Below are 72,089 nucleotides of genomic sequence, written 5' to 3'. Positions count from 1 at the left end.
TACTCCTCCTATATAATATACTGGTGGTCCCCAGTCCCCACAATTTAGCAGTGTGAGCACAGATATATGCAGCACACTGAGCACAGATATGGAGTGTTTTTCAGGCAGACAACGTATACTGGTGGTCACTGTCAGCAAAACTCTGCACTGTACTCCTCCTATATAATACAGCTGCTCCCCAGTCCCCACAATTAGGCAGTGTGAGCACAGATATATGCAGCACACTGAGCACAGATATGGAGTGTTTTTCAGGCAGACAACGTATACTGGTGGTCACTGTCAGCAAAACTCTGCACTGTACTCCGTTTCTGGGAAAAAAGCGGGAGTGGCTGGAGAAACGGGGAAGTGTCTGGGTGAACGCTGGGTGTGTTTGTGACGTCAAACCAGGGACGAAACTGACTGAACTGATCGCAGTGGCAGAGTAAGTGTCGAGCTACTCAGAAACTGCTTAGAAATTTCTATTCGCAATTTTGAGAATCTTTCGTTCGCAATTTTGCTAAGCTAAGATTCACACCCAGTAGGCGGCGGCTCAGCGTGTGCAATGCTGCTAAAAGTAGCTTGCGAGCGAACAACTCAGAATGAGGGCCCTGGTTTGACGTCACAAACACACCCAGCATTCGCCCAGACACTCCCCCATTTCTCCAGCCACTCCCGCGTTTTTCCCAGAAACGGCAGTGTTTTTTTACACACTCCCATAAAACGGCCAGTTTCCGCCCAGAAACACCCACTTCCTGTCAATCACACAACGATCACCAGAACGAAGGAAAAACCTCGTAATGCCGTGAGTAAAATACCAAACTTCTTAGCAAATTTACTTGGCGCAGTCGCAGTGCGAACATTGCGCATGCGTAGTTTGCGGAAAATCGCTGCGATGCGATGAAAAAGAACGAGCGAACAACTCGGAATGATGGCCATTACACAGCAAGGTAGCGTCCGCCAGTCACATTACACAGCATGGTAGCATCTGTCAGTCACATTACACAGCATGGTAGCATCCGCCAGTCACATTACACCGCACGGTAGCATCCGCCAGTCACATTACACCGCACGGTAGCGTCTGCCAGTCACATTACACAGCACGGTAGCATCTGTCAGTCACATTACACAGCATGGTGTCACAACTGAGGGCCTGAGCTGACGGGAGGCAGCCTCAGTTGTAGGGGCTGAGATGTACCGGAACCTGGGAGGTTGTATCAGACCCCTGGACATGTAAGTAACATGAATAATAACTGCCCGAAGGCGTGACCACGACAACTTGGATAAAAGTCAATGATGTTTATTATGACAACTCCGCAACACAGCAGCAGTAAAAGAAAACGTAAAAGTCAGCAAAGAATAAATACAGTTCCTGGGTACTACAGGATGGCAGGAGCCACAGGGCACTGGTAGTGTGAGATAGTTCTTATAATCTTCTAGATGGAAAGTCCTTACCAGGCCCGACTGTAGCAATGGAGATAACCCAGGATTGTGCCAGCTGGTGTTCCAGGAAAAGCTGGGTTGCTGAAGATAAAACGGCTGCTGTGGATACTGGCTGGAACCAGACTGTTGTTAGCACGGAGTGGATACTGGCTGGAACCAGTTAAATAATAAATGAACTTGGGAGCGATGAAATATGAACTGAAATGTAGAACTTGAGAGCGGAGAAATAATAATACCGGTGGAGAGTGGTAAAGTGTAGAAAGGACACTGGCCCTTTAAGGGAAGCTGTACTCTGCTGGAAGCTGAGCTGGAAGCAGGTAATGTTGTAGCTGGAAACAGATGAATCCACAATGGATTGGAGAGTCAGGCTACACCGCAGGTGGAATGCTGGTGCGGGTCTCTATGGTGGAAGTCTTGAGACAGGAGCTGGAACCTGGAAGACAATCACAGGAGAGAGACAAACAGGAACTAGGTTTGACAACCAAAGCACTGACGCCTTCCTTGCTCAGGCACAGTGTATTTATACCTGCAGCAAGGAAGGGATTGGCTAGGCAATTATGCAGATTATCAATACTGAGAACAGATTGGTGGAAATGATCAGCTGACAGAATCCAAGATGGCTGCGCCCATGCAGACACTTGGAGGGAAGTTTGGTTTGTAATCCATGTGGTAATGAAAACAGTAATGGCGGCACCGGCCACCGGAGACAGGAGGCGCCAGGCTGACAGATGCACATCCAACCACGCGGACACAGCGGAGGCCGCGGGAGACGCCATGCCAGGTGTAATATGGCGTTTACTGTGACAGCGTCCCAGAGTGACAGGAGAGGATACAGGAATGTACACATCAGGATAACAGATGGGATCCGGTCCTGGAGCGCTGAGCCAGCCTTAGGAGGCATCTGATGGGTAAGAAATGGCGTCCAGATACCCGGATCGTGACAGCACCCCCCCCTTTAGGAGTGGCCCCAGGACACTTCTTTGGCTTTTGAGGAAACTTGGAATGGAATCTCCGGACCAAGGCAGGAGCATGGACATCAGAAGCATTGGTCCATGAACGTTCCTCAGGACCATAACCCTTCCAGTCAATAAGATATTGTAGTTGACCGTAACGGTGACGTGAGTCCAGGATCTTGGCCACTTCATACTCAACGCCTCGTTGAGTTTGGACTTTCGGAGTTGGAGGAAGTGAGGAATGAAACCGATTCAAGATCAGCGGTTTCAACAGGGAAACATGGAATGTCCTGGGTATTTTTAAGAAGGGAGGCAACTGGAGTCTGTAAGCAACAGGATTGATGACTTGTTCAATCTTGAAAGGACCGATATAGCGAGGTGCAAACTTCATACTGGGAACTCTTAACCTCAAATTCTTCGTGGATAACCATACCCGATCACCCACCTTGAGAGCAGGAACTGCTCGACGCTTCTTATCCGCAAACTTCTTGTACCTGAACGATGCCTTGAGCAGAGCTGATCGTACGCTCTTCCAGATATTGGCAAACTGATGCAAGGTGATATCCACTGCGGGAACAGAAGTTGCTGGAAGCGGTTGGAACTCAGGGACTTTAGGGTGGAATCCAAAGTTAGTGAAGAATGGTGTTGAAGCAGATGAAGAATGATACTGGTTGTTATGACAGAACTCGGCCCAGGGAAGTAATTGAACCCAGTCATCTTGAGAGGAGGACACATAGATGCGGAGGAAGGCCTCCAAGTCCTGATTCACCCTCTCGGTTTGACCATTGGTCTGAGGATGGTAAGCCGTGGAAAACTTTAGCTTGACTTGGAGGACTTGACATAAACTTCGCCAGAATTTGGCTGTGAATTGAACTCCTCGATCTGAGATAATTTCTTCAGGAAGACCGTGGAGTCGGAAGATCTCTTGTATGAATACTTGAGCCAACTTGGAAGCTGACGGAAGACCGGTGAGAGGAATGAAGTGTGCCATCTTGGTGAACCGGTCAACTACCACCCAGATGGTATTGAACTTGTTGCACATGGGTAAATCTGTAATAAAATCCATCGACAAATGGGTCCAAGGTCGACGGGGAACAGATAGTGGAACCAGTTGCCCCGCAGGCGACTGGCGGGATACCTTATGTTGAGCACACTTTGGGCAAGATGCAATAAACTCCAAGACGTCCTTTTTCAGAGTTGGCCACCAATAGAACCTAGAGATAAACTCCAGGGTTTTTTGGATACCTGTATGTCCGGCAAAACGGGAAGCATGGGCCCAATGCATGAGCTTCTTCCTTAGCATCGGTTTCACAAAACTTTTCCCTGATGGGGGCGTAGAGTCCATCCCTACCGTGGAGAATGCCAATGGATTTATAATAGGATGCTTGTCTGAAGACTCTGACTCATTTTCTTGCTCCCATGAGCGGGAAAAGGCATCGGCCTTGCGATTCTGAGAGCCCGGACAGAACTGGAGTTTAAAGTCGAACCTGGAAAAGAAAAGTGCCCATCTGGCCTGACGAGGGTTGAGACATTGTGCGCCTTTCAGATATAAAAGGTTCTTGTGGTCTGTAAGGATGGTGATTGAATGAGAAGCTCCCTCCAACAGATATCTCCACTCCTCTAGAGCGAGCTTGATGGCTAGCAACTCCTGGTCGCCAATGGCATAGTTGCGCTCCGCTGGGGAGAACTTCCGTGAGAAGAAACTGCAAGGATGTAAATGGCCATCTTTAGCCCTCTGAGATAACACCGCTCCTACTCCAACGGAGGAGCATCCACCTCTAGGATGAAAGGAGAGTCGATGTCAGGCTGTTTCAGAACAGGCGCAGAGATGAACCTTTGTTTTAAAAGATGAAATGCTTGCATGGCTTCTTCAGAGCACTTGGACGGGTTAGCACCCTTCTTAGTGAAAGCAGTAATAGGCGCCACAATGGTGGAAAAGTCTCGTATAAACTTTCGGTAATAGTTGGCGAACCCTAAGAACCTCTGGACCCCTTTGAGGGTTAAGGGTACCGGCCAATTTTGGATTGCTTGTAATTTCTCAGGATCCATCTCTAGTCCGGAACCGGACACAATGTACCCTAGAAACGGAATGGACTTGACTTCAAAGACGCATTTTTCTAATTTGCAATAGAGATGATTGACACGGAGACGGGACAGAACCTCTTTAACCCAAAAACGATGTTCCTCTAAATCGTTGGCAAAAATGAGGATATCGTCTAGATAGACCACGACATGACGGTATAGAATGTTTCTGAAGATCTCATTGACAAAATGCTGGAAGACAGCTGGAGCATTGCTCAATCCGAAGGGAATGACGAGGTACTCATAATGTCCGTCACGGGTGTTAAAGGCGGTCTTCCACTCGTCACCCTCACGGATCCGGATGAGATTGTATGCACCTCTCAAGTCCAGCTTTGTAAAGATGGTAGCTCCGCTAACTCTGTCAAAGAGCTCAGTAATCAGGGGTAAAGGATAACGGTTCTTGATGGTAATGTCGTTCAAACCTCTGTAGTCGATGCACGGCCGCAGACCACCATCTTTCTTTTTTACAAAAAAGAAGCCTGCGCCGGCTGGAGAAGAAGAAGGTCGAATGAACCCCTTTGCTAGGTTCTCTTTAATATATTCCTCCATAGAATGCGTCTCAGGCAGAGACAACGGATAAGTTCGGCCTCGAGGTGGAACCTTCCCTGGAACGAGATCAATCGGGCAGTCCCATTCTCTATGAGGAGGAAGGATATCAGCAGAAGCTTTACTGAACACATCCGTGAAATCTTGATATGGAGGAGGTGGAACATCAGACGACCTGGGGGAGGAAGAACAGACAGGCAATACTTTAAACAAACATGTCTCAGCACAGGAGGAACCCCATGCCAGGATTTGCGTAGTCGTCCAATCAATTGTAGGATTGTGAAGACGGAGCCATGGAAGGCCCAGGACCACAGGATGTGTGGCTCTTGGAATCACTAAAAAAGAAATAAGTTCGGAATGAAGAACTCCCACTCTCAGACGAACTGGTAGAGTCCTTAAAGAAATAACTGCATCAAAAATTTTGCTGCCATCCACGGCAGTTAAAGAAATGGACGAAGGAAGTCTCTCGGTGGGTAGGGACCACTGTTTAACATAGGCTTCGGTAATAAAGTTCCCAGCTGCTCCGGAATCAAGGAGGGCAATGACGTTCCGATAACGTTGAGCAACTTGAAGCGAGACTGGGAGATTACAATCTTGAGGAGATGGAGAGGAGATCATTACTCCTAGCCGGCCCTCTCCTTGGCGAGCTAAGATTTGGAGTTTCCCGGACGTTTGGGACAGGCATTAATGGTGTGAGACGGAGCTGCACAATAGAGACAGAGAGACTCGGAGAGACGTCTTCGGCGCTCAGCAGGAGTTAAACGGGAACGGCCAAGTTGCATGGGCTCATCTTTAGATGGTGACAGTTGACGAGGAGGAGGAGCAGAAGATTTTGGAGCAGATGATCTTCCACGCTCAGTTACTCTCTCTCTGAAACGTAAATCAACTTTCGTGCAGAGTGAGATTAGCTCATCTAACTTAGAAGGTAAGTCTCTGGTAGCTAACTCATCTTTAATACGCTTAGATAAGCCATGCCAGAATGCAGCATACAGGGCCTCGTCGTTCCATGCCAGTTCGGATGCCAGGATCTGGAACTGTATCAGATATTGTCCTACAGTACGTGACCCCTGGCGTAAACGGAGAATCTCGGATGAAGCTGAGGTTACCCGGCCTGGCTCGTCGAAGATGCGCCTGAATGTTGACACGAAGGCAGTGTAGGAAGATAGCAGGGTGTCGGACCTTTCCCATAACGGTGATGCCCAATCAAGGGCTGAGCCACTGAGAAGAGAAATAATGTAGGCAATTTTTGTACGGTCACTGGGAAAATTGCCAGGTTGTAGCTCAAACTGAATCTCACACTGGTTGAGAAATCCCCTGCAGAATCTTGGAGATCCGTCAAATTTTGCTGGCGTTGGAAGATGAAGACGTGGAGCAGAAATGGGTAAGGTGGGTGGGGTTATAGCTGGAGTCACTGTGGTTGACGCACCAGACGCGCCTGATCCACGGAGAGTTGTCTGAATCCCATCCAGCCGAGTAGAGAGATCCTGGAGACAGCGGATGATGTGGCCCTGTGCAGCCTCCTGATGTTCTAGTCGGGCTGCCAGTTCTTGCATCGGCCTGGCCGCTTGATCCTGGTCTCCGGCTGGATTCATTAGGTCAGTGCTTACTGTCACAACTGAGGGCCTGAGCTGACGGGAGGCAGCCTCAGTTGTAGGGGCTGAGATGTACCGGAACCTGGGAGGTTGTATCAGACCCCTGGACATGTAAGTAACATGAATAATAACTGCCCGAAGGCGTGACCACGACAACTTGGATAAAAGTCAATGATGTTTATTATGACAACTCCGCAACACAGCAGCAGTAAAAGAAAACGTAAAAGTCAGCAAAGAATAAATACAGTTCCTGGGTACTACAGGATGGCAGGAGCCACAGGGCACTGGTAGTGTGAGATAGTTCTTATAATCTTCTAGATGGAAAGTCCTTACCAGGCCCGACTGTAGCAATGGAGATAACCCAGGATTGTGCCAGCTGGTGTTCCAGGAAAAGCTGGGTTGCTGAAGATAAAACGGCTGCTGTGGATACTGGCTGGAACCAGACTGTTGTTAGCACGGAGTGGATACTGGCTGGAACCAGTTAAATAATAAATGAACTTGGGAGCGATGAAATATGAACTGAAATGTAGAACTTGAGAGCGGAGAAATAATAATACCGGTGGAGAGTGGTAAAGTGTAGAAAGGACACCGGCCCTTTAAGGGAAGCTGTACTCTGCTGGAAGCTGAGCTGGAAGCAGGTAATGTTGTAGCTGGAAACAGATGAATCCACAATGGATTGGAGAGTCAGGCTACACCGCAGGTGGAATGCTGGTGCGGGTCTCTATGGTGGAAGTCTTGAGACAGGAGCTGGAACCTGGAAGACAATCACAGGAGAGAGACAAACAGGAACTAGGTTTGACAACCAAAGCACTGACGCCTTCCTTGCTCAGGCACAGTGTATTTATACCTGCAGCAAGGAAGGGATTGGCTAGGCAATTATGCAGATTATCAATACTGAGAACAGATTGGTGGAAATGATCAGCTGACAGAATCCAAGATGGCTGCGCCCATGCAGACACTTGGAGGGAAGTTTGGTTTGTAATCCATGTGGTAATGAAAACAGTAATGGCGGCACCGGCCACCGGAGACAGGAGGCGCCAGGCTGACAGATGCACATCCAACCACGCGGACACAGCGGAGGCCGCGGCTGACGTAATCGCCACTCAGACACTCTGCATGCAGAAGTTCAGGGACGGCGGCGGAGGCCGCGGGAGATGCCATGCCAGGTGTAATATGGCGTTTAGTGTGACAGCGTCCCAGAGTGACAGGAGAGGATACAGGAATGTACACATCAGGATAACAGATGGGATCCGGTCCTGGAGCGCTGAGCCAGCCTTAGGAGGCATCTGATGGGTAAGAAATGGCGTCCAGATACCCGGATCGTGACACATGGTAGCATCCGCCAGTCACATTACACCGCACGGTAGCGTCCGCCAGTCACATTACACAGCAAGGTAGCATCTGCCAGTCACATGACACCGCACGGTAGCGTCTGCCATTCACATTACACCGCACGGTATCATTAGCCTTTCACATTACAGAACACGATAGCATCAGCCAGTCACATTACACCACACGGTAGCGTCTGCCAGTCACATTACACAGCAAAGTAGCATCCGCCAGTTATATTACACAGCACGGTAGCATCTGCCAGTCACATTACACCGCACGGTAGCGTCAGCCAGTCACATTACACAGCAAAGTAGCATCCGCCAGTTATATTACACAGCACGGTAGCATCTGCCAGTCACATTACACCGCACGGTAGCGTCAGCCAGTCACATTACACCGCACGGTAGCGTCTGCCAGTCACATTACACCGCACGGTAGTGTCCGCCAGTCACATTACAGCACACGGTAGCGTCCGCCAGTCACATTACACAGCAAAGTAGCATCCGCCAGTTACATTACACAGCATGGTAGCATCAGCCAGTCACATTACACTGCACGGTAGCGTCCGCCAGTCACATTACGCAGCAAGGTAGCGTCCGCCAGTCACATTACACCGCACGGTAGCGTCCGCCAGTTACATTACACCGCACGGTAGCGTCCGCCAGTTACATTACACAGCACGGTAGCGTCCGCCTGTCACATTATACAGCATGGTAGCGTCTGCCAGCTACATTACACTGCACATTAGCGCCCATTAGTTACATTACACCGCACAGCTGTGTTCATTAGTCACATTACACCAGACAGTAATACTCCAAATATATATACATAGTTTTATACCATAGCAGAAGAATATTTACACACAATATTATGTATTCAAGTTACAGGGGATATTACATTAATGTATATGCAGTTTTGGGGTTTGTTTGTTTGTTTGTTTGTTTGTTTGTTTGTTTGTTTGTTTTTTTACAAAATCTCTACACTTATACTGTAGTTTATCTTTTTTCTTTATTTTAGATAAACTACACAGTAGTTATCTAAAAAGTCACTGAGAGACAGTCCAGAATTTCCAAATGCAAGAAAAGTCTTTATTAATATTATTTGTTTTACTAAAATAAGTAGTAATAAGAACATACCTACAATACAAGCAGCACTTCACGAGGGGTGGGAGGGACGGAGGGAGAGACTTCAATTGCTGTGTTAAGCAGCAGCAGCAGCCGTCTCTCCAGTGCCCGGAAGCCAGAGTACAGTGCAGGAGAGCAGGAGGAGGGGGGCGCGGAGCAGAGCACAGCACACGGAGGAGAGACTCACAGACACAGATTGCCCAGCACTGCCTACTGTGCCTGTGATCTATATTAGCAGCGCTGCCTCCGGCAGGGAAGAAGCCGACGCAGCGCTACTAATAAACTGTAAACTACAGCGGGCAGCGTAGCAGCTGGTGGAACTAATCAATGTGAATGCGGATGGTTTGCCCACAGACTAACTGCGCTGTGTGCAATGCCCCATCTGCCCACACCTAGTTACCACTGAATTCCAGTGATTTGGACGTATAATTCCAGTGATTTGGATGTATTATTACAGTGATTTTGCAGTATAATTCCAGTGATTTTGCTATTGAATTCCAGTGATTTTGCCATTTAATTCCAGTGATTTGGACGTATAATTCCAGTGATTTGGATGTATAATTCCAGTGGAGTTGTTTGTGTCGCTTGGCTTAGTCATAGAGCTACCTCATTGCACCTCTTCTAAATCTTTGCATGAGGTGCTGTTTGGGGCCTAGTTTTTGAAAGTGCCATCCTGTCTGACACTGCGGTGCCACTCTTAGATGGGAAAGGTGTTTGTGCCACACACTTTTGTCACTTGGCTTAGTCATACAGCAGCCTCGGTGCACCTCTTTTTCTTCTTTGCATCATGTGCTGTTTGGGGACTAGTTTTTGAATAGTGCCATCTTGTCTGCAATTGCAGTGCCACTCCTAGATGGGCCAGGTGTTTGTGCCGCACACTTGTGCTGCACTCTGCTAGCTACGTTGGATGTTGAGTCTGCATTTTGTTTGTTGCCATTGCATCCTGATTCCTTTCGTTATATGGGTTTCAAGATTGGCGGAGGGTTCTATGTAGATAAGTGTTTGCCCATGGGCTGTGTGGTGTATTGTGCCTACTTTAAAAAGTTTAGTTCGTTTTTGCATTGGTGCGTTGCAGTAGGTACTGGTCATGTTGGCATTGTGCACTATCCGGACGACTTTCTTTTTGTAGGGCCAGGTGAGAGTTATGTCTGAGCGGATGTCCTTTTTGCGGCTCGGGCTTTGTTCAGGGTCTTAGGTGTGTCGGTGTCGAGTGATAAGACAGAAGGCCCCACTACGTGCTTGTCATATTTGGGTAATGAGGTTGATACGGTGGCTGACTGTTGTCGCTTGCCGGTTGATAAGGTCCTGAAGCTGTTAGGCCAGATTGAAGGTTGCTTGGGTGTATAGAGGGTATGCCTGTGTGAGGTCCAGTCTATGTTGGGTTCCCTGCATTTTGCCTGTCAAGTCATTCCTATGGGTTGTGTGTTCTGCCAGAAGTTGGAGAGGGTCACGGTCGGGGCGACCCTGCCGCATCATAAGGTCAGGTTGTGTACTGAGATTGTGGCGGATCGATGGGTCTGGTCTCAGATTTTGCAACATTTCATTGTCCGGAATTGCCGGTGGCCAATACTACGTTGCAGCTATTTACTGATGCGGCTGGGGTGTCAGGATTTGGGCACTTTTCAACAGGCAGTGGTGTTCATCGCCTTGGCCGGCAGATTGGTTTGCGGAGGGTCTGACTGTAAATATGTTGCTTTTGGAACTTTTTCCCATTATTGTTGCGGTTGAATTGTGGTATCCCTCTCTGGTCAACCGGCAAATTGTGTTTTGGAGCTATAACCTTGGAGTGGTTCATGCCATTAATAATCAGCGATCTTAGTCTCCTCTGACTTTGCAGCTTTTCTTTTGAGACATTTTATTTTGCATTGTTTGGAGGTTAATATTAGATCTCGGGCGAAACATGTTCTGGGGGTTGCTAATGATATCGCTGACGTGCTCTCACGATTTATTTTTGCTAGGTTTCGGGAGCTTGCTCCTTGGGCTTCTATTGAGGGGTTACCAAGCCCCTATTTTGTATGGCAGATTATCAGGCAGGCATAAAGGCCCTGGCATTGGCTCCTTCTACCCTGAGGACGTACTCTGCGGCATGGGGTAATTGGCAGGCTTATCTGGTACGTAATACGGTGGAGGGTAAGTCTCTTCAGGATTTGTTATTAGTTTTTGTGTGGGAGCGGTATTTGCAGGGTCGTTCTAAGGCTTCTATGTCCTCAGTGCTGGCAGGTATTTATTTTTTCAGTAGGTTGCAAGGGGGTCCGGATCCCATAAAAACTTTTGTACTTTCCCGAGTTATTAAGGGTTGGGCGCGGATTATTCCCATTCGGGTGGATTCACGCAGGCCTAGTGATTTGCAGCTTGTGGGTCGTTTGGTTGGTGCGGTGGCTTCGGATCCATATGAGGTTGCGCTGTTTCGCTGTGCTTTCTCGGCTGCTTTCTTTGGGGCTTTCTGGGTTGGGGGGCTGATTGCTTCTGGTTGCGCGTCAGATTTTTCTGGTTTGCTACTTGGAAATGTTTGCATCAGGGATGCTTCCATTTTCTGTAAGTTGCGTTCTTCCAGACGGACTAAGTTGGAGGGGGGGGCACTGGGTTACCCTTCCTGCGCAGGTGAATAAGTCAGTTTGCCCGGTTGCCTGTACTGTTACGTACCTTGCTTGTCGTGGCAAGCAATGGCTGGTGCATGCCTTGTTGTTGCCCCTTTCCAAGTTCCAGTTTGCCGCAGTGCTTCAGCAGTGTTTGGAGGCCCTGGGGCTTGATGGTAGGTGCTTTTCGTATTGGGGCTGCGATTTCTGCCGCAGCTGCTGGGGGCCCTGCTTCTGCCATCCAGGCTTTTGGGTAGATTGCGATCTTCTGCTTATAAATCTTACGTGCACTGCGATAGCTTGTAGTGGCGCTCCCTGCAACAACACAAAAACTTTGTTTACCACCCATTTGCGGAATGGTTAGCGTTCAGCAAATGGGGGTATGAGGAGTGCTTTTTTTATTTTCCTCCAGAGGATCATGTTTTGCCCCTTTAGTTCACGCGAGGTCGTTTTGTTTTGCCCCTTCACTAGGGTTACCTGTTTTCCCTTTCCCTGGCTAGGTTTGTTATATTGCATGTTGTTCAAAATTTTGTTGTGCATTGTTCAATTGAAAGGTGGTGCGGTGACTCATCTGTTAGGTTTTTTTTTTTTTACAGCCGAAGAGGATTCCCTTGGGTAAGTCTCGCTGGTTGGCCAGTCTTAAATTTTTTGGGCCGAGCATCATGGGCTGGCACGTAGAGGCCCAGCTTTTGCTGGGTGGGCGCAAGGTGTGCTGGATTGGGGTTAGGGGGCTTTGTTGTGAGGCCCTGCTGGCTTTGCTGCTGTCCTCAGTTGAGCAATGGGGTGTTCCAGAGTGGTTAGTTTTGCAAATTGGCAGCAAAGATTTAGGTCAGTTGAAAGGTTTGGAGTTGATTGTCCGGTTGCGTTAGCTGTTGTTGGACGTCAGGGCTCGTTGGCTGGCTTTGCGGATTGTGTGATCGGAGATTGTTCCGAGGTTGGTGTGGAGGGGTGCCCGTAAGCCTAAATTTGTGGAGAGGGCGCGTCGCAAGGTTAATGTAGTGGTTTCTCCGTTTTGTTCTGTCCATAGGGGGGTTAGTGGTTCGGCATGTTTTTTGGGGCGCTCTTCATGCGGGAGCGTGCTTTCTTGGCCCAGGAGACGTGGTGAGTCATCATGACGCTGGTGCGTCTCTACAACTGTGGATGTCTTAGTCATCCCCTGGGGCGTGATACAATAATTAAGGCTGGTAACGAGTTTTCAGCGTCTCCTGGACACCTTTACCTCATTAAGTTAATCACAATTGAAATAAATAGCTGTGACCTTTAAGCCAAGCCGTTTCTGTGTCCGTCTCAGTTATTGTATCAGTGTCATTATTTATAGTGTTAAGTTTTATCTTAAGTATCTGGGATTAATGAGGGTTTAATGCTTATAGTGTCTATATAAGTTATATCTAGTTCGGTTAGATAATGATAGATCAGGCATTTTTAGGAATAAACCAATGGAGCTCTTAAAGTAGACAAATTCTGCATATGAATGAGTATGTATAAGAATCCTAGTTTTTTTGCAATTGGTTGAGTGTGACAGCCTGGTTGCTGGGCAGAATTAGAGTATGGGGTGACTGTCAATCAAAAGTTGTCAGCCTATTAGGTTCTAGAGGGAGGTGTTTCTGTTTAGGGTTATTTAAAGGGGGTGGCCTCTTAGGACAGCCTCTTTTCCTGTATTCGTAGTCCTTCCCGCCCGATGTTATGTTGCCACTGCTTGTTGTTGCTTCTTTCCCATCCAGGGGAGGCGCAGCTTGGCGGAGAACGCTGCAGTCTCGGGGCCCTCTGTGGCGCAAAATGTCGTTGTGGGGCACCTATCCTCTAATCACTTGGCGAGATTTTCCTGCTTTGTGCGAGGAACCTGGGCACTCTTTGTGCGGGAGCGCTCAGTCTTGGCCCAGGAGGCATGGTGAGTCCTCAAGACGCTGGTGCGTCTCTACAAGGGGGACATCTAAGTCGTTCCCTAGGGCATGATAAAATAACTAAGGCTGGTAACGAGATTGCAGCGTCTCCTGGCCACCTTTACCTCATTAGGTTAATCACAATTGGAATAAATAACAGTGATCTTTAAGCCAAGCCGTTTCTGTGTCCGTCTCACTTATTGTGTCAGTGTCGTTATTTATAGTGTTGAGTTTTATCTTAAATATCTGGGATTAAAGGGGGTTTGATGCTTAGAGTGTCTGTATAAGTTATATCTGGTTCGGTTAGATAATGATAGGTCAGTCATTAAGGTGTTAATTGTGTTTTAGGAATAAACCAATGGAGCTCTTATGATCATGGATGCAACTATAATGGGTGCAAGGGTAGCCATTGCTATGGGACAAAGGTCATGTAGTTGTCTATCAAGTTCCCAGTATAGTCTCACCCGTTGCTCAGCATGAATGGGGCACTGTAATGTGGCAGTGTAATATGAATTTGAAGGCAACGTAATGTGGCACAATATGAACTGAAGGCACTGTAGTGTGGCATAATGTAATCATGGGGGATCGTAATGTGTCGTAATATGTGTTGGAAGCCAGTGGCGTAACTAGAAATTTTTCTCCCCCAAGCCAAAAAATTATTTGAGCCCCCCCCCATCCCCCATAATTGGCACTAATAAAGGGACAAACATGCGCGCGCGTCACAAAGGGGGCGTGGCTTCATTGGAACGAGAGTGGCTTCGCATAAAGGGGCGTGGCATTTCAGGAAAAGACTACCTTATACCCCAGTTTTGCAACCTGCACGTCCAGACGTTGGCCACCACAGGAAAGAAAAATAATCCTGATTCATGCCCCTTATTTGTCATTTTTCCTCCTTATAGTAATGCCCAGTATACATTATGTCACATACTGCAATGGCCCTTAGACATTATGCCACACACAATAATGCACATGACACAATATGCACACACTGTAATGCCCCAGACACATTATGCCACACACCGTAATGCCTGTGACACATTATGACAGGAATCGCAATGCCCGTTATACATTATGCTACACACTGCAATGCCCCTGATACATAATAGCACATACAATGTCTGTGACACAGTATGACACACACCACAATGATCCTGAGACATTATACCACATACCACAATGCCCGTGATATAGTATACCACACACCGTAATGCCCATTACACATTAAGTACTACAGTAAGGCTTCTAATTACTTTTAAATTACCTGCTCGTTGCCAGGGGTTTTATGCTCTTGGTTCCATGCACGATGCCAGGGGTTTTCATGCTCGTTGCCAGGGGTTTCATGCACTGGGTGTCATGCTCGTTGCCAGGGGCTTCATGCACTGGGTGTACCCCCCAGTGCCACATATGCCCCCAGTGCCAGATATTCCCCCACAGTGCCAGGTACTTACGTGCCCCCAATGCAAATATACCCCCCCAGTGCCACATATGCCCCCTCAGTGCCATATTATATGCCCCCCTGCCCCTGTGCCGCATATGCTCCCCCAGTGCCCCCCCCCCTCGCGCTCCCCCGCTGTTTTGTGTTGGAGGGACACGGAGGGCACAGAGCGCTCCTCTCCTGTGTCCCTCCTGGGTCTCCGGCGGGTCTGTTAAAGGAAGTGCCGGTTCGTGAGCCAATCAGAGCTCATGAACGGCACTTCCTTTATTAGACCTGCCGGAGACCCAGGAGGGACACAGGAGAGATGCGCGCTATGCCCTCCATGTCCCTCCAATACAGCAGGCAGCAGCGGAGGGAAGGAGACCGCAGATTGACATGTGGACGCTCGTCCGCATGTCAATCTGCACTAAATCAGTGGCGCCCCCGCAGCCCTTCGCCCCCAAGCCACTGCGAGGGCTGCGGGGGGCAGTAGTTACACCACTGTTGGAAGCACCCGGGCACTGAAATGTTGCACAATATGAACTGTGGGCACTACAGTGCAGAATAATAGGAACTGCAGGCGCTACAGTGCGGTAAAATAGGAACTCGGGGCACTACAATGTGTAACATTATGAACTAGGGGCAATACAATGTGATATTATATGTAATGTGGACATTGTATGGCATAATATGAATTGGGAGCACTTTGTGGCATAATGCCTACTGGAAACAATACAGGGGATGTATTGTAAACAAGGGCACAATTATGGAGCATAAAATTAGCTAGGGCACGACTATGTGTTGTGCTGCCATCAGAAATTGTAGGGCCTGGGATAGACAAAATTGGAAGGGCAACTGGGGTGCAGAACTGTGGGTAACATGGGTGGAGCTACAGAAGGGGTAGGACAACAGCTGGTGCACAAACCAGTTTTTAAAAAAAATGTCAAAATTTGGGCTGTGGGGGTGGGTGTTATTATTATAACATGTCAATCTATCATATAAATTATATGATTCTCTAGCCCTGCCTCAGCCATCTCCCTCTTACGCATATTCCCCAGTACTGCCCCATCAACCTCCCTCTCACATATACTGTATATAGACCCTGCCCCAGCCGCTTCACTCTCACAGGTACAGTATATACTCTAGCCCTGCCACAGCTCACCGCTGTCAGCCGGAGTTTCCCAGCATGCTCGCGAGCTGGTCTGGTGGTTCTGCAGACAGAATGTTGCCTTCTCTCTGACTGTTGGTAAACGTGATGCTTCCTTGTGTCCCTATGCATTTTTTACTCCATATTGTCAGTTGTTTTGTCTCTTCCACCGCTTTGGCCATTTTGTTGAGGACATCTCCTATATATTAGCTAGGGATGAGCGGGTTCAGATTCTCGTGGGTTTTGGATTCCATATAAGGAGCCGCGCGTCGTCGCCATCTTCACTCCAGTCCTGGAGAGTGTAGCGAGAGGACGTGTCTCCTCAGTGTCTGTGCAGAAAAGTGGCGTGGCGCGTGGGGTGGCGACCTGCTCTATTGTGTCATTCCAGTGCTGTCTTGTGCTGCATCAGTCCAGTGGTGCTGTCTTGTGCTGAATCAGTCCAGTCACACTGGTGGTGTCCTGTGCTGCCATAAGTCCAGTGCTTCTGCATAAGTCCAGTCCACTGCAGTGGTGCTGTGTTGTGCTGCATCAGTCCAGTGGTGGTGTCCTGTGCTGCCATAAGTCCAGTGGTGCTGCTGTATAAGTCCAGTGCAGTGGTGCTGTGTTGTGCTGCATCAGTCCAGTGGTGCTGTCTTGTGCTGCATTAGTCCAGTGGTGGTGTCTTGTGCTGAATCAGTCCAGTCACACTGGTGGTGTTCTGTGCTGCCATAAGCCCAGTGCTGCTGTATAAATCCAGTCCAGTGGTGCTGTCTTGTGCTGCATCAGTCCAGTGGTGGTGTCTTGTGCTGCATCAGTCCAGTGTAGTGTCTTGTGCTGCATCAGTCCTGTCACAGTGGTGGTGTCCTGTGCTGCCATAAGTCCAGTGCTTCTGCATAAGTCCAGTCCACTGCAGTGGTGCTGTGTTGTGCTGCATCAGTCCAGTGGTGGTGTCCTGTGCTGCCATAAGTCCAGTGGTGGTGTCCTGTGCTGCCATAAGTCCAGTGGTGCTGCTGTATAAGTCCAGTGCAGTGGTGCTGTGTTGTGCTGCATCAGTCCAGTGGTGATGTACTCTGCTGATATAAGTCTAGTCGTGGTGTCCTGTGCTGCCATAAGTCCAGGGGTACAGCCGTATAAGTCCAGGGGTACTGCCGTATAAGTCCAGTCCAATAGTGCAGCCATATAAGTTCAGGGGTACTGCCGTATAAGTTCAGGGGTACTGCCGTATAAGTTCAGGGGTACTGCTGTATAAGTTCAGAGGCACTGCCGTATAAGTCCAGTGGTACTTCCATATAAGTTCAGGGGTACTGCCGTATAAGTTCAGGGGTACTGCCTTATAAGTCCAGTCCAGTGGTACTGCCATATAAATCCAGTCCAGTGGTACTGCCATATAAGTCTAGTTGTACTGCCGTATTAAGTCCAGTGGTACTGCTGTATAAGTCCAGTGGTACTGCCATATAAGTCAAGTCCAGTGGTACTGCCATATAAGTCCACTCCAGTGGTACTGCTGTACAAGTCCAGTGGTACTGCCCTATAAGTCCAGTGGTACTGCCGTATAAATCCAGTCCAGTGGTACTGCCGTATAAGTCCAGTCCAGTGGTACTGCTGTATAAGTCCAGTGGTACTGCCATATAAGTCCAGTCCAGTGGTACTGCTGTATAAGTCCAGTGGTACTGCCGTATAAGTCCAGTGGTACTGCCGTATAAGTCCAGTCCAGTGGTGCAGCCGTATAAGTTCAGGGTTACTGCCGTATAAGTCCATCAATATTGTGCGTGTATTACATCTGGGCAATTTCCAGCACGTACCATGTTTTGCACATACAATTAATTTGGTGGTAAAGAATTTTTTTAAAAATGACAGGGGCGTGCAGGAGATGCTGTCGGTGGCCCGAAAAATTGCGGGACACTTTCGATATTCAGCCACTGCGTGACACTCCTAGATGGGCCAGGTGTTTGTGCCGCACACTTGTGTCGCTTAGCAAAGTCATACAGCTACCCCATTGCACCTCTTTTACTTCTTTGCATCATGTGCTGTTTGGGGCCTATTTTTTAAATCTTCCATTCTGTCTGCCACTACAGTGCCACTCCTAGATGGGCCAGGTGTTTGTGCCGCCCTCTTGTGTCGCTTAGCAAAGTCATCCAGCGACCTCGGTGCAACCTTTTGACCGAAAAACAATATTGTGAGGTGTGAGGGGTTCAGAATAGACTGGAAATGAGTGGAAATTAATGTTATTGAGGTTAGTAATACCGTAGGAGCAAAATTACCCCAAATTCTGTGATTTTAGGTGTTTTTGTGTTTTTTTTTTAAAAATCATCCAGATCCAAAACCAAAACCCAAAAGGGTGGTTTTGGCAAAACCAATCCAGAACCAAAACACGAGCGAGGATCCAGATCCGAAACCAAAACACAAAACAAGAAAAGTGCCCGCCGCACTCTGTGACTCATTTCCTAACGCTGGGCGGAGTCAGAGTCATAGAGTCACAGATCTGGGCTCATATATAGGAGATAAGGACAGAGTGAGTAATATTACAGTATATAGTGGGGAGAGAAGTGTGTGAGTGTTATACAAAGTGAGTGATGTTATACGGTGTGTGGGGAGCTGTATTAGTGTAACAGAGTGTATGGGTGGCAGAGACATCAACGCAGTATAGCAGTTTGGACTTGCCCCCCCCCCCTCCCTGCCCTGGTGTTTGGTACATCCCTGGGCCCCCAGCTCCACTCTTGGTACAGCCCCTGTAGCAGCAGTAGCGGGGACCGCGCATGTGCACTGAGCCGAGCGCTTGCTGCTATAACGGTGTCACTGGCACTGGGCTATTCCTGGGCAGCAATGGCAGCGAGCCAGACGGTGGCAGGTGTGGTGGGGGACAGAGGTGGGCATGGTGGAGGCGGCACTGGGCAAGGGAGGAGGTGGTGAAAGCGGCGGACCAGGGGGCATTATCAGCACGGTGCCTGGTGTATGTCCCGGCTCGGTGTCCGTGTTCCCCAGCTTCCCCAATTGGCCCCCACTGGAGCACAGGAACCCTTTACCAGCACACCGTGCGCAACCTGGACCGTGCCCTGGAGGAGACGGTGTGCTCCGGAATCCTGAACCTGAGTGGCCACAAGCTGAGTGACTTCCCGGGCAGTGGCTATGATCTGACGGACACCACACAAGCAGGTGGGGCCATTGTCAGTATTCTGCTCTGCAGGAGGGTGCTCAGTCCCGGGCATGGCATTGTCATACGTGCCACTGTCCCAGAGCGTTATGTACATACACTACAATCCTGGGGCATGCCTCTGTCATTCACTACCTCCATCATCCCGGACATGCTACTGTCATACACTACCCCAATCATCCCTTGGCATGCCACTGTCATACACTACCGCCATCATCCCGGGGCATGCCACTGTCATACACTACCCCATCATCCCGGGGCATGCCACTGTTCCATAGCACTATGTATTACCCCCATCAACCAGGGGCATGCCACTGTCATACAGTACCACCATCACCCCGGGGCATGCCACTGTCATACACTACCCCATCATCCCGGGGCATGCCACTGTTCCATAGCACTATGTATTACCACCATCATCCCGGGGCATGCCACTGTCATACACTACCCCCATCATCCCGGGGCATGCCACTGTCATACACTACCGCCATCATCCCGGACATGCTACTGTCATACACTACTCCCATCATCCCGGGACATGCCACTGTTCCATAGCACTATGTATTACCCCCATCAACCAGGGGCATGCCACTGTCATACAGTACCACCATCACCCCGGGGCATGCTACTGTCATACACTACCCCAATCATCCCGGGGCATGCCACTGTCATACACTACCCCCATCATCCCGGGGCATGCCACTGTCATACACTACCGCCATCACCCCGGGGCATGCTACTGTCATACACTACCCCAATCATCCCTTGGCATGCCACTGTCATACAGTACCACCATCACCCCGGGGCATGCTACTGTCATACACTACCACAATCATCCCGGGGCATGCCACTGTCATACACTACCACCATCATCCCGGGGCATGCCACTGTCATACACTACCACCATCACCCCGGGGCATGCCACTGTCATACACTACCACCATCACCTCGGGGCATGCCACTGTGATACACTACCCCCATCATCCCGCGGGCATGCCACTGTTCCATTGCGCTATCTCCTATATATTAGCCCAGATCTGTGGCTCTCTGACTCATTTCCTAACACTGGATGGAGTCATAATGCTGGGCGGAGTCAGACTCAGAAAGTTGCAGATCTGCCCAAATATATAGGATATGGGTGGCTGGATGCAGGGCATGATCCCTTAACTTTCTGGTGAGTTGTGAGCAATTTCAATATAGTTGATGAGAAGTGGACGCACCTAAGATGCAGAGGTCGCGCTCCCTCCCTGACAACACGATGCTGCATCTATTTCCATCCTGCCCCACACACTCACCCCTCCCTCACCCGTGGCACCTCCACACTCGCCCCTCTTCCACACACAGCACCCCTGCACTCGCCCCTCCCCCACCTGCGGCACCCGCACCCAGCCTTCCCCTCCCGCAGCATTCCCGCACCTGCCCCTCCCCCACCGACGGCACCCCCACAACTGCCCCTCCCCCACCGACGGCACCCCCACAACTGCTCCTCCCCAACCCGCAGCACGCCCCGCAAATGGCCCCTCCCCTCACCCACCCACAATGCCCCAGCTTCCACCCCACCTCCACCCGCAGTGCCCCCATACCTCGCCCATCCACAACACCCTCACACCCACCCCTCTCACACTCGTGGCACCTCAAGACCCCCTACCCCACCGTGGAACCCCCGCACCCACCCCTCCACCACCCGCAGCGCCTATGGACCCCATCCCCCATCAGCTGCACCCCCACATCTGCCACTCCCCCACCTGTGGCACCCCTGCCCCTGCCTCACTCATGGCGCCTCCCCCCCACAGCCCCACTCGCGGTACCCCTGCCCCTTCACCACCTGCAGCCCCTCCTGAACCCCTCCCCCATCCACAACAGCCATGCTGCACCCACCCCTCCACCACCCACCCCTCCCCTCACCCACAGCACCTCCGGACCCTCTCCTCCATCCGTGGCCCGCCCGCAGCCACCCCTCCCCCACCCGCAGCATCTACATACCCCATCCGCGGCGCCCAGCATCCACCCCTCCCCCACCTGCAGCACCTCTAGTACTCCTCCCCCAACAAGCCCCACCCCTGCACCCACCACTCCCCCAAATGCTTCACCCCTGCACCCGCCCCTCCCCCAGGCACAGCACCTCCTGATCCCCTCCTTCATCTGTGGGTCCCCTCGCACCCACCACTCCCCCACCAGCAGCATCTACATATCCCCTCCCCCATCTGTGCCTCCACCGCACCCACCACTCCCCCACCCGCAGCACCTCTGGATACCCTCCCCATCCGTGCCCCCTCCGCACCTGCCCCTCCCCCAACCGCAGCACCTCTGAACCCCCTCCCCCATCCGCGCACCCCCCACAAACACCCCTTCCCCCACCTGCAGCACCTCTGGACCCCCTCCACCATCCACAGCCCACCTCTGCACTCACCACTCCACCACACGCAACACCTTGGACACCTTGTGGCCATTGTTTATAAGTGGCACTTCTACCTGTGTGCATTGTGTATAAGTGGCGCTGCTACCTGTGGGCACTGTGTGTATAAACAAAGCTACTACCTGTGGCCATTATGTGTATAAGTGACTCTGCTACCGGTGGGCACAGAACTTTTGTGTCTTTTCTACAGTGCATTGCTCCTATTCATCTGGCACTGTATCAGAAATACACTACTACACTATGGGGGGCATGTGCTAAGCAGTGATAAAAGAGGAGAAGTGAGCCAGTGGAGTGGGTGTGGTTCGTTTTATCGACAGTGCCTAGGTCGACAATGTTTAGGTCGACCACTATTGGTCGACAGTCACTAGGTCGACATGGATGGAAGGTCGACGGGGTTTCTAGGTCGACATGGGCTAGGTCGACAGGTCTAAAGGTCGACATGAGTTTTTTTATTATTTTTTGTGTCGTTTTCTTCGTAAAGTGACCGGGATCCCAAATTAGCGCACCGCGTCCCCTCGCATGGCTCGCTTCGCTCGCCATGCTTCGGGCATGGTGCCTTCGCTTCGCTCGGCACACTTTACCGTTCCAATCGGAGTCGACATGGATCGTTAAGTATGAAAAAAAAAAACTCATGTCGACCTTTAGACCTGTCGACCTAGCCCATGTCGACCTAGAAACCCTGTCGACCTTCCATCCATGTCGACCTAGTGACTGTCGACCAATAGTGGTCGACCTAAACATTGTCGACCTAGGCACTGTCGATCTTCAGACCGGATCCCAGTGGAGTAGCTGTCCATGGCAACCAATCAGCTGCTCTGTATACTTTTATAGTATGCAAATTATAACTGTTACGTCAATGCTGATTGGTTGCCATGGGCAGCTTCTCCACTGGCTCACTTCTCAATTTTTATCACTGCTTAGTACTAGTAATGAGCGGGTTCGGTTCCTCGGAATCAGAACCCCCCCGAACTTCACCCATTTTACACGGTTCCGAGGCAACCTCGGATCTTCCCGCCTTGCTCGGTTAACCCGAGCGCGCCCGAACATCATCATCCCGCTGTCGGATTCTCGCGAGATTCGTATTCTACATAAGGAGCCGCGCGTCGCCGCCATTTTCACTCGTGCATTGGAGATGATAGTGGAGAGGACGTGGCTGGCGTTCTCTCAGTTTCTGTGTTCAGTGTGCTGCACATATCTGTGCTCAGTGTGCTGCAAATATCTGTGCTCAGTGTGCTGCAAATATCTGTGATCAGTGTGCTGCAAATATCTACATTCTCTGCCTGAAAAATGCTCCATACCTGTACTCAGTGTGCTGCAAATAACTGTGCTCAGTGTGCTTTATTGTGGGGACTGGGGACTACCAGTATTATATAGGAGGAGGACAGTGCAGAATTTTGCTGACCAGTGACCAGTGACCACCAGTATTATACGTTCTCTGGCTGAAAAACGCTCCATATCTGTGCTGCATTGTAGTATATAGGAGTACAGTGAAAAATTTTGCTGACCACCAGTATATAATAGCAGTACGGTACAGTGGGCCACTGCTTTACCTACCTCTGTGTCGTCAAGTATACTATCCATCCATACCTGTGGTGCATTTAAGTTTTTGTGCGCAGTATATATATAGTAGTAGGACAGTGCATCATTTTGCTGACCACCAGTATATAATAACAGTACGGTACAGTAGGCCACTGCTCTACATACCTCTGTGTCGTCAAGTATACTATCCATCCATACCTGTGGTGCATTTAAGTTTTTGTGCGCAGTATATTTATAGTAGTAGGACAGTGCATAATTTTGCTGACCACCAGTATATAATATACAGCAGTACAGTACAGTAGGCCACTGCTCTACCTACCTCTGTGTCGTCAAGTTTACTATCCATCCATACCTATGGTGCATTTAAGTTTTTGTGCGCAGTATATATATAGTAGTAGGAAAGTACATAATTTTGCTGACGACCAGTATATAATATATAGCAGCACGGTACAGTAGGCCACTGCTCTACCTACCTATGTGTCGTCAAGTATACTATCCATCCATACCTGTGGTGCATTTAGGTTTCTGTGCGCAGTATATATATAGTAGTAGGACAGTGCATAATTTTGCTGACCACCAGTATATAATATATAGCAGTACGGTACAGTAGGCCACTGCTCTACCTACTTCTGTGTCGTCAAGTATACTATCCATCCATACCTGTGGTGCATTTAAGTTTTTGTGCGCAGTATATATAGTAGTAGGCCATTGCTATTGATATATTACTGGCATATAATTCCACACATTAAAAAATGGAGAACAAAAATGTGGAGGGTAAAATAGGGAAAGATCAAGATCCACTTCCACCTCGTGCTGAAGCTGCTGCCACCAGTCATAGCCGAGATGATGAAATGACATCAACGTCATCTGCCAAGGCCGATGCCCAATGTCATAGTAGAGAGCATGTAAAATCCAAAAAACAAAAGTTCAGTAAAATGACCCAAAAATCAAAATTAAAAGCGTCTGAGGAGAAGCGTAAACTTGCCCATATGCCATTTACGACAAGGCAAGGAATGGCGGAGGTCCTGTCCTATGTTCATGGCTAGTGGTTCAGTTTCACATGAGGATGGAAGCAGTCATCCTTTTGCTATAAAAATGAAAAGACTTAAGCTGGCAAAAGCACAGCAAAGAACTGTGCGTTCTTCTAAATCACAAATCTCCAAGGAGAGTCCAATTGTGTCGGTTGCGATGCCTGACCTTCCCAACACTGGACAGGAAGAGGTGGAGCCTTCCACCATTTGCACGCCCCCTGCAAGTGCTGGAAGGAGCACCCGCAGTCCAGTTCCTGATAGTCAAATTGAAGATGTCACTGTTGAAGTACACCAGGATGAGGATATAGGTGTTGCTGGCGCTGGGAAGGAAATTGACAAGGAGGATTCTGATGGTGAGGTGGTTTGTTTAAGTCAAGCACCCGGGGAGACACCGGTTTTCCGTGGGACGAATGTGGCCATTGACATGCCTGGTCAAATTACAAAAAAAATCACCTCTTCGTGTGGAATTATTTCAACAGAAATGCGGACAACTGGTGTCAAGCTGTGTGTTGCCTTTGTCAAGCTGTAATAAGTAGGGGTAAGGACGTTAACCACCTAGGAACATCCTCCCTTATACGTCACCTGGAGCGCATTCATCAGAAGTCATTGACAAGTTCATAAACTTTGGGTGACAGCGGAAGCCGTCCACTGCCAACTAAATCCCTTCCTCTTGTAACCAAGCTCCTGCAAACCACACCACCAACTCCCTCAGTGTCAATTTCCTCCTTACACAGGAAAGCCAATAGTCCTGCAGGCCATGACAATGTCAAGTCTGACGAGTCCTCTCCTCCGTGGGATTCCTCGGATGCATCCTTGAGTGTAACGCCTACTGCTGATGGCACTGCTGTTGTTGCTGCTGGGAGTCGATCGTCATCCCAGAGTTGAAGTCGGAAGACCACTTGTACTACTTCCAGTAAGCAATTGACTGTCCAACAGTCCTTTGCGAGGAAGATGAAATATCACAGCAGTCATCCTGCTGCAAAGCGGATAACTCAGGCCTTGGCAGTCTGGGTGGGGAAACACGTGTTTCCGGTATCCACCGTTAATTCACAGGGAACTAGAGAATTGCTTGAGGTACTGTGTCCCCGGTACCAAATACCATCTAGGTTCCATTTCTCTAGGCATGCGATACCGAGAATGTACACAGACATCCGAAAAACAGTCACCAGTGTCCTAAAAAATGCAGTTGTACCCAAAGTCCACTTAACCACGGACATGTGGACAAGTGGAGCAGGGCAGACTCAGGACTATATGACTGTGACAGCCCACTGGGTAGATGTATTGCCTCCAGCAGCAAGAACAGCAGCGGCGGCACCAGTAGCAGCATCTCGCAAACGCCAACTCGTTCCTAGGCAGGCTATGCTTTGTATCACCGCTTTCCAGAAGAGGCACACAGCTGACAACCTCTTACGGAAACTGAGGAACATCATCGCAGAATGGCTTACCCCAATTGGACTCTCCTGGGGATTTGCGACATCGGACAACGCCAACAATATTGTGTGTGCATTACATGTGGGCAAATTCCAGCACGTCCCATGCTTTGCACATACATTGAATTTGGTGGTGCAGAATTTTTTTAAAAACGGCAGGGGCATGCAAGAGATGCTGTCAGTGGTCCGAAGAATTGCGGGCCACTTTCGGCATTCAGCCACCGCGTGCCGAAGACTGGAGCACCAGCAAACACTCCTGAACCTGCCCTGCCATCATCTGAAGCAAGAGGTGGTAACGAGGTGGAAGTCAACCCTCTATATGCTTCAGAGGATGGAGGAGCAGCAAAATGCCATGCAAGCCTATACAGCTACCTACAATATAGGCAAAGGAGGGGGAATGCACCTGACTCAAGCGCAGTGGAGAATGATTTCAATGTTGTGCAAGGTTCTGCAACCCTTTGAACTTGCCACACGTGAAGTCAGTTCAGACACTGCCAGCCTGAGTCAGGTCATTCCCCTCATCAGGCTTTTGCAGAAGAAGCTGGAGAGATTGAAGGAGGAGCTAAAACGGGGCGGTTCCGCTAGGCATGTGGGACTTGTGGATGGAGCCCTTAATTTGCTTAACCAGGATTCACGGGAGGTCAATCTGTTGAACTCAGAGCACTACATTTTGGCCACCGTGCTCGATCCTAGATTTAAAACCTACGTTGTATCTCTCTTTCCGGCAGACACAAGTCTGCAGAGGTTCAAAGACCTGCTGGTGAGAAAATTGTCAAGTCAAGCGGTACGTGACCCGTCAACAGCTCCTCCTTCACATTATCCCACAACTGGGGCTGCAAGGAAAAGGCTAAGAATTCCGAGCCCACCCGCTGGCAGTGATGCAGGGCAGTCTGGAGCGAGTGCTGACATCTGGTCCGGACTGAAGGACCTGCCAACGATTACTGACATGTCGTCTGCTGTCACTGCATATGATTCTGTCACCATTGAAAGAATGGTGGAGGATTATATGAGTGACCGCATCCAAATAGGAACGTTAGACAGTCCGTATGTATACTGCCAGGAAAAAGAGGCAATTTGAGGGCCTTGCAGAAACTGGCTTTATTTTACCTAAGTTGCCCCCCCTCCAGTGTGTACTCCGAAAGAGTGTTTAGTGCAGCCGCTCACCTTGTCAGCAATCGGCGTATGAGGTTACTTCCAGAAAATGTGGAGAAGATGATGTTCATCAAAATGAATTATAATCAATTCCTCCGTGGAGACATTCACCAGCAATTGCCTACAGAAAGTACACAGGGACCTGAGATGGTGGATTCCAGTGGGGATGAAATAATAATCTGTGAGGAGGGGGGGTGTACACATTGAAAGGGGTGAGGAATCGGAGGATGAGGAGGAGGTGGACATCTTGCCTCTGTAGAGCCAGTTTGTGCAAGGAGAGATTGATTGCTTCTTTTTTTTTTTTTGTCATTTCAGTCACACTCGTGTGGCAGACCCTGTGGCTGAAATGATGGGTTTGTTAAAGTGTGCATGTCCTGTTTATACAACATAAGGGTGGGTGAGAGGGCCCAAAGACAATTCCATCTTGCACCTCTTTTTTCTTTCATTTTTCTTTGCATCATGTGCTGTTTGGGGACTATTTTTTGAAGTGCCATCCTGTCTGACACTGCAGTGCCACTCCTAGATGGGCCAGGTATTTGTGTCGGCCACTTGGGTCGCTTAGCTTAGTCACACAGCTACCTCATTGCGCCTCTTTTTTTCTTTGCATCATGTGCTGTTTGGGGACAATTTTTTTAATCTGCCATCCTGTCTGACACTGCAGTGCCACTCCTAGATGGGCCAGGTGTTTGTGTCGGCCACTTGGGTCGCTTAGCTTAGTCACACAGCTACCTCATTGCGCCTCTTTTTTTCTTTGCATCATGTGCTGTTTGGGGACAATTTTTATAATCTGCCATCCTGTCTGACACTGCAGTGCCACTCCCAGATGGGCCAGGTGTTTTTGTCGGCCACTTGGGTCGCTTAGCTTAGTCATCCAGTGACCTTGGTGCAAATTTTAGGACTAAAAATAATATTGTGAGGTGTGAGGTGTTCAGAATAGACTGGAAATGAGTGGAAATTATGGTTATTGAGGTTAATAATACTATGGGATCAAAATTACCCCCAAATTCTGTGATTTAAGCTGTTTTTGAGGGTTTTTTGTAAAAAAAACACCCGAATCCAAAACACACCCGAATCCGACAAAAAATTTTCAGGAAGGTTTTGCCACTACTTAGTACATGTCCCCCTATGTTATTCATCATGCCCTGCAGCCACTCTTCACGCCGTTGCAAGGGGCTACGGCCCCATAACCATCGCACGCCCTTTGTCCGTGCAATATTTAACCACTCACAAACTTATGATTACTGTATATTAAGAAAAAAGCTGCATGACGCGGTTAAATAGCAAATTCCAATGCACCCCAAATGGGGCTAATTTGCATGATTTGAGGATACGTGTGAGTGGTCACATATGATATGTACCTGAATTTTATTGGCACTACTCTTATGGGCCCTACACACTTGATGAGGTGCCCAACAGCAGATACGGCTGATGGACGCCCCGGCAGTGGAGGGGCCGTCACCTGGCCCCATAGCCCTGCATGATAATATGGATGATATTGTCCAAATTGGCTTGCATGTTTAAACAAGCTGGCAACAACATTGAACGAGGACGGGGATGCGCATTGTTCATCGTTGGTGCCTACACGCTGAGCGATATGAACGATATCTCATTCACTAACGAACGAGATCGTTCATATTGCTCAGTGTAATGTGCAAGTGTGTAGGGCCCATAAGTTTGTGATATTTATAAAGTATTTAAATACACATCAACAAATTAAATGGTTTTTTTTAATAATTCATCTCACAGAAGATTTACAATATTGTAGGTCATGAAAAATATTAGACATTAGCAAAGATCACCATATATTTATATATTTCATGCAGGAACGTGTAAATGTCAACATAATGATACATCCCCACTTTATACGACCATGATCCAGTGACATTTATTACTTTTACAGTAAGGGGAGAGATATCCCAGTGGTGCAAGTGCGGGGGTACGGCATGGTACGGCGTTCCTTTAAGAAATACGTTGCCAGTACACCGTAGGTACCACCCGCCCCGCTGTAGTTACGTGTTTTTTGTAATCAAATGAATGCCCCACCGCGTCTGAAAGTCCCTGCCACGCCTCAGGAATAAAGCCTCCGCCTACCCATGGGGGGGGGGGGGAGTCAAATGTTTTGCGTGCCGCCAGCTGTGAATTGCTCCATTGTGTGCCATCTAGTGGCCGCTGACAGTACTTTTACATTGTTCCTTCATTTTGAGGGGCTGGTAAATAAGTAAATTTATAAGCATAATAATAAAGGTTGTGAATAAAATATAACCAAACTATGCAGCAGCATTCAGAGGTCAGTAATGATACATAATTATTCTCATTTAATGTAATTATTTCTATAATGGTTATTACTAATTGCCTATTGTCCCCTGTGATAGTAAACAGGGAGGTTGTGGTTAGAAGACCATAAGCATGTGATGTGCACAGTAATTAGTAATTCAGGGTTTATTAAGTCACAGAAACTGGAGGATAAAGGAAACACTACTTATGATGTCAGCCTGCTAAAGCAAGGATGGGAAATGTTGGGAAAGGGCGGATGGGAAATGTTGGGAAAGGGCAGCGCTAGAGAAGTACAGGAATGAGCCACGGCTGACTCAGTGTTTCGGACAGTCACATGGTTTTACACATTTTTTACCATTCAGAATATATCCTTCTTTACAGACACATTTTGGAGAACATGGTATTTTACATGGTTTGGGCACTTTTGGAACTTGACAGGTTGGTTGGCAGCCTGATGCGTAGGGTTCATAATACATAAAAGGGGGACATTTTATTTTACAGTCTTCTGGTTTGACACAGACTACGGTTTGGCCAAAGGTTCCAACCTGTGGAAACAGTCCAGCATTACAATGACAACCTTTCATTGCAAAATCAGCACAGATAGCTGTAGGATCAGCGAAACGGCTACACGACGGATCACAGCCACCAATCATTCCCATATGACTGTTCGGTGGACAAGTCACTCCTGTGTAATAAACACATGCATTACATTTTGTTACATCATTTTTTCAACTCATAAATGATTTACCAATTAGATTACACCCTGCAAATGTTTTATCTGCCTTACCTGCAGTGCACATGGGGGGTAATTCAGAGTTGATCGCAGCAGCAAATTTGTTAGCAGTTGGGCAAAACCATGGGAGGTCATTCCGAGTTGATCACTCGCTAGCTACTTTTAGCAGCCGTGCAAACGCATTGTCGCCGCCCACGGGGGAATGTATTTTCGCTTTGCAGCCGAGCGGTACAAAAACATTTTGTGCAAAACAAGACCAGCCCTGTAGTTACTTATTCAGTGCGATTATTGCTGCGACGAAGGTCCCAGAATTGACGTCAGATACCCGCCCTGCAAACGCATGGACGCGCCTGCATTTTTCCAAACACTCCCAGAAAACGGTCAGTTGACACTGATAAACGCCTTCTTCCTGTCAATCTTGCGATCGGCTGTGCAAATGGAATCGTCGCTAGAAGCAATGCAAAACAACGATGCACTTTGTACCCGTATGCCTCGTGCGCGCATTGAGGCCCATACGCATGCGTAGTTTTGCCATTTTTTTTTAATGATTGCTACGCAGCGAACAACGGCAGCTAGCGATCAACTCGGAATGAGGGCCCATGTGCACTGCAGGTGGGTCATTCCGAGTTGATCGCTTGCTTGCTGCTTTTAGCAGTCGTGCAAATGCATAGTCGCCGCCCACAGGGGAGTGTATTTTCGCTTGGCATGTGTGCGAACGCTTGTGCAGCCGTGCTCTGGAAAAACATTTTGTGCAGTTTCTGAGTAGGTCTGAACTTAGCACTTACAAACACTTCAGCCTGTCTGGTCCCGGAATTGACGTCAGACACCCGCCCTGCAAACGCTTGGACACGCCAGTGTTTTTCCAAACACTCCCAGAAAACAGTCAGTTGCCACCCACAAACGCCCTCTTCCTGTCAATCTCCTTGCGATCGGCTGTGAGAATGGATTCTTCGTTAAATCCATCGCACAGCAACAAACCGCTTTGTACCCCTACGACGCGCCTGCGCATTGCGGTGCATATGCATGCGCAGTAGTGACCTGATCGCTGCGCTGCAAAAAACGGCAGCGTGTGATCGGGTCGGAATGACCCCCATGGTTTTGCCCAACTGCTAACAAATTTGCTGCTGCGATCAGATCTGAATTAGGCCCATTGTCTCTTAGGAACTTTATTTCTTTATACATTATACACATTTATATCACATATTTGAATGAATTTCATGCTTGAGCACAGATGGTTAATTCAAAATAACTAAGGTACTAATTAGGTTTCCACAGAAAAACAGAGAAAATGCTGAACATTACTCTAAATAACAAACACTGCTAATTAGAATAATTATAAGAAACTCTGCCATATAATATAGAGTATGTTTGAGGTGCTTAGCATAATTTTGCCCAAAAATATGGGCCCACCATCTGGTTATCAAGATTAAAGATGGGCACCACATATGTGCTGTATAACATCCTATGTACTGTAGGTCTGATGAAATGGATGAAGAGGATGAAGAATAGTATGGATTTTGTGGTTCCAATGGTCTGGCGAGAACTATCCAGTAATTTATTATTTTTGACAAACAAAAAGACAAAGTGGGATTTTCTTTGAAAAGTAAAGTTAACATTAAATCTCCCAATCTCCATCTGCAATAAGACCTGTGGCCGCGGCACATACATACAGCTTGCATCATCGGTCAGTTTGGGAGTAGTGAGTGATGGGCAGGAGGAACAGTTCCATCAAGATATACATACAGTTAAGTAATGGTGTCAAAGGAGATGGTATCCACCGATGATGGGTGATTAGTGCTGTTTTTTCATGTAAAGGAGGGCTAACATTACTTAAAAGCCCCCAAAATAACTGCAAATAGTATATTTTCCAAATGTATTCACCCACCTTTGTGGGGATTTTTTTTATCATTTATATACAGTATACAGGTATTGAGTCTGCTTTTTGTTACTAGTTGTGACTGTTTTTCCGGTTATAATCCATGGATTGAACAATTCAGTCAATTTACGCTGGTAAAATAATTACATCAATGCAACAAAAAACAAACAAAGGTATAACATAAAAATGTAATGTCCCAAACTTTTTGCTGCCAAATTAGTGTTCAGTGCGAACGATTTAGTATAAATCACCCTATTTCAATCGTGTTGTTGGGGGGAAAAAAAAGTTTGACATTAGTGACTCGTGCAATCAGTCATTACTGCTTAATAGACACAAGCTTAGTAACTTTACATATCACTCACCTGCTACATCAGCGCAATCACACTGCTGGAAGACTATGGAAGAAATAGATACATGTTACTAATTACAGTCACTGAATCCTATGCTATAGATATTAAGGGGTTTATATTTACTAAGCTTTGGATGGAGATATAATGGACAGAGATAATGTACCAGCCAATCAGCTCCTAACTGCCATGCCACCGTCTGGGTTTGAAAAATGCAGTTAGAAGCTGATTGGCTGGTACTTTATCTCCGTCAACTTTATCTCCACCCAAGGCTTAGTAAATAGACCCCTTAGATTGCTTTTGACTACTACTACAATGTAAGTTTTAGGGGCAGCTTCAATTAGCCATGGGACTTACAGCGGCGTCGTAGCTCCTAGGTTAAGCGCCCAAAGCTAAGTAATTGCCGCCCACGTCTAGCCTTGGCAGCACTAGTTAATGTGGATTCCTTTTTGCATCTCAGCAGGTTGCAAGCAGAAATCTACATTAAGTGCACCCCGGGGGTTAGTCATGGGTTTACTGTGGGTATCAATTGAAAAGCACCAGGCCATTATCCCAGGAGCTAAAAATATATTTTAAGTCTCATGGCTAACTGAAAAAAATCTGATTTAGACTTAATTGATACTTCATGTTTTTCCCAATATCTCCATATTCAGCTACATTTTTCATGAAATATTGCTGCATATTTATGTATGTATTTTGCAGAAAGATATTACAGTACATAAAAATCCCAGCTCTATATCACACCATACACTTAGTTACCAGGAAACTATCGGATGTGACACAAAGTTTATAAGGGATACTGAAACCAGAGCTAACTGTGTATTAGATAACTGTTACTTTCCAGTATAAAGCTTTACCAAGATATCATATTTGGAAGCAACATTTTGTTGGGTGATGGGTATCTATTGTAGTATTAAAGAAGATAAGTGTGAATCTGATCTCAGTGTTAGTCACAGAGTATCCTGGTTCCCCAATTCTCTACTACACTTGGTATTCCCAAGAAGTCTCCCATCCTAGTACTGACCAAGCCCAACACTATCCATTCTTGTAAGCTTAGCAGTGTTGGGCCTGGTCAGTACTTGAATGTGAGACCTCCTGGGAATACCAAGTGTAGTAGAGAATTGAGGAACCAGGATACTCTTGCCCCCATTTAACAATGAGTTTCCTTGCTGGAAACTCGTTTTTGGTGTTAAATGGGACCAATCGCTATTTAACAAGGTTAATATTGGCCTTTCATATTCCCCATACTGCGTCACTGTAAACTACTATTTAAGAATTAGCGCTATTTCTGAAATAGCGCTCACTTGCCTGAAACAGACTCGTCTGCTCTGGGCAGACGTTAGGACACCGCTGTATCGGAGTCCGTCTTGCGCTCTGGCTCCGCACTCCTGCAGCAATCCCGGCATGCATCACGCCTGCCGGGTTTCTATAGAGACAGCAATCCTGAGGAGTTATGCAAATGGCCGCCGCATCCAGAAATCACTACCTCACATGTGCCGGGAATTAGCATAATCCGGCACATGTGCGGTAGGAAGCCAATCCGGGGAAACAGTTCATTCGTCAGCGCTGACAATGCAAATACTGCATTCGCTTGCCGTGGCATAGGCTCTTCTTAAATAGAAGGGTGCGATGCCACTATACCACGGCAGGGGAAAACAATATTATGAACTTCATATTTTTCTTCATGATAAATGAGGGCCTCTGTTCCTAATACTGACAGCAGATTCGCGACTTATTTTCTGTCATACTACAATAGATACCCACCTTTATGGGGTCTCTTCCATTGGATAATAGGGAAGCACCCCCAAACGACTATAGGAACAAGGGTACCCATATGTCAATCATCACAAAGAACCACCGGGTAGAGTAGGGCACTCCAGAGAGCTCTGTAATACTCACGTGAGCCCGTCATCGACCTTTAGAGGATCCCAATATACTGTACAAAAATTATAATCCTCTGTTGGTACTAGCAATAATCTGAATCTTGCAATACCCTAGATAGGGCAACTACGTGATCCTGTACATATCCAGGAACCACAGACCACTTGTTTTTATTACTCCACATTTATTTATTACATCCACATTTATTTATAAAAAAAATTAATGAAAATGTATGTTTTAATCTTTGATAAATATACCATTATTTCATTTCTAAGAGTGCTCCCAACAAAGACTTCTTTCTCTCCTCTTATTGTAACCTAGATAATAAATATGTGTGACACGAGTGATTAGTGAGACAGATATAACATTACTGTAGGTGAACTATTACAGAGTTTAGGAAACACCACTGTATACTTACTTGTTATCAAAAGAACCACGGTGACTATCAGGAACCCCATATCTGAAGTAGATGTCTGAGATAAGTTTATTATGACTGACTAATAAATAATAGAAGACAGAAATATGTTGGAATTACAGTGAACACAAGATTCAGCCAAACTGTCCAGCCAGCAGCAGAAGATGCAGGAATATGTAATTTTACAGACATTTATTCCAGCATTATTACACTAGATAATGGAAGTCTCTTTATGCAGTATACATCAGAATGGGGTTACTCTGTACACTAGGCACCAGCCTGGAATTCTGCATTATACACTAGACACGGACTGCAGGTCTACTTTATGCACTAGCCACTAGACTGGAGGTTTGTGTTATAGACTATTCATCATACAGGAGGTATGCTTTATACTTTAGCCACCATACTGGAGTTCTGCGTTATACACTAGCCACCATAACTGGCATCAATAACTATCATAGAGGTCTGTTTTATACACTAGTCATCAGACTGGAGGTCTCTATTATACACTAGCCACCAGACTTGAGTTCTGCGTTATACACTGGCCACCATAATTATAATAGAGGTTTGTTTTATACACTAGTCATCAGATTAGAGGCTCCTTGATACTCTAGCCACCAGGCTGGAGTTCTGTGTTGTACACTGGCCACCGTAACTGTAATAGAGGCCTCCTTTATACACTACTCACCAGACTGGAGGTCTGTATTATACACTAGCCACCAGACTTCAGTTCTGCGTTATAAACCGGCCACCATGACTGCAATAGAGGTCTGTTTTATACACTAGTCAGTGTGGAGGCCTGCTTTATAGACTTGCACCCAGACTGGAGGTCAGCTTTGTACACAAGCTCCCAGACAGGATGTAAGCTTCATAAAATAGCCACTAGATTCAGATCACATTTATATAGTCACTGGATTACATTTTTATACTAGTCATCAATAGGGACTATTGGGAATACGTGGAATGAGGAGTGTAATAGACAATGGGGGTAATTCCAAGTTGATCGCAGCAGGAATTTAGTTAGCAATTGGGCAAAACCATGTGCACTGCAGGGGAGGCAGATATAACATGTGCAGAGAGAGTTAGATTTGGGTGGGGTGTGTTCAATCTGCAATCTAATTTGCAGTGTAAAAATAAAGCAGCCAGTATTTACCTTACACAGAAATAAAAAAAAACCCACCCAAATCTAAGTCTCTCTGCACATGTTAAATCTGCCTCCCCTGCAGTGCACATGGTTTTGCCCAATTGCTAACTAAATTCCTGCTGCGATCAACTTGGAATTACCCCCAATAAGATTGTATGCAGTTGCTAGATTTCTGATGAGAGCCCCAGATTTACCCACCCTCATGTGCTCTTGTATATAGTGGATCTGTTGTATAAATGGAGCAGCAATAATAAGCGCCTTGAGTCCTGTTGGAGAAAGAGCGCTATATAAATAAAATTATTATTATTATTATTATTATTATTATTATAAAAATGCAAAAGATAAGATACGTCTTACACATACCTGCCCGGATCAGACTCTGTGGAGGCTTCCTCTGCTCTGTCTGCTGGCTACTGCGGCAGGATGGACATTTATAAGGTAGTCGGTACTCCAGGCCTTTGTTCTTGCATTTGAGCAGTGACAGTGATACATAATGAGTAAGTAATGTCAGATTACCAGACCAGTCAATACAGAAAACACAGACTACACTGGTTATTATTGTGCAGGTGACAAACAGGAGCATGACAGCTGTCTCTGCAAAGGACACAATGTACTCATAAGAAAGGAGAAGGTAAATACGGCTCCCATTGTTTCAGATGGTCAGTTTGCACCATTAGTCTCAGAGGCAAATACAGCAAAGTTTATCTCTATCCACAGCGCCTCTATTCTGCAGTAATGCTGGCTGCTGCAACCTGGATTCACAATGATAATGTGCATTACTGTGCTGTATCTTTTAACTAGTGATGAGCGGGTTCGGTTTCTCGAAAACCGAACCCCCCCGAACTTCACCCTTTTTACACGGGTCCGAGCCATACTCGGATTCTCCCGTATGGCTCGGTTAACCCGAGCGCGCCCGAACGTCATCATCCCGCTGTCGGAATCTCGCGAGATTCGGATTCTATATAAGCAGCCGCGCGTCGCCGCCATTTTCACTCGTGCATTGGAAATGTTAGGGAGAGGACGTGGCTGGCGTCCTCTCCGTTTATTCATTGTTGAGTTGATGCAAATATTTGTGCTTGCTTATATCATTGTGGGGACTGGGGAGCAGCTTTATATTAATATAGGAGGAGTACAGTGCAGAGTTTTGCTGGTCAGTGACCACCAGTTTTATCCGTTCTCTGCCTGAAAAAAACACTCCATATCTGTGCTCAGTGTGCTGCATATATCTGTGCTCACACTGCTTAATTGTGGGGACTGGGGAGCAGCTGTATTATATAGCAGGAGTACAGTGCAGAGTTTTGCTGACAGTGACCACCAGTATACGTTGTCTGCCTGAAAAACACTCCATATCTGTGCTCAGTGTGCTGCTTTATTGTGGGGACTGGGGAGTCAGGACCACCAGTATAATATTATATACTGGAGTACAGTGCAGAGTTTTGCTGACACAGTGACCACCAGTATATATAGCAGTACGGTACGGAAGGCCACTGCTGTACCTACCTCTGTGTCGTCATTAAGTATACTATCCATCTACATTCTATACCTGTGGTGCATTTCAGTTTTGCAGTTTGCTGACACAGTGACCACCAGTATATATAGCAGTACGGTACGGAAGGCCACTGCTGTACCTACCTCTGTGTCATCATTAAGTATACTACCCATCTACATTCTATACCTGTGGTGCATTTTAGTTTTGCAGTTTGCTGACACAGTGACCACCAGTATACTATATATAGCAGTACGATACGGAAGGCCACTGCTGTGCCTACCCGTCATTAAGTATACTATCCATCTACATTCTATACCTGTGGTGCATTTTAGTTGTGCGCAGTATATTTAGTAGTAGGCCATTGCTATTGATACTGGCATATAATTCCACACATTAAAAAATGGAGAACAAAAATGTGGAGGTTAAAATAGGGAAAGATCAAGATCCACTTCCACCCCGTGCTGAAGCTGCTGCCACTAGTCATGGCCGAGACGATGAAATGCCATCAACGTTGTCTGCCAAGGCCGATGCCCAATGTCATAGTAGAGAGCATGTAAAATCCAAAAAACAAAAGTTCAGTAAAATGACCCAAAAATCAAAATTGAAAGCGTCTGAGGAGAAGCGTAAACTTGCCAATATGCCATTTACAACACGGAATGGCAAGGAACGGCTGAGGCCCTGGCCTATGTTCATGGCTAGTGGTTCAAATTCACATGAGGATGGAAGCACTCATCCTCTCGCTAGAAAATTGAAAAGACTTAAGCTGGCAAAAGCACAGCAACAAACTGTGCGTTCTTCTAAATCACAAATCCCCAAGGAGAGTCCAATTGTGTCGGTTGCGATGCCTGACATTCCCAACACTGGACGGGAAGAGCTTGCGCCTTCCACCATTTGCACGCCCCCTGCAAGTGCTGGAAGGAGCACCCGCAGTCCAGTTCCTGATAGTCAAATTGAAGATGTCACTGTTGAAGTACACCAGGATGAGGATATGGGTGTTGCTGGCGCTGGGGAGTAAATTGACAAGGAGGATTCTGATGGTGAGGTGGTTTGTTTAAGTCAGGCACCCGAGCAGACACCTGTTGTCCATGAAATGAATATGGCCATTGATCGAGGTGTGGAGGTAATAACAAAAAAGCTCACGGAGGATGGTGATCTTAGTTTGACACATCAACTATTTATTGTGGATTCTATTAAGTTTATATTACGACACAATTATTTTTTATTTCTTGACACTTTTTATTTACAGGTGATGGGAACGGCCATGGGGACCAGGTTCGCGCCCAGCTACGCCAATCTCTACATGGGCGAGGTCGAGGACCAGCTCGTGTGGGGAAGCGGGTTCGGTGCGGGGCTGGTCCTCTATGGCCGTTACATTGATGACATATTCATCATATGGGATGGGGATGACACGTCAGCTTTATCATTTGTCACCCACTTGAATTCTAATACTTTTAATTTATCCTTCACTCACACGTCCCATCCTCACAAAATGAACTTCTTGGACCTCTCCTTGGAGGTCAGGGATAATAAAATATGTACAACCAACTTTACAAAGGATGTAGGAACAGATGCATATCTACATTTTAAAAGTGGTCACTATACACCGTGGAAAAGAAGCATCCCGAAGAGTCAACTTTTAAGACTCAGAAGGAATTGCTCTGACCTTGCCTCCTTTAACGATCAGGCTAAAAACATGTGTGATGCTTTTCAAAACAGGGGTTACCCTTTACCCCTTATAAATTCAGCCCTGGAAGAAGTTAGAAACAAAGAAAGAGAGCCTTTGTTAATATCCAAAAGAAAAAAGGAGTTAGATTTAGAGAAAAAAGAAGAAATAGTATATATTTCTACTTTTAATAATTGCCATTCCGAAATTAGAGAAATCATCTCCAAAAACTATGGTATTCTTAAACAAGATCCACTACTCTGTCCAGTATTAACATCCAGACCTAGATTCATTTTCCGTAGAAATAAATCTCTTAAAAACATATTGGCACCTAGCCATTTAAAATCTGTGAAAGAGTCCAGAAGTGAGGGAGAGACCAAGAATGATTGGCTAGTAAGACATCAAGAGACAATCAAGGGTTGCTATAGATGTGGCAAAAATAAGTGTATAACATGTAATTATATACAAAACCGGACAAAAAGAATAAACATAGAAAAGACAGATAGACCACTAGAAATAAAAAGTTTTATTAACTGTGATACAACGTATGTCATATATTTGTTAATATGTGACTGCGACAAAAAGTACGTAGGACGAACCACCAGAATGTCGAGGATAAGATTCCTTGAACATAGGAGAAATATTATAAAACGTATTCAAACCCATAGTGTCTCGAAACACTATGCGGAAGCCCACAACGGGGATCCGGAGGGCTTAAAACTAATAGGTCTCGAGTCTATACCCAAAACCATACGTGGTGGTGATAGATTCAAGAAACTGTGCAGACAGGAGGTTTTCTGGATGTATCAAATGAATAGTATTTATCCAGAAGGCCTCAATGAGGCAGTAGAATTAAATATGGTGATTTGACCCAAGATAGGCGGGATTCAGTAACTGTATATTTGATAACGAGGTGGAGATAGTTACACTGCCCACTTGGGAGATGTGTTTCCCTATTTTGATTATCCTCCTCCCTTTTTTTGCTGATTTATAGTGTTATTCTAATTAGCCCATTATAAGATGAATATAGAATTGTTCAGAATGACTACTGGATTAGATTAACACGAAATCATGAATGTTATTATACACTATATATATAAAAAATCTATGTCTATTTTTTGTTCCCCTTCTCCGTTTGGATTTACTTCCATTGCTTTTTCTGCTAGTTATATTCCTTAATTCTATGCAGCGTTCTTTCCAGTCTATAACTGATATATAATTATATAATAAGTGGAGCCAAACAAACTTGAGGGAAAAATATGTATTGTAACATCTTAAACATGAAGAGTCAAAAGTTTACCCTCCGCTACCTTTCCAAACTTGTTACAGCTATTTTAAATCAATACTCTGTTCCATTCTATGGGATTAGTATATATATAACGGTGGGATCAAAATCTAAACAAAACCCTGCTGCTTGCGGCGACGGGTTGCCATGGTAACCTAATGTATTTTACTAGAGGTCCCCGTATAGCCGTGTCTTACGTCCTCCGTACACGTGACTAATTTAGTCACGTGACCGGAGAGACACGTGACCGGAGGGACGCAACAACATGAAGTCGTTCTCGAGCGGGTTGCTTAGCAACCGGGGCAGCTTGCTGTTCACTGAAAGGAGATACGAATGAGTTCTCCTTCCAGGAAGTGACGTAACGGCTGTCCAGAGATTTTAACATGGAGATATGATTTTCTTATCGAATATACATTAAGTCCTTCATAAGATAAATAGAAAATATTCTTGTAAACCCTTGTCTCCCCAGTCTTTTGAATAGACATTAACTATGTACTTTAAGATCACTAAGTCACATGTTTGGCATAACCCGGAAGTATTAGGAACGGTGTAAGATTCTGATGAAATAGAATATCTTATTAAATGATTATTAAATATATATTATCACTTTTTAGTACTGAGTCTGTCTTAGGAACAAATAGTAATCTGTGGAACTATTAGGATAATTATTTTTATGTTGTTTTAAGTTGATTAGAAGGATTGAGTGAACAGCTGTTGACCTGTTAAACAATCATGGAGGGTATAAATACCCAGGCAGTTCACATACACAAACCACCTTTGATAAAGCTGCAGTGCCTTGCAGTGAAACGCGTCAGGAGGCTTGCCAGGCCACTATCTTTCACCATTTCAGCTGCCCCGGTGTGTCCGAACCAGGACTGGAACTCTCAACTCAGAAAGAAAGAATCTATCTGGAATACCACTCATCCTTTACATAACAGGAGGAACCGCATTGCAGTGAGGACCCCTCTCAACCCTTGCTTGGGTTTGAGTCCAACAAAAGGACATCTCAAGGGACTACACCTCCAGCGGCCCAATGTGGTAACAATTTATGTGGGACTACACCATTGTCCTTTTTTCCAGTGTTCTAGCTACAAAGTTTTTTCAGTCCACTCAATAATAGGAACGGACTACACCAGTAAGACAGCAGCTTTTTAATGGTTTATCATAAAAGTGGCCATACCATGGTTTTTTACGTGTTTTTAGATGTATGTAAAATTAAATTGTGATTTATCTTTTTCACTCAATCCTTCTTATCATTATTACCAATATTTTAAATCCGTTTAGCGCTGCTATTCTATTTATTTATTTGCTTGTGGTTTTGGGTTTGACTACCCCATTTTGTAGCAGCAGCATTAGAAAAGCAATATCCATATAGCGCCCGGAACCTTCCTACCTTGGTAGAAACAATTTGCTATGGCCATTGACATGCCTGGTCAAATTACAAAAAAAATAACCTCTTCGGTGTGGAATTATTTTAACAGAAATGCGGACAACAGGTAAGTAGGGGTAAGGACGTTAACCACCTAGGAACATCCTCCCTTATACGTCACCTGGAGCGCATTCATCAGAAGTCATTGACAAGTTCAAAAACTTTGGGTGACAGCGGAAGCAGTCCACTGACAACTAAATCCCTTCCTCTTGTAAACAAGCTCCTGCAAATCACACCACCAACTCCCTCAGTGTCAATTTCCTCCTTAGACAGGAAAGCCAATACTCCTGCAGGCCATGTTACTGGCAAGTCTGATGAGTACTCTCCTGCCTGGGATTCCTCCGATGCATCCTTGAGTGTAACGCCTACTGCTGCTGGCGCTGCTGTTGATGCTGCTGGGAGTCGATCGTCATCCCAGAGGGGAAGTCGGAAGACCACTTGTACTACTTCCAGTAAGCAATTGACTGTCCAACAGTCCTTTGCGAGGAAGATGAAATATCACAGCAGTCATCCTGCTGCAAAGCAGATAACTCAGGCCTTGTCAGCCTGGGTGGTGTAAAACGTGTGTCCGATATCCACCGTTAATTCACAGGGAACTAGACAATTTATTGAGTTAGTGTGTCCCCGGTACCAAATACCATCTAGGTTCCACTTGTCTAGGCAGGCGATAACGAGAATGTACACAGACCTCAGAAAAAGAGTCACCAGTGTCCTAAAAAATGCAGTTGTACCCAATGTCCACTTAACCACGGACATGTGGACAAGTGGAGCAGGGCAGACTCAGGACTATATGACTGTGACAGCCCACTGGGTAGATGTATTGCCTCCCGCAGCAAGAACAGCAGCGGCGGCACCAGTAGCAGCATCTCGCAAATGCCAACTCGTTCCTAGGCAGGCTACGCTTTGTATCACCGCTTTCCATAAGAGGCACACAGCTGACAACCTCTTACGGAAACTGAGGAACATCATTGCAGAATGGCTTACCCCAATTGGACTCTCCTGGGGATTTGTGACATCGGACAACGCCACCAATATTGTCCGTGTATTACATGTGGGCAAATTCCAGCAAGTCCCATGTTTTGCACATACATTGAATTTGGTGGTGCAGAATTATTTAAAAAACTACAGGGGCGTGCAAGTGATGCTGTTGGCGGCCCGAAGAATTGCGGGCCACTTTCGGCATTCAGCCACCGCGTGCAGAAGACTGGAGCACCAGCAAACACTCCTGAACCTGCCCCGCCATCATCTGAAGCAAGAGGTGGTAATGAGGTGGAATTCAACCCTCTATATGCTTCAGAGGATGGAGGAGCAGCAAAAGGACATTCAAGCCTATACCACTACCTACGATATAGGCAAAGGAGGGGGAATGCACCTGACTCAAGCGCAGTGGAGAATGATTTCAACGTTGTGCAAGGTTCTGCAACCCTTTGAACTTGCCACACGTGAAGTCAGTTCAGACACTGCCAGCTTGAGTCAGGTCATTCCCCTCATCAGGCTTTTGCAGAAGAAGCTGGAGAGTTTGAAGGAGGAGCTAAAACAGAGCGATTCCGCTAGGCATGTGGGACTTGTGGATGGAGCCCTTAATTCGCTTAACCAGGATTCACGGGTGGTCAATCTGTTGAAATCAGAGCACTACATTTTGGCCACCGTGCTCGATCCTAGATTTAAAACCTACGTTGTATCTCTCTTTCCGGCAGACACAAGTCTGCAGGGGTTCAAAGACCTGCTGGTGAGACACTTGTCAACTCAAGCCGAACGTGACCCGTCAACAGCTCCTCCTTCACATTCTCCCGCAACTAGGGCTGCGAGGAAAATGCTAATAATTCTGAGCCCACCCGCTGGCGGTGATGCAGGGCAGTCTGGAGCGAGTGCTGACATCTGGTCCGGACTGAATGACCCGCCAACGATTATTATTAGAGCAGTATGCTCTCTGGCGTGCTGAACAGATGTCTCCTGTGGTGGTCTTGAAAAAGGCTCTGCGATGCCGAAACGTCGACATGTATGTGATGACTTCAATGGTCTAAAAAAAACTTTTTATCTTTGGAAATTGATTGGTGAGTGCCCTCTATTTGAAACCCTCAGCAGGGTCTTGAAGATAATCTGGTATATATATATATATATATATATATATATATATACAGGTTTAGTATCCCTTATCCAAAATGCTTGGGACCAGAAGTATTTTGGATATCAGATTTTTCCGTATTTTGGAATAATGCATACCATAATGAGATATCATGGCGATGGGACCCAAGTCTAAAACAGAATGCATTTATGTTGCATATACACCTTTACACAGCCTGAAGGTCATTTTAGCCAATGTTATAATATACTTTGTGCATTAAACAAAGTTTGTGTACATACACACAATTCATTTATGTTTCATATACACCTTATACACACAGCCTGAAAGTCATTTAATACAATATTTTTAATAACTTTGAGTATTAAACAAAGTTTGTGTACACTGACCCATCAGAAAACAAAGGTTTTACTATCTCAGTCTCACTCAAAAAAGTCTGTATTTCGGAATATTTGGATATGGGATACTCAACCTATATGTATATGTATATGTATATGTATATATATATATATATATATTATTAGCAGTTTCTTATATAGCGCAGCATATTCCGTTGCGCTTTACAATTAGAACAACAGTTATAGAACAAAACAGGGCAAAAACAGACATAGCGGTAGGAAGGCCCTGCTCGCAAGCTTACATTCTATAGGGAAATAGGTATTGATACACAAGGATAGGTGCTACCTGTTACATAATGTTTCCCCAGATTGCTAGCTTCTTAGTGGGTTGTATGATATGATCACCCAGCAATGTTGGAAGACAAAATGTGAGGTTATGGGGACTGTGCAGAGGGAATGTAACTGGATAGGGAAGCATTGGGTGAAGCCCGGGTAAAGTCCTGTAATTTTGAGTGAGAACATGTAATACATCTGGATGAGAGACGCAGATCTTGTGCAGAGCGGAGGGGTCTGGTAGGGAGATATTTTGAGATGAGTGAGGAGATGTATGATGGCGCAGTTTGGGTAATAGCCTTGTATGTAAGTAAAAGTATTTTATATTTGACACGGTAGAATACCGGTAACCAATGGAGGGACTGACAGAGCGGATCAGCAGACGAAGAAAGTCTGGCGAGGAAGATTAGCCTAGCAGCTGCATTTAAAATGGATTGAAGGGGTGAGAGCCTATGTTTGGGAAGACCAGTAAGGAGACTATTACAATAATCAATGCGGGAGATGATGAGTGCATGGATCAGAGTTTTTGCAGTGTCTTGTGTAAGATAAGGGCGTATTTTGGATATGTTTTTAAGGTGCATGTAACATGATTTAGAGACAGATTGAATGTGTGGAACAAACGACAGTTCAGAGTCAAGGATGACACCTAGGCAGCGAGCTTGTGGGGTAGGGTGGATAGTTGCATTGTCAACAGTTATGGCAATATCAGGTTGGTAACTACCCTTAGCTGGTGGGAAAATAATTCATTCTGTTTTGGAAATGTTGAGTTTGAGATGGCGAGATGACATCCAAGATGAAATGGCAGACAGGCATCCAGTGACACGAGCCAATACAGATGGTGATAAATCTGGGGAGGATAGGTAGATTTGAGTATCATCAGCGTACTAATGATACTGAAATCCGAAGGAGCTGATTAGTTTACCAAGAGAGGAGGTATAGGTTGAGAAAAGCAGAGGACCTAAGACTGAACCTTGCGGTACTCCAACTGATAGAGGTAGAGAAGAGGAGGTAGAATCAGAGAAGCGAACACTGAAAGATCGATTAGATAGGTAGGATGAGAACCAAGTAAGGGCTGTGTCCTAAAGACCTAGGGACTCTAGTGTTTGTATGAGAAGAGAGTGGTCAACAGTGTCAAAAGCAGCAGAGAGATCTAGAAGAATAAGTAGTGTGTAATGGCCTTTTGATCTAGCAGTGACTAGATCATTCACTACTTTGGTCAGTGCCGTCTCCGTGGAGTATTGGGCACGAAAGCCTGACTGAAGTGGGTCCAGTAAGTTGTGGGAGTTAAGAAAGTGTGTAAGGCGAGTGTAGGCAAGTCTCTCAAGTAGCTTGGAGGGACTGGGTAGCTGAGAAATGGGACGGTAGTTAGAGAGTATGTTTGGGTCAGAGTCGTGTTTTTTCAGAATGGGAGTAATCACTGCATGTTTAAACAGAGATGGAAAGATGCCAGTAGAGAGAGAGAGATTACAGATTTTAGTTAAGGTTGGGATAAGTGCAGGAGACAAACTTTTGCTGACCTGTGAGGGTATAGGATCAAGAGGAGAGGTAGTGGAGTAGGAGGATGAAAAGAGTGTTGATACTTCATCTTCACTTGTGGGATCAAATGAAGAGAAAGTGCCAGAGGGTTCAGATAGGGATTTGAGCAGGTCACTGGCTGAGTTGGAGCATACCATTTTATCTCGGATTTTATCAATCTTATCCTTGAAGTAGGAAGCAAGTTCTTGTGCACAGATAGTAGCTAGTGGGGGAGGTGAGGGAGGGTAAAGAAGTGATTTAAATGTATTAAAAAGTCATTTGGGGTTGGTGGCATGATAAGAGATGAGAGATTGGAAATATGTTTGTTTGGCAGTGTCCAGGGCCTGACGATAGGAGTGGTAGGTAGTCTTATATGTGAGAAAGTCACTTGGATTCTGAGATTTTCGCCACTGACGTTCTACCTTACGTGACAGTTTTTGTAGGTGTCTTGTTGATTTAGAGTGCCATGGTTGGCATCTAAGCCTACGTGGAGTGTGATGGGTAGCTGGAGCAACTTCATCAAGGGCACTCTCTAGGGTCTGGTGCAGGTGGGATACAGCAGTGTCAGGTGTGGTGAATGTAGAGATTGGAGAGAGATGTTGTTGCAGAGAAGTGGAAAGTTGTTGAAAATTTATATTGTTAGTATTTCTGCGTGTTAGAGGAGGCTTGCTTGGTTTTAGTGTCCTAGAATTTAAAGTAATAATAATAATAATAATAATAATAATAATAATAATATATATATATATATATATATATATATACTAGCTGAATACCCGTGCTTCGCTATGGAATTTTTTTTTTAAGTCTGTTTATTACGATTTTCATGGATTACAATGCCAATCATAAGCAAATGACAGATATCCGATGAATAAAATAGCGAAACAACAGAGATGTTTACATCAATCTATATCAGGAAGAGAACACATGGCATCTTCGAAGTAGTGGAGCAAACGTGATGCATCAGTAATTATCTCATACATTGGATTCATATAACTGTCAGTGATATGAATTTTTTTTGTATATCTAGTACTCCAAAAATTATCTATAATATTATAGGAATGAGGCAAAAATAAAAAACTACCCTCGAAGATATATAAATATGGAAGTAGAATAGGGTATGTATACTCTCAGGACACATGTGTGAGAGTGAACTGAGGTAGCCCTAAAAAAAAAATCAGTCCTTGAAATTTAATATTAGAAACATTATATAAAGCACTTGTCAATAAGAAAAGAGGAGAAAGGAGAGTTATAGAGAAAAAGAGAGGGGTAGGGAAACACATAAGGGTAAATAGGGTAGGGGGGTCAGGATGTTTTTGTCATTAACAATGAGGAGAAACAGCATTTAAGACATCAATATCAGGTCAAAGAGCTTAAGACCTCAACCCCAGAGCTTATCAGAAGGTAAGGGCAATGGTTCTCATGACATGGACTCCTGCAGTATCTTCCTGTGGAGGAACCATTCAGTATGTTCAAACACCTTAAATATTTGGGTCTGTGTGGTCCGATCCCGCGAATCAATGTAAAGACCCCACTTTTTGTAAAAAGATTTAACACCCAATTCTATATTGACTTGAGACGATTTCCTGTCATAATATAAAATCTGCAATAACTTATCATGAACTTCTACTAATGTAGGGGAAGAGGATGTTAACCAGTGGGGTAGGATTATTTTCTTTGAGACTGTTACTAGGATGGTGAGAAACGGTATAATTCGCTGTTTCCCCTGCCCTAGATTCCATTCAGAAAAATTTGCACATAAGCAAGAAAGAGGTGTTGCTGATACCCGTATATTTAACAGTTGATTAATGTAGGCTATTAATTTGTGCCAGAATCGCCGGATCAGACCACACTCCAAAAACATGGTAGAAGGAGGCTGTACGAATATGACATTTAGGGCATTCCCCCGATTCCTTGGGGTTAAATCTAGCATGTTGAATTGGGGAGATATAGGCTCTCTGCAAAGTTTGGAGGTGAACCTCCTGCAAGTAAGGCGAAGCCAGAGCTTTTAGGGTAGAAACATAATGATCACCTAGCTGATGATGACTAGTCAGGCTAGGTATATCTTTACGCCATTGGGCAAGTAGCTTATCCCATCTACTCTCCTCTATACTAGATGTCAGGATGGTATAAATCTGTCTAATGCGTGTCGGGCCAGCCCTATGGATATTAAGTGAGACTATCAATGGGTGAGAAGAATTGGGAGAGTCACGTGGTGTAGTGCGCATATGTGTGATTGAGTTTAAGTAGTGTCTGGTCTGAAGGTACATGAAAAAATGAGAGTGAGGCAGGTCAAATTTCTCACGAAGTAATGAGAATGAGTACATAGAGCCCCCCGGGTCAAATACTTTGGAGGAATTAGATAGACCCTTCTCTTTCCAGATCCGGTAATTGGAGTTAATGAGAGATGGGGGAAAGGCAGGATTACCCCATGATGGAGTGCATATGGACACCTCAGGGTTACATTTAAATTTCTTATGTAAGGAGCACCGGTTGTAATAAATATCATGAAAAAGGGGGGTTGTTGAGGATATGAGTAGGGATCAGGGAGGGTTTAGTCAGGAGCAGTGCCCCCGGAGAGTACGGAATAAATAAGGCCTCATCCAGAGCAGAATCCGTAAAGTGTTCCCTGTCAGACAGCCAGTTAGCAGCACGGAATAAAGTCGCCATTGACTAGGACGCATAATCAGGAACACCGAAGCCACCTGCAGACTTAGGGGCCATCAATTTGTCTAATGCAATAAACGCTTTTTTCCCCTTCCATAAGAATTTCGACATAATCTTCCGTAAATATTGAATGTCATGGTTCGTAAGGCGGACCGGAAGCATCTGCATAAGATAAATTAATTTTGGAAAGACTATACTTTGTAAAACAGCTATTCTCCCCAACAGAGACAGAGGTAAGAGTCTCCAACTATCCAGCAACAAGGTTATACGTGCCAGGGCAGGAGTGAAGTTTTCCTCATATAGTCTGGAGAGATCTGCTAGAATTTGGATCCCCAGATAGGTAATTTTTGTGTGGGCAATTTTAAAAGAAAGAGATGGGAGGATACTGGAAATAGTACGGGTAGAGGGACCTAAGGGTAAAAGTTCCGACTTAGCCACATTAATCCTATATCCCACCCTTATTCCGAATGCCTGTGTCAATCCAAGAATCTCCGGGATTGAGGTCGTTGGATCGGAAACAAATAATAGCACGTCATCGGCTAACAGAGCAAGGCGGAGGTCAATATTTCCAATTGTAATTCCCTTAAACACGCTCGATTGACGTAAGGCAATCGCCAAGGGTTCCAGTGCTATTGCAAATAATAGGGGCGATAAGGGGCAGCCCTGCCTGGTACCACGCTGGATCTCAAATGATGAGGAGAGTACCCCATTACAGGATATCTGCGTTTGTGGAACTGTGTAGAGGAGTTTCAGAAGATTCACAAAATCGGTTGGAAAACCAAAGTGTAGGAGGGTAGAGAAAAGATTGTCCCAATCCACCACGTAGAACGCCTTTTCAGCGTCAAGGGAGACGATAACTGGAAGAGAGGAAAGGGGCGGATGAAGAAGAGAGAGAAGTAGAAGCATAAATTACAGTTAATACTCTCCGTACGTTAATCTCCGAGTGTCTACCCCAGATAAATCCCATTTGATCCTTATGTATGATATGGGGGAACACTAATTTAACTCGGTTTGCCAATATTTTAGTGAGTAGCTTGTAGTCAAGATTTAATAGCGAGATCGGACGGTACGATCCCGGTTGGGACAGATCTCTACCAGGTTTTGGGAGGACTTTGAGAATAGCAGTATTAAAATGCCTAGGCAGAGTGTCAGAAGACAATATTGCATTTAGGACAGACACCAGGGTGTCCCCTATTCGGGGTAGTAGAGTTTTATAAAAATCGGCACTAAAGCCATCAGGGCCTGGTGCTTTGTCCCTACCAAATTGGCCAATGACACTCTGAACTTCTTCTAATGAAATAGGATCAAGCAATGGTTGAACCATGGAGGAATGAAGTTGACGGACAGGAAGGTTATTCCAAAACTCATTGGGCCATGGCGAAGGTGTGGGAGCTGTGGCAGGAGAGGAGCGTGAGGAAGAGGAATACAGGTCCTTGTAAAACGATTTCATTACATCAGAGATCTCCTGATTATTGGTAGTTAGTGTGCCAGTAGAGGTACATAAGGGGTGAGTAACCATGGGAGGGCGGGAACCGGTGAGAAGTGTTGTTAACAATTTTCCAGTTCTATTGCCAAACTTATAAAACCTATAATTCACTGAAAACGAGAATCTATTACCCATAGAAGACTTGAATTCATCAAAATGCGTTTTGGCCTCCATGTATATAAGACGATTGTGCGGAGTGGGTAGAGATTTGTATTGCTGATAGGCTGCTGAAAGGGGTCTCTGAAACTCTAGATACTGAGAGGCATATTTCTTGTTAGTGGCTGAGACATAGGATATAATATCACCCCGGAGGACCGACTTTGCGGTCATCCAGAATAGAATAGGGTCTTCATCCAAATGGGATGCATTATTGGTTTTAAAAGATTCCCAAGAGGATTCTAGTCTTTATTGAAATTTTAGGGAGTTTGCGAGATATGAGGGGTTTCTCCACAGTTTAGGAGAGGAGGAAATGTCTGGAAAGTGAAGGGTTGCAGTGACTAGGGCATGATCCGATAGGGAAATAGCCTCAATTTGAGAGTCTGATACATGCGGTAAGAGAGAATGGGATAGTAAAATATAGTCTATCCTAGATAGTGTATGATGGGCTGCAGAGAGGCAGGTGTATTCCTTCTCCGTGGGATGTAGGGCTCTCCAAATATCTACTACCTGCAGTCTTTCCGCCAGCAGAGGGACCCCCAGTTTGGGTAATGAAAGGGGTCTTGTTGGCAAATGAGATCTATCTAAATAGGAGGAGGAGATAAGATTCAAATCTCCACAGAGGATCAAGGGGTCTGTGAGGAGGGGAATCAGTTTAGCTAGTAAGGACTGAAAACATTTCTTAGTGTAGATGTTAGGTGCATATACATTACACATTGAATACATTTTACCATTGATCTTAGCAGATATTATCACATAACGACCATCGGGGTCAACGACAGTGGATAGGATTTCTGCGGGGATATGACGTTTGATCAATATAACAATCCCTCTGGCCTTAGAATTGAAAGAGCTAAAACCCAATACCCTCCAGTTTAAAGCATTCAATTTTGCCATCTCCTCTGGAGTCAGGTGAGTTTCCAGGAGGAATGCCAGGTCTACCTGTTGTTTACCAAGATAAAGGAGCACTTTTCGTCTCTTTGCTGGGGAATTAAAGCCCCCGACATTCCAAGATCCCACCGTCAGATCAGGCATATGTCAGAGAAAAAGGCAAAACAGGTGCATACATTGCTATCTTCACATGAGGCGTTAGCATAATCACATCCTGTTGGAGGAGGGGTGTCACGATCCGGGTATCTGGACGCCATTACTTGCCTTTCAGATGCCTCCTGAGGCTGGCTCAGCGTTCCAGGGCCGGATTTCATCTGTGATACTGATGTCCACATTCTGCTTCCCTCTCCTGTCACCCTGAGACGCTGTCACAGCGGCGCCATGTTTACTTCCTGAATGGCGTCTCCAGAGTGGCGCCTCATGTCAGCCGCGGCCTCCGCTGTCGTCCGTGTGGTTCTAGTATGCAGTCATCAGTCTGGCGTCTCCTGTCCTCTGTGGCCGGTGCCGCCATTGCTGCTAAGTTTCCACATGGATTACCAAACCAACTTTCCCTCCAAGTACCTGCATGGGCGCAGCCATGTTGGATTCTGTCACCTGTTCAAATTCCACCAATCCGCTGCTCCCTGAAATCTGCATAATTGCCTAGCCAATCCCTTCCTTGCTGCAGGTATAAGTATTCTGTGCCTGAGCAAGGAAGGCGTCAGTGCTTTGGTTGTCAAACCTAGTACCAGTCTGTCTCTCTCCTGTGGTTGTTTTCCAGGTTCCAGTTCCTGTCTCCAAGCTTCCACTAAAGAGACCCGCTCCAGTCTACCACCTGCGGTGCAGCCTGACTCTCCAGTCCTCTGGGACTCATCTGTTTCCAGCTACAGATTCACCTACTTCCAGCATTTAGCTTCCAGCAGAGATCAGCTCTTCTTAAAGTGCCGGTACCATTTCTGCAGATTTCCATTTACCACCGGTACTAATATTTCACCGCTTTCAAGCTTCATTTATCATTTGTATTTCACCGCTCTCAAGCTTAATTTATTATTTGGCTGGTTCCATCCAGTATCCACTCCGTGTCTACATCTGTCTGGTTCCAACCAGTACCCACAGCAGTCACTTTATCTACAGCAGCCCAGCTTCCCATGGAACATCAGCTGGTATGATCCTGGGCTATCTCCATTACTACAGTCGGGTCTGGTAAGGACTTTCCATCTAGTGGTCAATAAGAACTGTACCCATACCACCAGAGCCCTGTGGCCATTGCCATCCTGTAGTACCCAGGAACTGTGTTAAATTACTGCTGATTTTAACGTTTCTCTTTTATTACTGCTGTGTTGCATGGAGTTTGTCAAAATAAACATCATTGACTTTTATCTTGGTTGTCGTGGTCACGCCTTCGGGCAATCTCTCTACGTGTAACTTACATGTCCAGGGGTCTGATACAACCTCCCAGGTTTCACTACACCTCAGCCCCTACAACTGAGGCTGCCTCCCGTCAGCTCAGGCCCTCAGTTGTGACAGTAAGCACTGACCAAATGAATCCAGCCGGAGACCAGGATCAAGCGGCCAGGCCGATGCAAGAACTGGCAGCCAGACTCGAACATCAGGAGGCTGTACAAGGCCACATCATCCGCTGTCTCCAGGATCTCTCTATTCGGCTGGATGGGATTCAGACAACCCTCCGTGGATCAGACGCGTCCAGTGCGTCACCCACAGTGACTCCAGGTGTAACCCCACCCACCTTAACCATTTCTGCTCCACGTCTTCATCTTCCAACGCCAGCAAAATTTGACGGATCTCCAAGATTCTGCAGGGGATTTCTCAACCAGTGTGAGATCCACTTTGAGCTACAACCTGGCAATTTCCCCAGTGATTGTACTAAAATTGCCTACATTATTTCTCTTCTCAGTGGCTCAGCCCTTGACTGGGCATCACCGTTATGGGAGAAGTCTGATACCCTGCTGTCTTCTTATACTGATTTTATAACAACATTCAGGCGTATCTTCAACGAGCCAGGCCGGGTAACTTCAGCTTCATCTGAGATTCTCTGTTTACGCCAGGGATCGCGTACTGTAGGACAGTATCTTATACAGTTCAAGATCCTGGCATCCGAACTGGCATGGAACGACAAAGCCCTGTATGCTGCATTCTGGCATGGCTTATCAGACCGCATTAAGGATGAGTTAGCTACCAGAGACTTGCCCTCCAAGTTAGATGAGCTAATCTCACTATGCACGAAAGTTGATCTACGGTTCAGAGAAAGAGCAACTGAGCGTGGAAGATCATCTACTCCAAAATCTTCTGCTCCTCCTCCTCGTCAACCGTCTCCATCGAAAGATGAGCCCATGCAAATTGGTCGTTCCCGTCTATCTCCTGCTGAGCGCCGAAGACGTCTTTCTGAGTCTCTCTGTCTTTACTGTGCAGCTCCGTCTCACACCATCAATGCCTGTCCCAAACATCCGGGAAAACTTCAAATCCTAGCTCGCCAGGGAGAGGGCCGGCTAGGATTAATGATCTCCTCTCCATCTCCTCATGATTGTAACCTCCCAGTCTCGCTTCAAATTGCTCAACGTTATAGGAACGTCATTGCCCTCCTAGATTCCGGAGCAGCTGGGAATTTCATGACTGAAGCATATGTAAAACGGTGGTCCCTACCCACCGAGAAACTTCCCTCGTCCATTTCCTTGACTGCCGTGGATGGCAGTAAGATTTTTGACGCAGTTATTTCTCTAAGGACTCTACCAGTTTGTCTGAGAGTGGGAGTTCTTCATTCAGAATTTATTTCTTTTTTAGTGATTCCAAGAGCCACACATCCAGTGGTTTTGGGCCTTCCATGGCTCTGTCTCCACAATCCATCGATTGACTGGACGACTACCCAAATACTGGCATGGGGTCCCTCCTGTGCTGAGACATGTTTGTTTAAAGTACTTCCTGTTTGTTCTTCCTCCTCCAGGTCGTCTGATGTTCCACCTTCTCCATATCAAGATTTCACGGATGTGTTCAGTAAAGCTTCTGCTGATGTCCTTCCTCCTCATAGGGAATGGGACAGTCCAATTGATCTCATCCCAGGGAAGGTTCCACCTCGAGGCCGAACTTATCAGTTGTCCTTACCAGAGACGCATTCCATGGAGGAGTACATCAAAGAGAATCTGGCAAAGGGTTTTATTCGACCTTCCTCTTCTCCAGCTGGCGCAGGCTTCTTTTTCGTAAAGAAGAAAGACGGTGGCCTGCGGCCGTGCACCGACTACAGAGGTTTGAACGACATTACCATCAAGAACTGATATCCTTTACCCCTGATTACAGAGCTCTTCGATAGAGTTAGCGGAGCAACCATCTTTACAAAGTTGGATTTGAGGGGTGCCTACAATCTCATCCGGATCCGTGAGGGTGACGAGTGGAAGACCGCCTTTAACACCCGTGATGGACATTATGAGTACCTCGTCATGCCCTTCGGATTGAGCAATGCTCCAGCTGTCTTCCAGCATTTCGTGAATGAGATCTTCAGAGACATCTTATACCGCCATGTCGTGGTTTATCTAGATGATATCCTCATCTTTGCCAATAATCTAGAGGAACATCGTTTCTGGGTAAAGGAGGTTCTGTCCCGTCTCCATGTCAATCATCTCTATTGCAAATTAGAGAAATGTGTCTTTGAAGTCAAATCCATTCCGTTTCTAGGTTACATTGTGTCCGGTTCCGGACTAGAGATGGATCCTGAGAAACTACAAGCAATACAGAATTGGCCGATACCCTTAACCCTCAAAGGGGTCCAGAGGTTCTTAGGGTTTGCCAATTACTACAGAAAGTTTATACAAGACTTTTCCACCATTGTGGCACCTATCACTGTGTTGACTAAGAAGGGTGCTAACCCGTCCAAGTGGTCTGAAGAAGCTATGCAAGCTTGTCATCTATTAAAACAACGGTTCATCTCTGCACCAGTTCTGAAACAGCCCGACATCGACTCTCCTTTCATCTTAGAGGTGGATGCCTCCTCCGTTGGAGTAGGAGCGGTGTTATCCCAGAGGGCTAAAGATGGCCATCTACATCCTTGCAGTTTCTTCTCCTGGAAGTTCTCCCCAGCTGAACGCAACTATGCCATTGGCGACCAGGAGTTGCTAGCCATCAAGCTCGCTCTAGAGGAGTGGAGATATCTGTTGGAGGGAGCTTCTCATTGAATCACTATACTTACCGACCACAAGAATCTTTTATATCTGAAAAGCGCACAATGTCTTAACCCTCGTCAGGCCAGATGGGCACTTTTCTTTTCCAGGTTCGACTTTAAACTCCAGTTCTGTCCGGGCTCTCAGAATCGCAAGGCCGATGCCCTTTCCCGCTCATGGGAGCAAGAAAATGAGTCAGTGTCTTCAGACAAGCATCCTATTATTAATCCGTTGGCATTCTCCACGGTAGGGATGGACTCTACGCCCCCACCAGGGAAAAGTTTTGTGAAGCCGGTGTTAAGGAAGAAGCTCATGCATTGGGCCCATGCTTCCCATTTTGCCGGACATACAGGTATTCAAAAGACCCTTGAGTTTATCTCTAGGTCCTATTGGTGGCCAACTCTGAAGAAGGACGTCATGGAGTTTATTGCCTCTTGCCCAAAGTGTGCCCAACACAAAGTCTCCCGCCAGTCTCCAGCGGGGCAACTGGTTCCATTATCTATTCCCCGTCGACCGTGGACCCATTTGTCGATGGACTTTGTTACAGACCTGCCTATGTGCAACAAGTTTAATACCATCTGGGTGGTAGTTGACTGCTTCACCAAGATGGCCCATTTCATACCTCTCACCGGTCTTCCGTCAGCTTCCAAGTTGGCTCAAGTGTTCATACAAGAGATCTTCTGACTCCACGGTCTCCCTGAAGAGATCATCTCAGATCGAGGAGTACAATTCACAGCCAAATTCTGGCGAAGTTTGTGTCAAGTCCTCCAAGTCAAACTAAAGTTTTCCACAGCTTACCATCCTCAGACCAATGGTCAAACTGAGAGGGTGAATCAGGACTTGGAGGCCTTCCTCCGCATCTACGTGTCTTCCTCTCAAGATGACTCGGTTCAACTACTTCCCTGGGCCGAGTTACTGTCATAACAACCAATATCATTCCTCATCTTCTTCTTCTTCTTCTGAAGTTCCAGAATTCCAACCGCTTCCAGCAACTTCTGTTCCATCAGTGGATATCACCTTGCGTCAGTTTGCAAACAACTGGAAGAATGTACGAGCGGCTCTGCTCAAAGCATCGTTCAGGTACAAAAAGTTTGCTGATAAGAAGCGTAGAGTGGTTCCTGCTCTCAAGGTGGGTTATCGTGTGTGGTTGTCCACGAAGAATTTGAGGTTAAGAGTTCCCAGCATGAAGTTTGCACCTCATTACATCGGTCCTTTCAAAATTGAACAAGTCATCAATACTGTTGCTTACAGACTCCAGTTACCTCCCTTCTTGAAAATACCCAGGACATTCCATGTTTCCCTGTTGAAACCGCTGAACCTTGAATCGGTTTCATTCTACACTTCCTCCGGCTCCGAAAGTCCAAACTCAACGGGGAGTTGAGTATGAAGTTGCCAAGATTCTGGACTCACGTCACCGTTACGGTCAATTACAGTATCTTATTGACTGGAAGGGCTATGGTCCTGAGGAACGCTCTTGGACCAATGCTTCAGATGTCAATGCTCCTGCCTTGGTCCAGAATTTCCACTCCAAGTTTCCTCAGAAGCCGAAGAAGTGTCCTGGGGCCACTCCTAAAGGGGGGGGGGGGGGGGGGGTGCTGTCATGATCCGGGTATCTGGACGCCATTACTTGCCTTTCAGATGCCTCCTGAGGCTGGCTCAGCGTTCCAGGGCCGGATTTCATCTGTGATACTGATGTCCACATTCTGCTTCCCTCTCCTGTCACCCTGAGACGCTGTCACAACGGCGCCATGTTTACTTCCTGAATGGCGTCTCCAGAGTGGTGTCTCATGTCAGCCGCGGTCTTCGCTGTCGTCCGCGTGGTTCTAGTGTGCAGTCATCAGTCTGGCGTCTCCTGTCCTCTGTGGCCGGCGCCGCCATTGCTGCTAAGTTTCCACATGGATTACCAAACCAACTTTCCCTCCAAGTACCTGCATGGGCGCAGCCATGTTGGATTCTGTCACCTGTTCAAATTCCACCAATCCGCTGCTCCCTGAAATCTGCATAATTGCCTAGCCAATCCCTTCCTTGCTGCAGGTATAAGTATTCTGTGCCTGAGCAAGGAAGGCGTCAGTGCTTTGGTTGTCAAACCTAGTTCCAGTCTGTCTCTCTCCTGTGGTTGTTTTCCAGGTTCCAGTTCCTGTCTATTATTTGGCTGGTTCCATCCAGTATCCACTCCTTGTCTACATCTGTCTGGTTCCAACCAGTACCCACAGCAGCCACTTTATCTACAGCAGCCCAGCTTTCCATGGAACATCAGCTGGTATGATCCTGGGCTATCTCCATTACTACAGTCGGGCCTGGTAAGGACTTTCCATCTAGTGGTCAATAAGAACTGTACCCATACCACCAGAGCCCTGTTGCCATTGCCATCCTGTAGTACCCAGGAACTGTGTTATATTACTGCTGATTTTAACGTTTCTCTTTTATTACTGCTGTGTTGCATGGAGTTTGTCAAATAAACATCATTGACTTTTATCTTGGTTGTCGTGATCACGCCTTCGGGCAATCTCTCTACATGTAACTTACATGCCCAGGGGTCTGATACAACCTCCCAGGTTTCTCTACACCTCAGCCCCTACAACTGAGGCTGCCTCCCGTCAGCTCAGGCCCTCAGTTGTGACAAGGGGTAGGAGAGAGGGAGGAGGGAAGAGACAAAACAAAAGGGGAAAAAGAGAAAGAGGAAGCAATAGTGAATAACAGGCCGGACAATCTGAGAAGTATCACATTAAGAACAGCCAATACGCCAATGGCCAGCGACCTCCGGCTAGCGAGCATGGGCAAACACCAATAATAGCGGTCCCGCACACGGGTGTTGAGTGGCGGACACCAACAGGGAAGGAGGAGCCCCTCCCCACCACCCCAGTGCGATTAACAATACCCACCCGGAAACCCTCAAAAATAAACAGGATAACCGTATACTCTGGTGAACAACATATCATTGGCGAAATGCAGTGAGCATAATATAGTAGAAAACCTATGTAAAAAGTTGTAAATAATCAACCATAACCATAGAAGCCCATGATAATGGGGTAGTCCCCGGCATGTGTGGAAAACATGTTGAGCAATTGTAGAGTCGTACATTTATTTATGAAAACGTATTAAAGACATATCTGAGCAGCATCAAACACGGGTCAGCAGCGGGCACTGTAGTCCAAGGGAGCAGTCTCTGCAATAACATAATGAACCAAGGCAGTCCATGTGGAAGAAATGATGAGACTGCAGGGGGAGAACCTGTAAAATGTGATCAAGTTGCCGCTGCGGGTAGGTCAGTGATATCTGTGTTGTCTTCTCTGGAGATATTACGGAGATAGGCCACAGCATCAGCAGGTGACAGAAAGTCTTTGTGGGAGGTACCCTCATAAATGCGTAAGCGTGCGGGCTAGAGTAGGCCAAACTTGCGACCCTCTGAGAGAAGTTGAGTGCAAATAGGGGAAAAAGCTTTACGGGCCCGGGACAATTCCACCGAATAATCCTGGAATATGAAAAGCTTATTACCCTCCTATTGGATATCCTTCACTTTGCGGGATGCGGACCAGAATGCCAGGTTATGAAGGTAATTCAGACACGTGGGCGCGGTCTTTTGGGGGTGGGGACAGGACCCACTCGAGGAACCCTCTCAATTACTAGATCACTGCAGTCCCGTTCTATGCCCAAAATTGCAGGAAGGGTGACACGTACAAAATGAGCCAGTGCCATGCCTTAAAGTGATTTTCTATATCATCTATCTTATTCCAGATTTGATAGTTCTCTGTAGTAAGAGATTTCACTGAGTGATGCAGCCCCTCTATGTCATGTGTAGCTGCCTGCAGCTGGGATTCAGTGTGAGAGACTCTCTGCTGTAGGTGCTGCAGCTGTGTGGTTATGTCAGAAACAGCTTGCGATAACAGGGGGGCCATGGTGGCTTTTATTGCTGCCACTACATCTCCGTATGTTACAGGGGCTTCAGGATCGCGGCATACCTGTGATCCTGAGGTATTAGTTCCCTCCGCCGCGGCCTTCTTGCAGGCAGGAGAGGCGACTTCAGGGCCGGCGCCAGGCACCATGTTGCTGCCCATGCGGCGTTTCTCCAGCCGCGTGTTAGCGCCGGCGGAGCCTGGGGAGCCGCGGCTACAGGGGTCACATAGCGGTCCATGCTGACCGCGGGTACAGCCAAGGGTGGTCCGGGGGACGTGGAGGCTGTAATAGCCTTTAAAAGGTTTATTGCGGCGGGCGGCGGGACGGAGCTCCTACAGCGAGCGACTCACTCCATGAGACCCGGAACCGGAAGTTCGCTATGGAATTTTAAGTATTTCCATGGGTGTAACTTTAATTGTGAGGGACTTCCTGGTACTGTACACTACATTTTTAGTCCTTCCTTCAGGCTGGAGAATGGCCGGGCTGTCAGAGGAGCTGACTCTGGAACAGGTAACACACAACTGACCATGGGAGAAGCCGTCACTCTTCAGATTCACACCAGCCACATTCACACTCTGCCTCTGAGCTGTGTTAATGGTCATGACGTAGCAGACCGTTACCAGGAACTGCAGCCAGTTGAACTGGAAATGGTAGTCTAATGGGATCAGAGAAATTCTCAGAATGAAGACAGTTTTGGGATGCATACCAGCCTTGATAACAGATATAGGTCTTTATATAAGACTTGCCACTGTAAGTGATGCGTACATTACAAGTGGCAACCAAAATGGCTCTGTATATTATCCCTTCCATCAGATATCTTTTATATTCACTATGACTCTCCGTACTAGGGGTATAGTTACTAAAGTGCGGGTTTATGGAAATGAAGATGTTGCCTATAGCAACCAATCAGATTCTACTTATCATTAATTTTGCACCTTCTAGAAGAGCTAGAATCCAATTGGTTGCTATGGACAACATCTCCACTTCCGTATAGCCCTTAGCCTCAGCAGCATACTCGGCTGTGCACATTAGACTTGGTACCAGTGGTCGAAGTGGGGCGGTATACGGTGGTATGGTATACCGCCACTTCTCCACAGACCCGGAAGTTCGTTTTTTTTATTGCAGCAGCATGCAGAGGACCTGCGTCCCCTACAGGACTCTGCAGCAGACAGCGCTGGGGCAGTGTGTCTGTCCCCAGCGCTGGTGGACTGGCAGAACGTGAGGTTGCAGCGGCGGAGGCTTTTAAAGATTGGTGCCATCTGTGAGCCAATCGCGGCTCACGGATCGGCGGCCGCGGCGAGCCAATCAGCGCTCGCCACGTCATAGGCCCCACCCCCTGAATCTGACGTCAGATGCCGCTGGGACGAGGAGAAAAGAGGCCGCACGGAAGAGCGGCAAAGAGGTCCGGAGGCCACGGAAAAGGCCAGAAGACACGCTCCAGGAGTAACAAAAGTCGGCACCGCTGGCCAGGACATGCCAGCGGCAGAAGGCAGAAGAGGTGGCACCGCTGGCCAGGATGGGCCAGCGTCAGAAGACAGAAGCTGAGGACCGGAGAGGCCACCAGTTAATATGTGACCCCCCTCAGGTGATTAAGGGTGATCTGGGCGCAAGGCCCAGGTCACTCCAACCTGTCCCTGGGACAATGTGCCTATATACAATAGGGGATAGGTAGAGGTCTCACTCTCCCTGTCACTGCTGTCACTCTCTGTCACTGTCCCTGCTGTCACTCTCCCTGTCACTGTCCCTATGTTCCTGCTGTCACTCTCCCTCTCCCATAATTGTGGATCATACCTTGTGTCATAATGTGAATTGTGGATCATACCATGTGCTATAATGTGAATTTCGGCTCATTCAGTGTGCTATAATGTGAATTGTGGATCATACCGTGTGCTATAATGTGAATTTAGGCTCGTACCGTGTGCTATAATGTGAATTCCAGCTCGTAACGTGTGCTATAAGGTGAAAAGGGCACCAGTACTAGATAGTATAAGGGGTTTTACTACACTGGCCATGCCTCCTTTCGAGTGACCATGCCCCTTTTGAGTGGCCACACCCCCTTTTCTAGAGCACGAGTGCCATACCCCCACTTAAAAATTTCGACTTCAACTGCTTGGTACAATGGCCCTCATTCCGAGTTGTTCACTCGCTGCTTTTAGCAGCATTGCACACGGTAAGCCGCCACCCTCTGGGAGTGTATCTTAGCTTAGCAGAATTGCTAACGAAAGATTCGCAAAATAGCAAATAGAAAATTCTTAGCTTTTTCTGAGTAGCTCGACACTTACTCTGCCACTGCGATCAGTTCAGTCAGTTTCGTTCCTGGTTTGACGTCACAAACACACCCAGCGTTCGCTCAGGCACTCCCCCGTTTCTCCAGCCACTCCCGCGTTTTTCCCAGAAACGGCAGCGTTTTTTCACACACCCCCATAAAACGTCCAGTTTCTGCCCAGAAACACCCACTTCCTGTCAATCACACTCCGATCACCAGAACGAAGAAAAATCCTTGTAATGCCGTGAGTAAAATACCAAACTTTTGAGTAAAATAACTAAGCGCATGCGCTCTGCGAACATTGCGCATGCGCAGTAAGCGACTAATCGCAATATAGCGTAATTCGGCAAAGAGCGAACAACTCGGAATGAGGGCCAATATTGCTTTTAACACTTAGCACCAGAATATACCTTCATGTTGTTAATAAAAAAAAATCTTTGCAGTTTGAGACGCAGAGCTGGATTATAGGAGGAGCAACAGGGGCGGTCGTCCCGCAGCCCTCACATATTAGTGGCACCCACACACTGCCCCCAAGACTCACCCACTGCTATTTGGCAGGTAAGCTGGCACCATTACAGGCTCCTGACCCACACACTGATCAGGCCACTGATCCATGTACTCCGACGGATCCACCGAAGTGGCAGGATGGAAGTACGGTGTGGTTTCACTACAGGAGCGGCACTGCTGAGAGCAGAACAACAGGAGCAGCAGGGGGCCTAGCAGCAGAGATAAAGCGGTACTGCTGAGAGCAGTTAAATGGGAGCAGCAGGGAGCCTAGCAGTGGGGACAGAGCGGCACTGCCAAGGGTAGTGCAACGGGAGCAGCAGGGAGCCTAGCAGTGGGGACAGAGCGGCACTGCCAAGGGTAGTGCAACGGGAGCAGCAGGGAGCCTAGCAGTGGGGACAGAGCGGCACTGCCAAGGGTAGTGCAACGGGAGCAGCAGGGAGCCTAGCAGTGGGGACAGAGCGGCACTGCCAAGGGTAGTGCAACGGGAGCAGCAGGGAGCCTAGCAGTGGGGACAGAGCGGCACTGCCAAGGGTAGTGCAACGGGAGCAGCAGGGAGCCTAGCAGTGGGGACAGAGCGGCACTGCCAAGGGTAGTGCAACGGGAGCAGCAGGGAGCCTAGCAGTGGGGACAGAGCGGCACTGCCAAGGGTAGTGCAACGGGAGCAGCAGGGAGCCTAGCAGTGGGGACAGAGCGGCACTGCCAAGGGTAGTGCAACGGGAGCAGCAGGGAGCCTAGCAGTGGGGACAGAGCGGCACTGCCAAGGGTAGTGCAACGGGAGCAGCAGGGAGCCTAGCAGTGGGGACAGAGTGGCACTCGTGGGGGTAGCACAATGGGAGCAGCAGGGGGCCCACCAGGGGAGACAGAGAGCGGCACTGCAAAGGGCAATGCAAAGGGAGCAGCTGGGGGCTATCGGAGCTGGCAGCCAGGCAGGCCGGGACAGACAGAGAACGCTGGAGGTGAGACATGCTGCTACCCCGACCGTCTAATGGTATAGATGGGGGCCCCTGCAAGTTTTTTGCCCAGGGGGCCCCACAGACCTTAATCCGGCCTGCTTTAGATGTAATATTATGTCTTTAAGAAGCAACACAGCATTATTTAATAGATATTTATTAACATTTTCATTATCATCAGTATAATAATAATGCCTGGATTTAGTTAGGGGGATATGAGCATATGGGGAACAAAGCCATTCATTTATGGTTTAATCATTTCCAGCACCTGGAGGATAAAGGCAGTGCTATTAGACATGAGAATGTATTCAGCCTGCTATAGTGTGGATGGGAAAGTTGCGGGGTGCAGGCTAAGAGAAGTATGAGAAGTGACTATTTCTTACACTCACTTTCTTTCACACATGTCTTGTCCTTTTCGTGATTCAGGACATACCCAACATTGCAGACACATTTTGAATGATGAGGTTCCAAACATATTTTGTGACCCTTTGGGTGTTTGCAGGTAGCTGGACAGCCTGTTGCCTTCTTCTCATAATGCATATTAGGGCCACACTTTGCCTCACACTTATCAGATTTGACACAGACTACAGATTCACCAGATGTCCCGCTCTGTGCAATCAGTCCTTCATTACATATACATCGCTCTACCCGGGAATGCAAGCAATCTTTCAAACCGAAAAGTTTAGTGTCGCAGGTCTCGACACAACCTGACACCATTCCATTATGGCTATTTGCTGGGCATTTCAAACCTGTTTGAAAAACAAATTCATACACTACATTATTTTTTGCAATAACATCTTCAATTTCTAACTTATTTAGCAAATACGTGGTTTAGAAATGTATTCTACAGCACTAAACAGAAAGCACGCTAGGATAATATGAACAATACAAATTGTAGCACAATCCTGAGGGTTGCGCCACTTGTCCAGTTATCATTGCCTTTAGATCAGTTATCACTGATGCTGAGGAGGGGGAGCTGGGAATATCACTGCACAGGCCGGATTAAGCCTTGGGGGTGCCCGGGGCACTTAAGACAGGGGGGCCCCGGTGGAAGGTGGGGGATGTATATTAGATTGTGCATACCGCCCAACATGTCCCATTCCAGGAGCAACAAAATGCTCTCTACCTGGACTTCACACTTAATATATGATTGGCGTCACCTGTGTTGAACTATTTAATTGATAAGAAAGGTAGTTCAACACAGGTGATTGTAATCATAAATTAAGAAGGAAGTCCAGGTAGAGAGCATGTTGTCCATCCTGGAATGGGTCATGATGGGAGGTATGGATTGTGTATATTAAATTTAAACCAATGGTGTATATTAGTTGTAAACTAATAGTTTAATAATGGCTGGGTACTGTTTACAGCTCCACCTAATTGAAAGTAGTGATGAGCGGGTTCGGTTTTACTCGGCCCGCTCATCACTAATTGAAAGACAACTATAATAGTTAACCTTAAAATACACATAGAAAAATAAAATAATGTATCTTGTCACATGCAAGAATAGCAGCAGCTTCTGTACTACTTACACACTGAGACAGGACTCAGGAGGACTCTTTGTGTCTCTATCTCTAGACCCAAATGGTTTAGTTGCATAACAGTTTACACAAGACTCAGACACCTAAGCAGGGAAGAAGAGAAGCTGGGATCCCTGTGTCACTTACAGCTCTCTCCCCCCTCCTATCTCTCCTCTAGTCGGAAAGCTCTATCGGTAGCTCACGAAACATGATACCTCTGTGTCTCTGCCTTCACTGCATACTGTCCTGCTCACATTCTGGCTGCTGGTTCTTCTGCTGCTTAAGAGGGAAAGCTAGTGATGTCAGTGTGCTCTGGCCAGGGGACCCCCTGTCAAAGGGGGGCCCGGAGTACAGTATGTCCAGCATCCCCCCCTTAATCTGGCTATGTCACTGCAGCCGGACTGTGGGTTTTGGGGCATCCGGGGTGCTAGAATGTTTTGTGGTTTGGGGAGACGGGTCGTGGTAAAAATTTAATTTTGATGCCCCCCCATTATTCACCCCCCTCCCCATGCAGAAAGGGCTTACCTCCGGTTCCCCGCAGAGACTCCTACTTTAAAAAGGCTACCACTGGTGCCGCACCCTGCTGCCCCATGTCCTGTTCTAGCTGGCTACTCACTTTTCATAGATGCATTACTGGGAGGAGGCGTGGCCATACCGAGCCTGTTGTGACATCCCCACCTCCTCCCAGTAATGCACAGGTGAACTGACAGCAGAGATTACAGAGGAGACAGTTACATGCCACATTCCGGAGGTAAGCACTCCCCGTGAAGAGCCGGCTAGGACATGACAGGGTGGAAGACTTTTTAAAGTAGGAGTCTCACCGGGGATCCGGAGGTAAGCACTCCCCCTCCCCAGCGCAGGCTCCCCTTGCCATCCCCCCTCCCCCCAGTCTGATGCCTCTGAGGAGCATTGTGGGGTCTATTCATGAAGTAGTGAAAAGAGTGGAGAAGTGAGCCTGCGGAGAAGTTGCCCATGGTAAATCAGTGTGGAGGTAACATTTCTCAAGTGCAATCTGTAAACTCATACGTAGCAGCTGAGTGATAAAGTGGAGAGTGATAAAGTACCAGACTAACAGCTCCTAACTGTCTTGTCAAAGGACCTCTTTTAAAAATGACAGGAGCTGGTTGGTTGGTGCTTTATCTCTCTCCAATTTATAACTTTCCAAGGCTTAGTACATCTGGTACTTACTCTCAGTCTGATGAATCTGTGGTTACTTTTACTCATGGCTATTGTAGCCTGCTTATAAGCTTCTGCTAATATGAGACTCCACCTCTGTCTGACGGATACCTGAGCTTCTGCGTGCGGAGGCCTGTACCAGCCTACATTTCCACTTGTGTTTAACTCAGAATGAGGCCCAGAGTGGTTTAGGTGCTCCTAACCATTGGTGCTCTACATGACCACCAGGTTTTGCCCAGTGGTACTGGTTCTACATGAATCAGCACCATGGTAGCACCAAGGTCAGCAACACCTGGTGTGGCCAAGAGGCCCCATCCAAAAAAGGGCGTGACTTTCTGAAAAGGGGACATGGCACTGTGGGAGCCCTGATGACATCACTAAAGAGGGTGTGGCTTAGCATGAAAGTCCCCAATAAACTCACTTTAGGGTGTGTGGGCTGTCCCCGGAGACACTTACAGTACTGCTGGCAGGAGCTGGGAACTGCAGGATAATTTCACACCGCAGCACCCAGTTCCCATGACTGTGGAGGAGTGGGCATTTTGGTGTCACCCCCTTGAAGGGTGACTCCCTGGGTCTGGCCTGCACCCCCTGTACCCTCCTTGTGACACCTCTGAATCAGCATTCCATGTTAAAAAAGGTATCCAGATGATAGATGGACAATGTATTGGTCGAAAGTCAATAGGTCAACACCTTATTGTCGAAATTCATTAAGTACAAAAGTTCATTCCCTGTTGCTCATTTTCTCCTTCACCAATCTAGATCTCATATTTGTCATTTTTTCTGTAAACAAGAAACTTTTTTCAAGGGTCTATAAATAACACATCAACCTAGATTTTTGTCAGCTGAATGTGGACTACTGTGTCTCGACAACTCACTTTTAGGAGAGCCGTTGTATCAACCATCATTCCTGCTGATCAGAATACATATTTGCCTTCAAATATATTTGAAGATATATAAAGGTATATATCAAGGTTACAGATCAAGGTATATTTCAAGGGATGTAGTTATGTGATTGGCGGTTGGTAGACCGCAAGTCACTATACTGATGCTGGATTCCCGACCGGTGGACAGCCCAACATTCGGCATGCCGACTGACAGGGACTATTCCCACTCGTGGGTGTCCATGACACCCATAAAATGGGAAGAAAACCTTTGGCAAGCGCCCCACCCCCACCCCGCCGACAATCTAAACACTGAGATCCCGGCGTTGGTATGGTGACCAGCGGTATCACAGCCCTATATCAAGGTAACATATCAAAGTATATTCGTCTTCAAATGGGTATGGGTTGTTGGGTCGACTCAACTTAGGTCGACAGTCATTAGGTCGACCACTGAAGATCGACATGAGCATTAGGTCGACATGGGCATTGTGTCGACATGTGCTAGGTCGACAGGTGAATAGGTCGACATGAGTTTTTTTTACTTTTTTTGGTGTCGTTTTCTTCGTAAAAGGGACGGGGAACCCCAATTATAGCACTGTGTCCCCTCGCATTCGGGCAAGGTGTCTCACTCCGCTCCCGCTGCGCTAGGCACAGGTTACCGTTCCCAATTGTAGTCCACGTGGATCATCAAGTATGGAAAAATCCCAAAAAATGGAAAAAAAAGTGAACAACTCATGTCGACCTAATGCTCGTGTCGACCTTCCGTTGTTGACCTAATGACTGTCAACCTTAGGTGTGTCGACCTAACGACCGTATCCCCTTTAAATCATCAGCTCACAACTGCAGACGTTTTGTGTTCATGTAATTTTGCTTGGAAAGGAACATATTTAAAATAGGTAATTCAAAGACGCATCTCAAAGGGACACGCGTAACTTTCTCAAGAGGCTGTAAGTGTTATATTCACACAGCTCAAAATGTGACGCAAGATGCATATATATTATCCTGTAAAATACATCTGTTTTTAGTAGAGATGAGCGGATTCGGTTTTACTCGGTTTTACTCGGTTCTCAAAACCGAATCTTATTGGCTATCCAAAACACGCGACATCCGTGAGCCAAAAAGATGTCTTTTTGAGAACCGAGTAAAACCGAGTAAAACCGAATCCGCTCATCTCTAGTTTTTAGCTCTAAATTCAGGCAACAAATTAATATTTTGCAAATATCACCTTATACTATCTGTCAGCATTTATAACACTTATTATAATTAATAATTACTAATTAATAGTGAAAAGCCGGTAGCACTGCCCCATGATGTCTGGCTGGTGATGGGGAGGTAGGTCCAGATGGAGATACGACTGGACCTGTGGAGCTGTACATGCTGGATGCACTCACCTAGAGACTGTATCTAACATGCAACTGCAAATAGGATAATTGATCTATTTGCAAAACACCTTTGAGTCTACAGCAGGGGTGTAGCGAGGGTGGCTCCAGTGGAGCTTGAGTTCCGGGCGCTGGAAAAGTTACAGGGCACACCACCGCCTGACCATCCCCCTCCCTCCGTCCACTATACCACAGCCAACTTTACAGACAGCCGCAGAGCAGGAGGAGGAGAAGCAGAGGGGACAGACACTGACTTGGAGGCTAGATAGGGAACAGAGTAGGCCAGAGGCGACAGCAGGAGACACTGACAGCCGGCACATGCAGGAGCTCTGCCACCCTTTTATATGTCTCACTGTCTGCTTGTAGTTGTGTAGCAGGGTTACTTCTCTCCTGCTATACCACTCTCTGCCCCAGCTGCTGCTGCACCTCTCTCTGCCCCAGCTGCCGTAGCTCCTCTTTCTGCCTTGGCTGCTGCAGAAACTCTCTGCCCCGGCTGCTACAGCACCTCTCTCTACATTGATGCTGCAGCACCTCTCTCTGCATTAGAATCTGCAAAGCAACATGTATAAGCGGCTCTACTGTGACGTAACATCGGTAAGTGGCTCTACTGTGGTGTAACGTGTATAAGGGACTCTACTGTGTGGCATAAAGTGTATAAGGGGTACTACTGTGTAGTGTAATGTGAATAACGGACAATACTGTGTGGTGTGATCTAAATAGGTATTATTATGTGGCCACACCCCTTCCTCCAGAAGCCACGCCCCCATATTTTGGTGCACACTGTTCCTACTTTAAACATGGGGGCGACCAAAGGAAACTTCCACCCTTACCTCCACAAGTTCTAGAACCGGCCCTGTCATCAATTTAGGATTTTTAAATATTTCTTCTTTTCAAATGTAACATGCCACCACATGTTGGCCAGGCCTCCAATTCAGTAGGGTGTGTGTGTGTGTGTGTGTGTGTGTGTGTGTGTGTGTGTGTGTGTGTGTGTGTGTGTGTGTGTGTGTGTGTGTGTGTGTGTGTGTGATGGGGGGGTGCTCCAAAACATACCCTTGCTCCGGGCACCATGGCACCTAGCTACACTTCTGGTCTACAATATCTTGTACATATAACCCAATAAAGTCTGTGGGGGAGGGGAGGGTAATGAAATAGGGTGCAGGATGCTGGCATCAGCAAGTTTCCTGTAAGGGTGGGCAATGTTTTAAAGGGGTAATCATTTAAAATGCAAAACCAGATTGGTTTTGTCATTTACACATCAGCCACACTCACCAGAAATTCTCCTTTAGCCTTTAATAGCATTTTACCATTATCTCAATATAACTTTTAAAGAAACACATTTCACTTACTTGATGTTGCAGCCTGATGCCAGGAGACTGTAAGAAAAAGATCTGTATTAATATTCAGTCACTGAATGTTAACATATGTTCTGTAGGAAGCAGTTACACCATGAGATACAATAGAAACAGAAAGAGGCGATCTCCCAGCGATGCTATATACAGATTCCAGATCCGTATATGTTCCTGTTTCTTAAACAAAGAACACAACATGCAATACGTCCATTAACTGGTAATGATAATTCCACACCATGAGATACATTTATTAAATACAATGAGACTGAGTAATACCAGACAGATAGGTAGGAGGGAAATAGGGAGTATATACATGAGGGTAAGTACTACATGATGCATACTGGTTTTGCTAGTCTGAAGAAGAATTTGGTGGATTATATGATCTAGTCACACAGCAATGTCTGTGGCATATGTGACTGTAGAGAGAGAACACATGTAAGTTTTGTGTGAACTGTGCAGAGGGGAGGTAATTATAAAATAGCTTATGGAGGCTATGTGAGTGTCTCAGGAATTTGATATGCTGTCTGTAGAGGTGAGTTTTCATTGAACACTTGTAGTCTTGCTAGGGGCCTGCTAATTTTGTCAGTTCCAGGCACCACAATATTTGATGGCAGACCTGTACAACAGCATATTCCTCTTTGTTGAACCTTCATATTTATATGAGAAGGGGGAGAAGTAGCTGATTAGAATTTCATGTGTTAAAACACATGAGAGATTAATCTGCTGACAACTTTAAAAAAAATGAGATGTAATTAGAGGAATAGGCAGCAGTGAAACTACCACCATGGCTGATGGTTTGACCGCTATGGGTCCAGCAGAAAAGGTAGTGCTTCCCTATGATCCCCGCAGGGCCCTTCTCAGCTTGTGTGTGCCGGGAACATGATCAGTTTCCAGTCGAGGATTTAATGCATCTGTCACCCCTGCACATGCTACCAGGATGCTAAATTGGCATTTCTTTGACCTTGCCCAAATATTGCTGTGGGGTCCTACAATAAGCTGTTCTCCCCCTGAGTAAATGTAAGTATACTGCAAAATCTTTACAACATCTTTATTTTATTTCTAGCTAAACTGTGCAACATCTTTGTTTAGTTGCACTATATGGATGAATAATATTGCGTAAACATTTTAGAGTAAATGCTCAGTAATTTAATTTATAAATAAAGTTACAAAATCTAGAGCATAGCGGCTATCTTAACAGATTATGGGGCCTAATGCGTGCCCACAGCTCCTCCAGTCACACAGAACATTTAGGATATGTATACATACTGTAATGTACAATATTTGTCCACTATGGTCATTGCAGGCAAATCATACTTATAGCTGGACAACAACGGAGAAGTCACAGGGATCCGGCTACTGGTATCACATAAGAGGTTTTATGTATCTCTGGCATTGCAGGAGCTGACACTTCACTACTAATACTCCATCAAGGCCATGTGGACCTCTAAATGCCACTTGGGCACCAGGGATCTCTGTTCACCAGCCATGTGTGCCAATAATGACACCATAAAGTGGGTTGTCAGGAAACAATGTCATGTGAAACATAATGAGAACTGTTGTGAAAAAAAAACAATGCAAGGTTAATAATAACTTAGTTAAGGAAACACTGTACTTACTTGCAACAATAAAAACCGCTGTGAATATCAAGACACCCATATCTGAGACAGACGTCTGGGGTAAGTCGCCCACAGTACACTAATAAATAAAAGAAGACAAATGTACTACTGTTGTAAATAATAGTGAATACAAGATTCAGCCTAAAATCCATTCTAAACTGCATGTACTATTACACTAGAAAGCAGTAATACTATAAAGCGCTAATATTATATATAAAACTAAAGGGCTGATACTGGGTCAAGTGCTACTGTGACCGCTATATCATTTTTTGCCGTAGTCGCGTCTAATAGCAACCAATCAGATTTTAGCTATTATCTTCTAGAAAATGCTAGATAAATGATAAGTAAAACCTGATTGGTTGCTATGGGCAACATCTCAACTTGTAAAAACCCGCACCTTAGTAAATATACTACTAAGAATCAGGCCAGCCATGGTTTTTTAAATCAATAGAGTAAAAAGGATTCAGTGCTAAAAACTATTTCAAATAGAAACATTCAAAGTCTAATATACAGATAAACATTCATTAATAAATGTATATCATACATAAAAATTACTGTTGCAACAGATAAAATTAAATACACCAGAGTTGAGATAGGGCAAAGGGCAACACTACTGATTTTGCTAGATTACTTCTTGAAATGCTGGGAATAATATTTGAAGAAAGGCCTGATTCCTAGGGAGGTCTTAGTACCAAAGTTACCAGTTCCACTTGAATGAGTCCTCCAATAGGTTAGCACTCCTGTAGGAAATGGAGATCCTCTTACTGGTTGGATTTTCCCATACTGGTACTGTGCTGTAAAGGATGGACCTAGGCAAGGTCCTGCCAATGTTCTCCAGGAAAAAGCTGCTGTAGCAGTGAAACGCGTTGGTGATAAGACTGGGACTTTGAATTTCTGAGATCAGCCAGATCCACGAATTGAGAACTGTGGTCCATTGAGACATTTTCCTGGAGAACATTGTCAGGACCTTGCCTTGGTCCATCCTTTACAGCACAGTACCAGTATGGGAAAATCCAACCAGTAAGAGGATCTCCATTTCCTACAGGAGTGCTAACCTATTGGAGGACTCATTCAAGTGGAACTGGTAACTTTGATACTAAGACCTCCCTAGGAATCAGGCCTTTCTTCAAATATTATTCCCAGCATTTCAAGAAGTAATCTAGCAAAATCAGCAGTGTTGCCCTTTGCCCTATCTCAACTCTGGTGTATTTAATTTTATCTGTTGCAACAGTAATTTTTATGTATGATATACATTTATGAATGCATGTTTATCTGTATATTAAACTTTGAATGTTTCTATTTGAAATAGTTTTTAGCGCTGAATCCTTTTTACTCTATTGTTTTATCATTGGGGTCTAACTAGCCCTTTATATTCAGCAGCTTGAAGATTAAAAGCACCTGTCAGCGCCATTTTCTACCTTGGTAGTTTCCTTTACATGGTTTTTTAAATCCCCGCAGCACACCACTGTATTTACTATACAGCAGTTTTAAGGTTTTCAAAACCGGCATCAATATCTGTTGTATATCAGTTTTATAGGGAAACTAAGTAAAACCAATATAAAACTGATCAATCAGAAGCAGTTGTGACCTATAGAAATGGTTATATGGTATAGTAGGATTAAGATGCATGATGTAAACTCTATA

The sequence above is a fragment of the Pseudophryne corroboree genome, chromosome 10 (assembly GCF_028390025.1).
Source record: "Pseudophryne corroboree isolate aPseCor3 chromosome 10, aPseCor3.hap2, whole genome shotgun sequence".
Classification (NCBI taxonomy): domain Eukaryota; kingdom Metazoa; phylum Chordata; class Amphibia; order Anura; family Myobatrachidae; genus Pseudophryne; species Pseudophryne corroboree.
This window is presented reverse-complemented; position numbering follows the sequence as displayed.